This window comes from Panthera pardus, unplaced genomic scaffold, assembly GCF_024362965.1.
Source record: "Panthera pardus isolate Hobbes unplaced genomic scaffold, ASM2436296v1 HiC_scaffold_6, whole genome shotgun sequence".
In the NCBI taxonomy this organism is placed as follows: Eukaryota; Metazoa; Chordata; class Mammalia; order Carnivora; family Felidae; genus Panthera; species Panthera pardus.
This window is the reverse complement of record NW_026526991.1, coordinates 65,548,589-65,609,139: the sequence shown is the minus strand read 5'-3', so window position 1 is coordinate 65,609,139 and position 60,551 is coordinate 65,548,589. Positions and strand designations below refer to the sequence as shown.

The 60,551-nt window shown below is 38.6% G+C and overlaps 2 protein-coding genes and 1 pseudogene across 2 annotated transcripts; all 3 read right to left on the bottom strand.

Annotated features, from left to right (window-relative positions):
* Positions 1 to 14,199: 14,199 nt before the first annotated feature.
* Positions 14,200 to 15,320, bottom strand: LOC109249065 (high mobility group protein B1-like). The gene is given in 1 exon segment (XM_019419236.2): positions 14,200 to 15,320. A coding segment is annotated over 1 exon segment (645 nt). The 3' UTR covers positions 14,200 to 14,675.
* Positions 15,321 to 31,170: 15,850 nt separating this feature from the next.
* LOC109249064 (tubulin alpha-1A chain-like) lies at positions 31,171 to 33,150 on the bottom strand. Its single transcript, XM_053895605.1, has 3 exons — positions 32,928 to 33,150; positions 32,636 to 32,784; positions 31,171 to 32,365 (listed from the first exon to the last, which is right to left on the bottom strand). The coding sequence occupies exons 1-3, from the start codon at positions 33,046 to 33,048 to the stop codon at positions 31,385 to 31,387; spliced, it is 1,251 nt and encodes a 416-aa protein (XP_053751580.1). The 5' UTR covers positions 33,049 to 33,150; the 3' UTR covers positions 31,171 to 31,384.
* A 16,046-nt stretch (positions 33,151 to 49,196) lies between these two features.
* LOC109249286 (60S ribosomal protein L31-like) lies at positions 49,197 to 55,096 on the bottom strand (annotated as a pseudogene).
* Positions 55,097 to 60,551: the final 5,455 nt, after the last annotated feature.

Genomic DNA, 60,551 nt, shown 5'->3' with positions numbered 1-60,551 from the left:
CACTGAGGCGCCCCTCCACCCCAGTTTTTAATTCTCTGATACCACCTGGGTGTTTAGCATTCGATTCAGTTCTGACACTATGTGCAGTTAGTGCAGACCCCACCAGTGAAGGGCTCAATCACAAAAGACTGCCCCCACTTAAGGGGCCAGTCGCAAGTCCCAATGTGCCACCTATACCTACACCCACCAGCTATAAACTCAGGGGTTCCCATGACCCTTTCTCTCAGTTTCAATAATTTGCTAGAAGTACAGTTTCTTGATTTGCCTCTCTCTCTCTTTTTTCCCCTTTGCTCATTTGTTTTGTTTCTTAAATTCCACATATAAGTGAAACCATATGGTATTTGTCTTTTTCTGACTGACTTATTTTGCTTAGCATTATACTCTCTAGCTCCATCCATGTCGTTGCAAATGGCAAGACTTCATTATTTTTTATGGCTAAATAATATTCCATTGTATGTGTATGCCACATCTTCTTTATCCATTCATCTATTGATGGACACTTGGGCTGCTTCCATAATTCAGCTGTTGTAAATAATGGTGCAATAAAAATAGGGGTGCCTGTATCCCTCTGAATTAGTGTCTTTGTATTTTGGGGGTAAATACCCAGTAGTGTAATTACTGGATCATAGGTTAGTTCTATTTTTTTTTTTTTTTTTTTTTTTGGGACAGAGAGAGACAGAGCATGAACGGGGGAGGGGCAGAGAGAGAGGGAGACACAGAATCGGAAACAGGCTCCAGGCTCCGAGCCATCAGCCCAGAGCCTGACGAGGGGCTCGAACTCACAGACCGCGAGATCGTGACCTGGCTGAAGTCGGACGCTTAACCGACTGCGCCACCCAGGCGCCCCAGGTTAGTTCTATTTTTAACATTTTGAGGAAGCTCCATACTCTGGAAAATTAGATTTTGAGGATGAAATGTTTTGATGCCTAAGATAAAGATTTGCTTTTTCTTCTGTCAGATGCCTGAGGGCACTACCTATCTAGGAAGCCTTTAAACTAAATTTATAGCTTTAGGGCTTTTGGAATATCCAAGTTATGTGGATTAGAGTTGCAAATTCATGTAAGAACTGGTTGTTTTGGACATAGGTATTCTTGTCTGTTTGTTTTTCCTCTTTTTCCTGCTCACTTCAAGGCAATTTTCATTGCAACTCTCTGGAAGAGGAGCTTGGGGTAGATTTAATTCTGGCTCACCCTTACACTAAGGGTTTAGTCCTTTGGAGTTCCAAATTTTTCTTTTTTCTTTTTTCTTTTTTTTTTTTTTTAAGCAGGTGCTTCATTTATTATACTTCTTCTTTTGGGTCACCCTAGGCTTTACATTCCATTCTAACACTTAAAAGGCTGTAGAAAAAATGACATCAGAGTTCCATTTCCCCGGGCTTAAGGATTCCTTAAGGATTCCTATCTTATCAGCTTTTTGAAACTTTTAAGAAAATGGTTTTATCATTTTATCTAGCATTTTTAGTTTTTATTGGAAGGCACATCAAAATATCTAGTCCACCACATTATTGGAAACTCAGTTTTATCTTATATGTTATTTTATTTTAAGTTTATTTATTTATTTTGAGAGGCGGGAGCAGAGGCAGGGCAGAGAGAGAGGGAAACAGAGGATCCACAGTGGGCTGCATGCTGACAGCAGAGAGCCCAATGTGGGTCTCAAACTCATGAACCTGAGCTGAAGTCGAATGCTTAACTGACTGAGCTCCCCAGACCCCCCAGTTTTCTCTTATCTTTTAAAAACAGATGATAGCAGGTATCAACTTAGATGTTTTTGGATTCCGTTAGATGTAACAGAATGGTATAAGTTTTACTTTAAAATGTTGAAATTTAAAATGTTTAAATGTTAAAATTACCTTCTTTTTTTAACCATTTAAACTAAATTTGAACAATTTTAGATACAACTTAAAGATGTCTGAAGAGGTACATAGTTTTCAAAAAAAAATTAGGTCGTACACAAGCAAAAATGTGAAGACTGCTGATGTAGAGAAATGGTCACATAAGTGAAAAAGAAGACATATATGCCCATCTAACCTCATGGGTTTTTTTTTTTTTTTTTAATTTTCTTTAGTGTTTATTTTTGAGAGAGAGACAGAGTGTGAGTGGGGGAGGGGCAGACAGAGAGGGAGACACAATCTGCAGCAGCTCCAGGCTCTGAGCTGTCAGCACAGAGCCCACTGCAGGGCTCGAACCCACAAACCGTGAGATCATGACTTTAGCCAAAGTTGGACACTTAACCGCCTGAGCCACCCAGGCGCCCCATGGCTTTAAATATTATGTATAGGGGTGCCTGGGTGACTCAGTCGGTGAAGTGTCTGACTCTTGATCTCAGCTCAGGTCATGATCTCAGTTTCGTTGGTTGGAGCCCCACATTGGGCTCTGAGTTGACCACTTGGAGTCTGTTTGGGATTCTCCCTCTCTCTCTCTGCTCCTCCCGCTGCTCCCAGTGTCTCTCAAAATAAATAAATAAACTTAAAAAAAAACAACATTATCTATATACTGGTGACTACCAAATGTATATATCTTACCCAGACCTTTCCCCTATTCCCTGAAGCACATATCCTACTCAACATCTCCAACAGGATGTCTAATAAGCATCCTAGATTTATCATGTCCCAAACAGGATTCTTGAATTCCACCTCCTCCTCACACTTAAATGCACACAACCTACTTCTTTCTTCTCCTAGTATTCTCCCTCTGAGTAAATGTTATCTCTTTTCACCCAGTTGTGCTGGTCAAAGACCTTTGAGTTACTCTTGACTTCTCTCTTTTTTCAAATATTTTGTCTGGGGCGCCTGGGTGGCTCAGTCGGTTAAGCGTCCAGCTTCAGCTCAGATCATGATCTCGCAGTTCGTGGGTTGGAGCCCCACATGGGGCTCTGTGCTGACAGCTTGGAGCCTGGAACCTGCTTCAGCTTCTGTGTCTCCCTCTCTCTCTGCCCCTCCCCCTCCTCATGCTGTGTCTCTCTCTCTCAAAAATAAAAAATTTTGGGGCGCCTGGGTGGCTCAGTCAGTTAAGCGTCTGACTTCAGCTCAGGTCATGATCTCACAGTCTGTGAGTTCGAGCCCCACGTCAGGCTCTGTGCTGACAGCTCAGAGCCTGGAGCCTGCCTCAGATTCTGTGTCTCCCTCTCTCTCTGCCCCTCCCCTGCTCATGCTCTGTCTCTCTCTGTCTCAAAAATAAATAAAAACATTAAAAAAATTAAAAAAAAATTTTTTTTCAAAAATTAAAAAAATAGTTCATCTAATACATCAGCAAATCTGTGAGCTATGCCTAAAAATATATCCTGAATTGTTTGCCATCTCTCTCCCAGACACAGAAATAGTCTACTTAAGTGCTCTCCCTGTTTTTATTCTTATAGGCTGCTTTTAAAAGTGATCCTTTAAAAATATAATTTTGGGGGTGTCTGGGTGGCTCAGTTGGTTGAGCGTCCAACTCTTGATTTCAGTTCAGGTCATGATCCCAGGGTCATGGGATCAAGCCCCGTGTCGGGCTCCATGTTGAATGTGGAGCCTGCCTGTGATTCTCTTTCTCTCTCCTCTGCCCCTCTCCCCAACTTGTGTGCCCTCTCTCTCTAAAATAAACAAAATGAAAAATAAAATAAAAATATAATTTTGATCATGCCTACTCTGGAGGGCATTCTTAGAATAATATCCAAATTCTTACATTCTTCTAAAAGGTTCTTCATGATTTGGCTCCTGGCTACCTCTCTGGCTTCAGCTTATGTTATTTCCCCCCCCCCTCCCTCATCCACTTCAACTGCACTGGCCTTTGTACTATACCTCAAACACAGTAAGTATGCTACTTTGCCTCAAGACTCTCCACTCGTGGTTCCCTTTGCCTAGTTTCCTTTTCCCCCAGATACTCATTTCTTCATTTCCTTAATGTTTCTCTTTCAATATTATCACCCCAAAGAGGACTTGACCTTTCTTTCTAAAATAGTATGCTCTATCCCTTCTTTCCCCCCTTAACCTGCTTCTTTTTCCTCTTAGCACATTTATTATTTATTTGCTTAATTTCTGTCTCCCACTGGAATATAAATTCTAAAAGGGGAAGATCTTGGAATACTGGGGTGGCTCAGTTTGGTTAAGCGTCTGACTCTTGATTTCAGCTCAGGTTGTGATCTCATGGTTGGTGAGTTCGAGCCCCACATTGGGCTCTGCACTGACAGCATGGAGCCTGCATGGGATTCTCTGTCTCCCTCTCTCTCTCTCTCTAAAATAAATAAACTTAAACAAATAAATAAAAGGGGAGGATCTTGTCTGTTTTATTCACAGCCTTAGCCCCAGAGTCTTATGTAGTAGGTGGTGAATAAGTATGGTTTTTTTTTATTTAATGTTTTTTATTTTATTTATTTTTATTTTTTTAATATGGAATTTATTGTCAAATTGGTTTCCATACAAGACCCAGTCCTCATCCCAACAAGTGCCCTCCTCAATGCCCATCACCCACCCTCCCTTCCCTCCCACCCCCCCATCAACCCTCAGTTTATTCTCAGTTTTTAAGAGTCTCTTATGGTTTGCCTCCTTACCTCTCTGTAACTTTTTTCCCCCTTCCCCTCCCCCGTGGTCTTCTGTTAAGTTTCTCAGGATCCACATAAGAGTGAAAACATATGGTATCTGTCTTTCTCTGTATGACTTATTTCTCTTAGCATAACACTCTTCAGTTCCATCCATGTTGCTACGAAAGGCCATATTTCATTCTTTCTCATTGCAAAGTAGTATTCCATTGTATATATATACCATAATTTCTTTATCCATTCATCAGTGATGGACATTTGGGCTCTTTCCATAATTTGGCTATTGTTGAAAGTGCTGCTATAAACATTGGGGTACAAGTGCCCTTGTATATAAGTACCCCTGTACCCCTTGGTTAAATTCCTAGGAGTGCTATTGCTGGGTCATAGGGTAGATCTATTTTTAATTTTTTGAGGAAGCTCCACACTGTTTTTCAGAGCGGCTGCACCAGTTTGCATTCCCACCAACAGTGCAAGAAGGTTCCCATTTCTCCACATCCTCGCCAGCATCTATAGTCTCCTGATTTGTTCATTTTAGCCACTCTGACTGGTGTGAGGTGGTATCTGAGTGTGGTTTTGATTTGTATTTCCCTGATGAGGAGTGACGTTGAGCATCTTTACATGTGCCTGTTGGCCATCTGGATGTCTTCTTTAGAGAAGTGTCTATTCATGTGTTCTGCCCATTTCTTCATAGGATTATTTGTTTTTCAGGTGTAGAGTTTGGTGAGTTCTTTATAGATTTTGGATACTAGCCCTTTGTAGTCTGATATGTCATTTGCAACTATTGTCTCCCATTCTGTTGGTTGCCTTTTAGTTTTGTTGATTGTTTCCTTTGCAGTGCAGAAGCTTTTTATTTTCATGAGGTCCCAATAGTTCATTTTTGCTATAATTCCCTTGCCTTTGGAGATGTGTCAAGTAAGAAATTGCTGTGGCTGAGGTCAGAGAGGTTTTTTCCTGCTTTCTCTGCTAGGGTTTTGATGGTTTCCTGTCTCACATTCAGGTCCTTTATCCATTTTGAGTTTATTTTTGTGAATGGTATAAGAAAGTGGTCTAGTTTCATTCTTCTGCATGTTGCTGTCCAGTTCTCCCAGCACAATTTGTTAAAAAAAACTGTCTTTTTTCCATTGGATATTCTTTCCTGCTTTGTCAAAGATTAGTTGGCCATACTTTTGTGGGTCCAATTCTGGAGTCTCTATTCTATTCCATTGGTCTATGCGTCTGTTTTTGTGCCAATACCATGCTGTCTTGATGATTACAGCTTTGTAGTAGGGGATTGTGATGCCTCCTGCTTTGGTCTTGAATAAGAATTGAATGTAGAGGAGCACCTGGTTGGCTTAGTCATGGGAAACGAGCCCTGCATGGGAACAGCGTGGAAACTGCTTGAGATTCTCTCTCTCTCTTTCTGTCTCTCTGCCCCTCACCTGCATGTTCACGTGAGTGTGCCCATGTGTGCACACTCTTTCTCAAAATAAATAAACTTAAAAAAATAAAAGAATTAGGGGCTTCTGGGTGGCTCAGTTGGTAAGTGTCTGACTTCAGTTCAGGGCATGATTTCATGGTTCATGAGTTCAAGCCCCTCATCAGGCTCTTAAATGTAGAATTGTGTATCCCCAAATGCCTACCATAGGTCTATTTACAAATATGTTTGGTGTTGAAAAGATACCAAATGGATGAATGGATATAGTATCACTCATGTACTTTATTATTTCCTTTTGTATGGGAGGATTACATTTTGCATCATGTAAGGACTAGTTTCTTTTCATTTTGGTGAGCCTTGAGATAGCAACCCAGGTTATCGATCTTTTCCTTTTTTCTCTTTTAAGTTTATTTGTTTTTAGTAATTGCTACAACCAATGTGGGGCTCAAACACATGATCCTGATATCAAGAGCTGCATGCTCTTCTGACTGAGCCAGCCAGGTGCCACCAGGTTATCTATCTTAATCCTCAGCACCTCAAATGACTCTCTAGGGTCTCTGTCCCACAATTTCTAACAATGAGGAAAATGGTTCCAGAGAAAGCCTTCCCAGTGAAATATTTATTTATTTATTTAAAAATTTTTAAAATTTTAATTTATTTTTGAGAGAGACAGAGCACGAGCGGAGGAGGGGCAGAGAGAGGGGGAGACACAGAATCTGAGGCAGGCTCCAGGATCTGAGCTGTCAGCACAGAGCCTGATGTGGGGCTCAAACTCATGAACCGCGAGATCGTGACCTGAGCTGAAGTCGGACACTTAACTGACTGAGCCACCTAGTAGGTGCCCCTAGTGAAAAATTTAAAAAGCCAATAATTTACTTTTTAGATTTTTAGAGTGTGGAATTTTTTGTTTTGTTTTGTTTTGTTTTTTGTTTTTGCCTTCCAAATGAATTCAAATGTCCTTGAGCCACTTTTCTTGCTTATACTATGATCATTTTGGTCCTACAGAAAATATTATATAGTGATTTCATCTTGTGAAATGGAATTACTTGTCATTTTGGCACAATCCAGGTTCAGGAATTAATTCTTGTGTTTACTGTCAAATAATGCTCATTTCCACATGATAGAAAAAAACAAATAATTAAAGAAAAAATCCAGTAAAAATGCCAATCACATTATCTAACATAATTACACATAAGTATTAAACTTGGTAACTCAGAATAGCAATTATGTTGGGTCAGTAGTAAAGAATGCTGATTTTACCTCTGGTGTTCTTGAAGGGAGAATAAGCTATTAAAAATGGATGAGAGGCTGGTAATTTTGAAGTACTCATTCAAGTTAAATTATCATTAATAAAAATTTAAAACAATATTAATTTATATATGAAGGAAGAGGGGGAACCTGGGTGGCTCAGCTGGTTAAACGTCAAGACTCTTGATTTCAGCTCAGGTCATGATCTCACGGTTTGTGAGATTGAGCCCCACGTGGGATTCCTCCACACTCACAGCAATTCTCTCTCTCCTCTCTCTGTCGCCCCTCCCCCCATACTCACTCTCTCCCAAAATAAATAAATAAGCTTAATATATATATATGGAGGAAGAGAATGTTCTGTACAGTTTTTTGGGAGAATTATCTAAGAATGATTTTTCTTTTCTTTTTTTAAAATTCTTTTTTAAAATTGTATTATATTGTATTGTATTATATTATATTATTTATTTATTTATTTATTTATTTATTTATGTGTGTTTTAAAGTAGGCTCTATGCCTAACCTGGGGCTTGAACTCACAACCCTGAGATCAAGGGTCACATGTTCTGCTGACTGAGCCAGCCAGGTACCCCTAAGAAAGGGTTTTCTTTAAAATTAATGAAATCTATAACTCCCTGACTATACTCGCTTCAATACCCCTGAAACCATAAACTGAGACTTATGAAATATGTATCACTGAAGCCATGTAAGTTATGAAGAATGTTGGCATATATTTAATCAACCAACGTATGATTCTATAGGGGAAGCAGGCAGATTTTTTGCTTCTCTCTCTCTCTCTCTCTCCCTCCCTCCCTCTCTGTATGTGTGTATATGTGTATGTGGAAGAAAATTGTGCTGTGTTTAAATTTCCCCTCTGGCAGAAGTTAAGGTTCAGAATATTAAGTAAGGATTCTTTAAAAGTTAACTCTCTCAGGGTGCCTGGGTGGCTGGCTTAGTCAGTTGAGTGTCCAACTTCAGCTCAGGGCATGATCTCTCAGTATGTGAGTTTGAACCCCACATCAGGCTCTCTGCTGTCACAGAACCTGCTTCAGATCCTCTGTCCCCCCCTCTCTCTGCTCCTCCCCCGCTTTCACTCTCTCTGTCTCTCAAAAATAAGTAAACACTTATAAATAAATAAATAAATAAATAAATAAATAAATAAATAAATAAAGTTAACTCTTCCTCTCTTAAACAAATTAGAAACATACCTTGTCCTTTTTAACTCATTCTACAGAAGGTGTCTTAATGCTGTTCTCTATTGTGGCCACAGAATAAGATGTTCTACTTAATAATAAACCCAAAGGGGAAAAAGTCCCTGCATCTTATCACAGATCTAAAAAGCCATCCCAGTGGAATAAGCAAACTGGGTCCCCAGTGAGTATAGAGAATATGTTGTGTGTGCAGCACACAAGTGTTTCTTCAATCAAGTTAAGACCAAGCAAAAGTAAGAAACCTTGCCTACCAACATGGGATAGAGATTTAGTGGTCCTAAAATTTAAAAAAACATGGAGATGGGGCAGAAAATTTAAATTGGAGATCCACTAAGAATTTAAAAGTTTTTGTTTCTGTATGACAAATAAATCTCTCTTCAAAATCTTGAAAAAGAACTGAGAGACTTGAATTATAATTACTTCTTTTTTCTAATAATAGATAATATTGCAGTTGAAATCATAGAATAACTACAAAACATTGTTGAAAGAAATCAAAGACAATCTAAATAAATAGGTATTTCATGTTTAAGGATTGGAAGACTTAATATTATTAAGATGGCAATATTTCCCAGGTTGGTAAATAGATATATTGTAATCCCTATCAAAATCCCCAGCTGGCTTCTTTCCAGAAATTAGAAAACTGCTCCTAAAATTCATATGAAAATTCAAGAAACCTAGAGTAGCCAAAACAATCTTGAAAAAGAACAAAGTTAGAGGACTCACGCTTCCTGATTTAAAAACTTTCTGAAAAGCAACAATAATCATGACTGTGCAGTGCTGGTGTAACAATAGATATAACAGATTAATGGAATGGAATTGAGAGTCCAGAAATAATCTTTAACATTTATAGTTAATTAATTGTTTGACAAGGGTGCCAAGACAAATCATTTAGGAAAGAAGAGTTTTTTCAACATAGAGTGCTAGAACAAGTAGATATTCATATGCAAAAGAATAAAATTGGATCCTTTCCTCACACATACATAAAAATATGTATAAAAACACATAAAATACTTAAAAAATACATTAAAAAACTCAAAATGGATCATACACCTAATGTAATACATAAAACTGTAAAACTTACAAGAAAATGTAGAAGTAAATCTTTATGACCTTGGGTTAGGCAAAGCCTTCTTAGAAATGATGCCCAAGGTATAAACAACAAAAGAAAAAAATAGATAAATTAGACTTCATCACAATTAAAAACATCTGTGCTTCAAAAGACACTATCAAGAAAGTGTAAAGACAGCCCACAGAATTGGAGAAAATATTTGCAAATCAAAAATATTATCATATACTTGTGTCTAGAATATATAAAGAACTGTTACAACTAAAAAATAGAAGACAATATAATTTAAAAATGGGCAAAAAACTGGGCAAAGAGTCTGAATATACATTTCTCCATAGAAGATACACAAATGACCAATAAGCACATGGAATGGTGCTCAACATTATTAGCCATCAGGGAAATGCAAATCAAAACCCAGCGAGATACCATATCACACCATTAGGATGACTACAATAAAAAAAATGGTAATAACAAGTTTTGGAAAAATTGGGGTCTCATACACTACTGAAAGGAATGTAAATGGTGTGACCAATTTGGAAAAAGCATATATTAGAACATATAGCCACACAAAAACTTACACCTATGTTCACAGCAGCTGTAATGGGGGGAAATACTTTTTCTTCTACCCTTCTAGGTTCTTGGCTAGGGCTCTGTAACAAAAGACAGATTAACAAGAGAAAAAAATAGAAGTTAACTGGGACACCTGGGTGGCTCAGTCAGTTAAGCATCAGACTCTTGATCTCTGCTCAGGTCATGATCTCATGGGATCAAGCCCTGAATCAGGTTCTGAGCTGACAGCACAGAGCCTGCTTGGGATTCTCTCTCTCTCTCTCTCTCTCTCTCTCTCTCTCTCTCTCTCTCTCTCTCCCTCTCTCCCTACCCCATGCTCTCTTTCTTTCTCAAAATAAATAAATAAACTTGAAAAATAAAAGGTTACTAGCATGTCTATCTCATATATACATGGGAGAAACTCAGGCATAATAACTCAAAGGTTTGGCTAAAGCATGGGCTTATACAGCATCATAACAAGGAAACAATAAATCTTTAGAGAAGTGAGAAGACAAAAGAAAAGAATCGTGAGTCTCTAGGGGTAGCACATTGTAAATATAAGCGCGCCTAATGGAAGATAACCGAGCTGGTCAGTAAGGTTTTTGATGTGTGCTCTCTTGTACTGTTTCTGGGCTGATAAATGTCTAGGGTTGTCAATGATTAATTGATATCTTGCTTTTAGGCAAATAGGGAAAGGACAGAGAGGTTTTTTGTTTTTGTTTTTGTTTTGTTTTGACCTGCTTCTCAATTGCCTTCAGTTCAAAACAATCATTGTGTGAAAGTGGTATGTTTTGGGGTGGAAAATTCTGCTATCCTTCACAGCATTCATTATTCATAGTAGCCAAAAAGTGGAAACAATCCAAATGTCCATCAACTGATGAATGGATAAAGAGAATGTTGTATATCCACACAATTGGTATTTATTTGGCAGTAAAAATAAATGAAGTATTGATACATAATATAACATAGATGAACCTTGAAAACATGCTAAGTGAAAGAAGCTGCATATTGTATGATTCAATTTACATGAAACGTCCAGAATAGGCAAATCCACAGAAACAGAAAAATATGGATTAGTGTTGGCCATGGGCTGGGGGTGAAGGGGTGGTAATTGAATGAGGAATAACTGCTAACAGGTACAGAAGTTTTAGGGTTTTTTTTGTAGCATGATGAATGATGAAAATGTTTGGAATTAGGTGGTGGTAATGGTTGCAAAACCTGGTGACTATATTTAAAAATTTAATGGGGCGCCTGGGTGGCTCAGTCGGTTGAGCGTCCGACTTCAGCTCAGGTCACGATCTCGCGGTCCGTGAGTTCAAGCCCCGCGTCAGGCTCTGGGCTGATGGTTCAGAGCCTGGAGCCTGCTTCCGATCCTGTGTCTCCCTCTCTCTCTGCCCCTCCCCCATTCATGCTCTGTCTCTCTCTGTCTCAAAAATAAATAAATGTTAAAAAAAAAATTTAAAAATTTACATTATACACTAAAGGATGAATTTTATGGTATATGAATTATATATCAATGAACAATACAGGGGTGCCTGGGTGGCTCAGTCGGTTGAGCGGCCGACTTCAGCTGTGGTCATGATCTCGCAGTCCGTGGGTTCGATCCCCGCGTCGGGCTCTGTGCTGACAGCTCAGAGCCTGGAGCCTGTTTTGGATTCTGTGTCTCCCTCTGTCTGACCCTTCCCCGTTCATGCTCTGTCTCTCTCTGTCTCAAAAATAAATAAACGTTAAAAAAATTTTTTTTTAAATGAACAATACAAAGAAATTGCTATATTTGAAAATTTCATGCCCTTCTAGTGTTTCCTGTAACAATTTGGATCACTGAAATGGAAATATTTACAAAATATATCTACTTAAGTTGATTTTTTTTTTAAATAAAGAAGCCAGTTACAAATGCCTACATGCTTTATGATGCCATTTATATGAAATGTCCAGAACAGGACAATATATAGAGACAGAAAATAGATTAGTGGTTGCCTAGGTTGTAGAGTTTCTTTTGGGGAGGTGATGAAAATGTTGTAAAATTGATTATGGTGATGATTACACAACTCTGAATATATTAAACACCAGTGATTTGTATACTTTATTTGTTTATTTTGTACACATTATTTTTTATTTTTTAAAGCATTTTTTTTAGTTTTTTAAGTTTATTTATTTGTTTTAGAGAGAGAACAAGCAGGGGAGTGGCAGAGAGAGGGGAGAGAGAGAATCCCAAACAGGCTCTGCACTATCAGCACAGAGCCCCTCTCTGGGGCTCCATCCCTCTAACTGTGACCTGAGCTGAGATCAAGAGGCAGATGTTTAACTGGCCGAGGCACCCAGGCACGCCAATCATAAAATCTTTAAAAAAAAAAAAAAAAAAAAAAAAAAGCTTCCTGACCCATTGCCACAAAGTGATTTATAGAATAATGATTTGGAGAGGTTCTTAACTGGAAGTGGCATCTAGAACATGGTAACATCAACTATAAATAGACTTGTAAAACTAATAGAATGCATCATTAAGGAATATCCTGTATTTTTTGACACCCAGCCTATGTATCCACTATAAACAGGTTTTATTTTTTTATTTTTTCCTTTATTATTATTATTATTTTTTTTTTTTTAAACTAGGCTCCACACCCAATGTGGAACTTGAACTCATGATAGGAACTCCTGACCCTGAGATTAAGAATCGTATTGTTCTACCGACTGAACCAGCTAGGTGACCCTATAAACAGGCTTTTAAGTTCAAACCAGAGAAATTCCTTCATTCTTTTTAAACATTTCCCATTTCCTTTGTTCTATCTACTCATTCTAGAAAATTCAGACAACTTAGAAAGTTGTAGTGGAAGTAAATTTACTTGAAATCCTGTCATTATTAAAAATACTGTTAACATTTGATAAAGATCCTTATAGACATCTATTTAGTATAAACATATACTAAATAGTAAATGCTAAATATTTACTCTTTTATGTGAGTGGATTTACACTATATATATTGTGGAAAACGAGACTTGGCATTGTATTTGGTTATGAGTCTGTTAGAGGCATTTCTTTTACTTACTTATAATTTGCAAGCCTTCCAAGAGAAAACTAGATCCAAGATCTATAATTGGATCTAACTAGAGAATTTATACAATATATATAGGTAATTGATAAAATTAATATAAAGCTAGTAAGATAATCTTAATAGCTTATTTGATTAATGCACACACAATTTGTGAACTAGTAAAAATCCAATAATAGGCATATCTATGATTCTCTTTAATTTTGGAAATCATAAAGATTTTGCAGTTAGCCTTAAGTCTTGGAGTTAAGGGGCCACGTTCCAGAATGGTAAAGACAGACTCTGTAACATAAAAGTTTGACAAAAAATAATAATAATAATAATCCATATCTCTTTACATGATCTGTCAAGAAAACATAACAGAGAGAAAATATGAAATGTATCATGGAGAACAGAAATAACCAAATTTAATCTTACTTGTCTTTCACCTTAGCCTGATTAGCCAGATAAAAAGGATCTGTATTTACCTTCCTGATATGCTTATCTTTTAGGTTTCTTATAAATACAGAGAAAAACAATTTATAGCCTAATGTCTAGATAAACAAAGTGCCTTCATGGAGTTTACCCAAGCCTTAGAAGGATCAGAAGGCCTGCCCTAGAAGCAAACACCTGCAGCACTTTCTTTGTCCCATAGTGCCACTATTCCCTGTGTTGTATAAAATGGTCAGCAAGGACTTTTATTCATTCCATATTTTATTATTTATATATTTTTTTATTAAAAAAATTTTTAATGTTTATTTTTGAGAGACAGAGACACAGAGCACGAACAGGGGAAGGGCAGAGAGAGAGGGAGACACAGAATCTGAAGCAGGCTCCAAGCTGTCAGCACAGAGCCAGCCTGGGGGTTCAAACTCACAAACTGCGAGATCATGACCTGAGTTGAAGTTGGACGCTTAACCAACTGAGCCACCCAGGTGCCCCTTATTCATTCCATATTTTAAAAATCCTCTAGTATGGTGCCGTATGTGGTATATGTTCTGTGTTAAGTGCACACTTAGATAACATGTACACATGCGTACACATACAGAGACTTTTTTGTGATTTTGATTGAAATTGAATCTATAGGTCATTTTGAGAAGAACTGACATTTTTATGAGATAACTCTTCCAATCCACAGACTAGGTATATAATTCCATTTATTTAGGTATGATTTAGTGTTTTTCTTTTTTTTTAATAAAAAAATTGTATTTACTTAGAAGCATTCAGAATGTCAACAAAACAGCTGCAACTTTTTTTTTTTTTTTGCAATTACAGAGTGGTATTCAGTTAACAGAACAACAATTATTTCGTATAAGCTGCATCAGAGACAACTGAAGATGAAAAAACTACCATCCCCATATATAACTAATTTGTGCTGTGCACCAACAAGAACCTGCCTTAAATTTCCATGCCAATTTACAACCCCCATACTGTACCAGGCAAGGTTAGTGGCTGTTGGAAATACCACCGGGACAGGGCTATCTAAAGACACATTTGGTAGTGTGTTAACTATACAAAAAAAGACACTGCAAAGTTTAAAAACAAATCTTACACAGCCTTACATTTCAATTTTTTTCTTTAAACGGAGTGAGTTGTGTACAGGGGGGTTAAATGCTTTATAGACAAAAAAAAAAAAAACTGCACTAGAACCAACTTATTCATCATCATCATCTTCTTCTTCTTCATCTTTTTCATCTTCCTCCTCTTCCTCATCCTCTTCATCTTCCTCATCCTCCTCCTCTTCCTTCTTTTTCTTGCGTTTTTCAGCCTTGATGACTCCCTTTTTTGCTGCGTCAGGCTTTCCCTTAGCTCGGTATGCAGCAATATCCTTGTCATATTTTTCCTTCAGCTTCGCAGCCTTCTTCTCATAAGGCTGCTTGTCATCTGCAGCGGTGTTATTCCACATCTCTCCCAGTTTCTTTGCAACATCACCAATGGATAGGCCAGGATGTTCTCCTTTGATTTTTGGGCGATACTCAGAACAAAACAAGAAAAAGGCCGAAGGAGGTCTCTTGGGTGCATTGGGATCCTTGAACTTCTTTTTTGTTTCCCCTTTAGGGGGGATATAAGTTTTCATTTCTCTTTCATAACGGGCCTTGTCCGCCTTTGCCATGTCTTCAAACTTTCCTTTCTCTTTAGCAGACATGGTCTTCCACCTCTCTGAGCACTTCTTAGAAAACTCTGAGAAGTTGACTGAAGCATCTGGGTGCTTCTTCTTGTGCTCCTCTCAGCAAGTTTGCACAGAGAATGCATATGATGACATTTTGCCTCTCGGCTTCTTAGGATCTCCTTTGCCCATGTTTAATTATTTTCTTTGCCAAGAAAGTTTTTCTGATCCTTCTTGAATTGTACTCTCCAAGTGCCCTGTCCTCCTCTTGAAGGTTCTGATTTAGTGTTTTTCAATAAAGTTTCATTAAAATATGTCTTGAACAATTTGGGTAATTTTATTCATAGGCATTTTATATGTTTTTTGATACTATTATGAATGATATCCTATTTAAGTTAAAATTTCCAATTATTTTTGGTATATAAAAATGCAGCTGATTTTTGTATAATTTTGTATCCAGCAATCTATATTACATTTTAAAGTATCACCTTTTCTCCATCTGTCCTCTTTTCCTGCTATTACTTGCATACTAGGTCTCCTGGATCTGTCTAAGTCTTATATTTTCCATTATGATTTCTGTTTGTATTTCAGCTCTTTGCTTTGAAATAGCTCTTCTGCTCAACTTTCCAGTCACTAGTTCAGATCTTGCCAGTAAATATTCTCTCCTTCAATTCATCTGCATTTTTTTCCCTGAGAGATCATAGTTTTCATTCCAGAAATTCTTTGTTTTTATCTGCTCTCATAATCTTTACATGTAAGCTCTTATTCATCAGAATTTATCTTCATATTTATTGCTCGAAATCTCTTTTTGCATATCTGTGCTTCCATTTGGGATCCTTTTCCTTTTGGTAGAACTCCCTTTGGGGTTCCTTTAATGAAGATCTGCTGCTGGCAAGTTTTCTGTTTTTGTTTGTGTGAAAATATATTAATTTGGCTTCATTTCTGAAGAACTTTTTCATACTGAGTATAAAATTCTAGTTTGGCAGTTATTATCTTACAACACTTTGTACATATCATTCCATTATCTTTTGGCTTCCATCAATTTGTTGAGAAACCACCTATTAGCTTTATTGTTCTTTTGAAGGTATGTCCCTCTACCAACCCCCTCCCCCATGACTTCTTTTAAGATTTTATCTTTATCTTTGGTTTTTAGCAACTTCACTATGATATGCCTGAAGTATGCTTTTCTTTGTATTTGTTCTACTTGAGTTCAGAGAATTTCTTATATTTGTGACTCTGGTTCCTTCACTACTTTTGGAAATATTTTCGTTATTTTCTCTTCAAATAGTGTTTCTATCCCATTGTCTCCCTCTTCTGGTCCTTTAATCAGGTATATATTAAAGATTTTGTTTTTTACAGTCTTATGTGTATTTTATGTTCTTTTCTGTATTTTCCTCTTTTCTCCCCCCTATCGTCACTCTGGATAATTTCTTCTGACCTATCTTCTAGTTCGCTAGTTAGCTCTTTGTATGTGTCCAATGTGCTGTTAAGCCCCATTGAATTTTTAAATGTGATTATTTTTCAGTTCTAGAATTTTCATTTAATATTTCATACAGTTTCCTCTGCTGAATTTCTCTATCTTGTCATTAACTTCATTATGGTTGCTTTATTTATTTATTTATTTATTTATTTATTTATTTATTTAGGAATTTTCTACGCTCAGTGTGGGGCTCAAACTCATGACCCTGAGATCAAGAGTCACATGCTCTACTGACTGAGCCAGTCAGGTGCCCCTCATTATGGTTATTTTAAAGTACATATCTGATAATTCCAATATCTGACTCTTCTATGGATCCTTTTCTCTTCTGCTTCAGTTTTTGTCATTTGATCTTGTCTGTGGAATACTGGTATTTTTTGTTTAATACTGAAAGTGGTTTATGAAAAATTAAAGAGATAATTTGAGTCCCTGGATGGTGTTATATTTCTGCAGCAAGAGGTTACTTTTGCTTCTGGAAGTCAGTTAGGGTAAGATTAGACCATCTTAATCAAACCAGGGATTGAGCTGATGAGAAGCTGAGCTTTAGTATTTACAAGGGCTGGTATCTTGTAACATATAGGCCTTTGGGAGTCCCAACTAAAAGTAAAGGAGGGGAGGCGCCTGGGTGGCTTATTCAGTTAAGCAACTGACTTCAGCTCAAGTCATGATCTCATGGTTTGTGAGTTCAAGCCCTGTGTCGGGCTCTGTGCTGACAGCTCAGAGCCTGGAGCCTGCTTCAGATTCTGTGTCTCCCTTTCTCTCTTCCTCTCCCCCACTCATGCTCAGTCTCTCTCTTCTCTCTCTCTCAAAAAAATAAATAAACATTTAAAAAAATTAAAAAAATATATACAAGTAAAGGGGGAAGTGGAGTTCCTTTATCTTGGTGGGTCCTGAGCAGTTTTTCCCCCCAAGCTCTGTAAGACTACAGGAAGACCGGTTCTCAGCCTTTTAGCTTCTGCTTTCTGCTCAGCTTCTTAGCCTCTCATTACTACTGTTGAATCAGTAATGCCTTTAAGGGAAAAGAGACATTTAATGTCAGGTTTACCTCTTTGTACTTCAGAAGTCTGAGATTTTAGCTCCTCAATTGGCTTGGTAGCTCTCTGATTCCTATGAATAGATTTTTACATTTTTAACCTTGTTCATATTTTCTGATTGTTTTTTTGCTGCAGGGTTGGCCTGCAACAAGATTCTCCACCATTACTGACAGCAGAATGCCCTAGAGAATAAAAATAAGACAATTGAAGAAAAGCAGGGATACTCAGCCTACCTTGAGTTATTTGCTTTTTTGTAAATATTGTATCAGTGTCAGCAAAGATGATTTTCTTTTCTTTTTTTTAAGATTTTGTTTTTAAGTAATCTCTACATCCAGCGTGGGGCTTGAACTCACAACCCTGAGATCAAGAGTCACATGTTCTACTGGCTGAGTCAGCAAGTGCCCCAAATATGATTTCTTTTCTTTTATTTTTTATGTTTATTTATTTTTGAGAGAGATCACGAGCAGGGGAGGGGCAGAGAGAGAGGGAGACAGAGGATCTGAAGTAGGCTCTGTGCTAACAGCAGCAAGCCCGATGTGGGGCTCAAACTCACAAACCTTGAGATCATGACCTGAGCCAAAGTCGTATGCTCAACTGACTGAGCCACCCAGGCACTCCCCAAATATGATTTTCTATTTACCTTTGAGATGCTTGAATTTCAAGGGTATCAAGTGAATTTTTCATTTAAAATTTATCTGAAAAATTTTTTTTTAATGTTTATTTATTTTTGAGAGAGAGAGACAGAGTGCAAGTGGAGGAGGGGCAGAGAGAGAGGGAGACATAGAATTTGAAGCAGGCTCCGGGCTCTGAGCTGTCAGCAGAGCCCGACGTGGAGCTCGATCTCATGAACTGTGAGATCATGACCTGAGCTGAAGTTGGATGCTTAACCGACTGAGCCATCCAAGTGCCCCTAAAATTGATCTTCTTATTGATATTTTTTCCACTATAGCCACTATTTTCTTTATTAGTTTCCCTACCACCTCCTTCATAACTCTGGGAGTCTTCCAATTTTGCTTAAACCAGACACGTCTAAATTATCCCTTTAAATTGTATCTGCATCTCTGGGTGACAAAATGATGCTTACTCTCTCCCTTCAGCTCTAGAGAATAAGGCAATAATCAATGAAACTGAGTGAAAACATGTCATAGCTTTATTTCTCAATCCTAAATCTCAAGTTAATCTTGTTAGTTTTTATGCAATTCTAATACTAGCTTGATAGTGTATCTTTATAACAGATTTTCATGTGGCTAACAAGCCTACAACAATTTCCTATACCCTAGAAATGGCCTGTACTATATGATCTTGCCCCCTCTAGCCAAGGTTGACCAACCCACAGGAAAAAACTCTAACCCAGACTGGGCCAATGAGATCCTAACTCCCAGTAATCTGACATTTGCAACAATTAAATACAGAGATGCAATTTTTAGAGCTGAGTAATTATGATGCACAGCCTCTAAGATGGCCCCCATTGTTCCCCTTCTAGTATTCATTCCCCTTCTAGTATTACATTCCTTATGTAATTCTTTCTCCTTGACTATAGGCTGGATCTACTGATTTTTCTAATAGACTATAGCAAAAATAATAAGATATCACTTTAAGGTTAGGTTACAAAAAGACCGTGGCTTCTGTTTTGGGGGTTCTCTCTTGCTTTCCTTCTAATTTGTTCTGAGGGAATCCAGTTGCCATGTTGTGTATTGCCCTTTGAAGAGGCCCCTTAACTTGTGTTAAGGAACTACAGGTCTCCAGGCAACAGGCAGCAAAGAACTGAGGCCCTCAACTGAACAGCAAGGAACTGAGGCTCTCAAAATAGGTACTGAATTCTGCTAACAACCAGAGGAATGAGCTGGGAAGTGAATCCTCCCTCAGTTGAGCCTTCAGATTGACTGCAGCTCTGGCCAACAGGATGGTCGAAACCTTATGAGAGATCTTAAGTCAGAGGGACCCAGCTTGGCTGCACCCATATTTCTGATCCTCACATAATCTCTCCAAGTGCTTGTTGCTCTAGTCTTTCCAGTGTAGCATTCAAATCATCTTTCTTAGTTCTCACCTCATTTTTCTCATCATTCAGGGTTTCCTCACAAGTTTTGGCCTTTAACTCATTTGGTCTGCTTTCTGGGAAATTGTCACTGGGGTGGGCCTTTCTGTGATATGCTGCAGCAAGGATTCCTGAGAATGCCACCCAGAATCCTTGGTTTTGCCTCCCTCTCCAGGTTTGACCTTGCATATATTGGCCTTCAGCCTCCTGGACACTTGAAAGAGCTGTTGCTTCCCTAAATAATGCCAACATGGGAGTCAGACAGACTGCCTAGCAGGCCTCCACCTAGATACCTGATACATTCTCTTTGAACTGTTTCTGAGTACCTGGCCTGATCTCTTCAAGCTCTTTTTTCCAGGGTTATTAGCTTCTCTTTGTCACATTATCTTGTACCCTTCTGATTTATTACATCTTTTACTGGATTGGAACTCATGGTCTACCGTACTGTTATTTTTACCAGATAGAAGCAATGCTATGTCTTAGTCATTTTTATCTGGACTCTATGGGGACAGGCTCTAACTCAGTCTCAGATCACACTCACTTCCCACTGTGGCTGTGCTACTTATGACGGTAGTTGAATACATCTGGCTGGTTCGTGTATGCAACTACTTTCTTTCTTTTTTTTTTTTTTTTTTTTTTACCATATTTTATTATGTTGAACTTTGGGTCTGCTTTTGTTCATTTCTTCTTGTATAACTTTTGTGTGTATATTTTCGCATGTTTTTTGTTAAGAGTTTTGGTTTAGCTCTAAAATACTACCTAAACTTACTTCAGAAGAGGAATGGTCCAGTAAGTTTTCTCATTTTTCACCTTAGGTTGTCAGTCCCTTTAGATTGTTAAGCATATGACCTTTCATTTAATTGCCAAATCCAATACCTTTACTCTACTTACAGAGGTCAAAGATTATATCTTAAGCACACTGCTGTTAAAACTATCAAAAACACTGAAAAAAGGAATATTTATGAGGTGTTCCCTAAATAATCTTCAGCTTTTAATTTTTCTAGTAGTTTTAATCACTTTAGAGAATCTGATGAAAACTGTATTCCTCCCACCCCAGATGTGTGTGTAAGCTTTGTTTCAGTTATCTGTTGCTACTTATCACACCACCCCAAAACTTACTGACTTAAAACGGTTGTTCATTTTTTTCATGATTACATGGGTCATGGACGGTTGCTGTGTTTCATGTGGTGTTATCTGGCTCATTCACATAGTTGCATTCAGCCGGATCGCATCTGGGGCTAGAATATCTAGGATAGTCGCATTTACATGTCTGGGGTCTTTGTGGTGGCTATTGGGTGGGGTGCCCTGGTTGTTTTCTCCATGACCTCTCTGAGGGAAAACAAGCTGCCAGGCTTCTTAAGAGATTGACCTGGATGTGGCACAGATTCCTTCTGTCACATTCTATTAATCAGCTCAATCATAAGTCCAATGAAGATTTAAGGAGAGAGGAATAGGCTTTATCTCTTGATAGGAGAAATATCATGTACCTATAGAAATGAGGGAAATGGTTAGAAATTTGAAAATGCTCATGGTAGATTTGTCTTTGATTTCATATTCAAAAGGCAATGAATCTAATTCACTGTATCAATAGAATTAAAAAAAAAAACATGATTATCTCAACAGATGCATGCAGAAAGAGAATTTGACAAAATCTAACATCCATTTATTAAAAAACCTCCAAACTTTCAGCAGACTAGGAATAGAAGGAAACTTCAACAATCCAATAATGCATATCTATGAAGGGTGCCTGGGTGGCTCAGTAAGTTAAGCATCGGACCCTTGATTTTGGCTTGGGTCAGGATCTCACAATTCGTAATATCAGGCCCCACATCAGGCTCCATGCTGATAGCACGGAGCCTGCTTGGGATACTCTCTCTCCCTCTCTCTCATTTTCATTCTCTCGTTCTCTCTCAAAATAAACTTTATTTTATTTTATTTTTTTAAAGAATTGTTTTTTCAACGTTTATTTATTTTTGAGACAGAGAGAGACAGAGCATGAACGGGGGAGGGTCAGAGAGAGGGAGACACAGAATCTGAAACAGGCTCCAGGCTCCGAGCTGTCAGCACAGAGCCCGACGCGGGGCTTGAACTCACGGACCGCGAGATCATGACCTGAGCTGAAGTCGGCCGCTAAACCGACTGAGCCACCCAGGCGCCCCACAAAATAAACTTTAAAAAGAAAGAACATCTGTGAAAAACTGAAAACTGACATCGTACTCAATCATGAAATATTTAACACTCCCTAAGATTGGAAACAAGACAAGGATATCTGTTTTCACCCCTCTAGTCATCAAGAATGAACTCCTGCTTTTGATACTCTAAATTCTATCTCTCAATTAAGCTAGATCGTCAAAGGCCAACTTGCCTGGACTGCACTGTATAAACTCAGGGTAGGATCACTTTTTTTTTTTTTTTTTGCCTAGAATGTGCCCTGGTGTGATGCCACAGTCTATATTAAAAGATACTATAAATGACTTAGCAGTATGCTTATATAAACTACTGGTGGGAGTGAAAATTCACATTATCAAATAGAATCTGGCAGCACATTAGAAGAATACTCACCATAACCAAAATTTTTGTACTGGAAAATGCAATGATGATCCAACATTAGGAAAGCTTTTAAAATAATTCATCATAATATGTTCAAGAAGAAAAATCATGTCAATCTCCAAATATTACTGAAAAGACATTTAATAAAATTCAACATCCTTTCTGATATTCTTAACATGTAAATAATATAAAATTCTTACCTTGATATATATTTTTCCATATATTTTTTGTTTATAATGTCTCAAGGCCAAAAGCTACATTCCAATTAAAGACAGAAAAAGGATAGGGTAAGTATTGTTATTTTTTACTTTTCAATTGAAGGAATTAATACACAGAGGAGAATTATAAAATTCATATGATAGTCTCAAGACTCAAGACTAAAATATTTACTGTCAATTTTTGATTTTTTACATTAAAAATGTTTAATTATTTATTTATTTTGAGAGAGAGAGCATGAGTAGGGGAGGGGCAGACAGAGAGAGAGGGAGACACAGAATCCAAAGTGAGCTCCAGGCTCTGAGCTGTCAGCACAGAGCCCAATGTGGGGCTCGAACTTACGAACCTTTAGAGCATGACCTGAGCCGAAGTTGGATGCTGAACCGACTGAGCTACCCAGATACCCCTAATTTTTTACATTTTAATCATCTCAAGATTCTTAGAACCTCACAGATTGAAGAGTAGTTAAAAATGTTTTAGGGAATGCAAACTGGTGCAGCCACTCAGGAAAATAGTATGGAGTTTCCTCAAAAAATTAAAAATAGAACTATCCTATGACCTAGCCATTGCAGTACTAGGTATTTATCCAAAGGACACAAAAATGCTGATTTGAAGGGGCACATGCACCTCAATGCTTATAGCAACACTGTCAACAATAGCCAAATTACGGAAACAGTCCAAATGTCCATTGACTGATGAATGGATACACTTGATCTTAGCCAAAAGGCCGAGAAGCGATGACTGATGAATGGATAAAGAAGATGTGCTATATATATATATATATATATATATATATATATATATATACACACACACACACACACACACACACACCAATTACATACATATATTTATTAAATGAAATATTGAAACAATAAATATTACTTGGCAATCAAAAAGAATGCAATCTTGCCATTCGCAACAATGTGGATGGAACTAGAATGTATTATGCTAAGTGAAATAAGTCAGTCAGAGAAAGATAAATATCATATGATTTTACTCATGTGGAATTTAATAAATAAAACAGATGAACATAGGGGAAGGGAAGGGAAGGAAAAATAAGGTAAAAACAGAGAGGGAGGCAAAGCATAAGAGACTCTTAAAGACAGAGAACAAACTGAATGTTCCTGGAGGGGTGCTGGGTAGGGGGATGGACTAAATGCGTGATGGGTACTTGTTGGGATGAGCACTGGGTTATATGTAAGTGATGAACCACTAAATTCTACTCCTGAAACCATTATTATGCTGTATGTTAACTAACTTGGATTTAAATAAAATTAAAAAAGTATTTTTAATGTTTTAATATTAACTCAGTTAAAAAGTGGGAAAATGTTAGTAGACATAGAGAATAGATTAGTGGTTGCCAGAGGTAGGGGGATGGGGTTAAAGGTGGTCAAAATGCATGAAGGTGGTGAAAAGGTACGAATTTTCAGTTATAAAATAAATCACTCATGGGAATATAACATGCAGCATAGTGACTATAGTTAACAATGCTATATTGCATATTTGAAAATTGCTGAGAGCAAGTCTTAAAAGTTCTTTTTTAAAAAAATTTTGTTTTAATGTTTATTTTTGAGAGAGAGAGCGCGCGCGCGCAGCGCGCGCGCGCACAAGAGGGGGAGGGGCAGAGAGAGAGAGGGAGACACAGAATCCTTAGCTGGCTCCAGGCTCTGAGCTGTCAGCACAGAGCCCAATGCAGGGCTCGAACTCACAGACCATGAGATCATGATCTGCGCTGAAGTCAAATGCTCAACTGACTGACTGCCCCAGTCTTGAAAGTTCTTATCACAAGAAAAAATTTGTAACTATGTAAGCTGATAGATACTAACTAGACTTATTGTGGTGATCACTGCACTATATATAAATAGCAAGTAATTATGTTGTATACTTGAAACTACTATAATGCTATATGTCAATTGTATCTCAATAAAAAAGAATTATGCTAAAAAAAAGTGAACAAAGGACTTGAATAGACATTTATCCAAAGAAGATATCCAAATGGCCAATTTGCACATTAAAAGGTGCTGAACATCACCACTCATTAGGGAAATGCAAATCAAAACCGTAATGAGATACCACCTCATACCCATTGAAATGATTATCATCAAAAAACAAAACAATAGAAAATAACAAATGTTGACAAGGATATGAAGAAATTGGAACTGTTATACACTGTTGGACTGTAAGATGGTGTAAACTCTATGGAAAAGAGTATGACAGTTCCTCAAAAAATTTAAACATAGAATTACCACATGATCCAGCAATACCACTTCTGGATATATAACCGTAAGAATTAAGAGCAGGGTCTGGAAGAGATATTTATATACCCATGTTCATAACAGCGCTATTCACAAGAGCCAGAAGGTAGAAACAACCATCATGTCCACAGATGGATGAGTGGATAAACAAAATGTGGTATATTCGTAGAATGGGATATTATTCAGACTTAAAAAGAAAGGAAATTCTGACACATGCTATAACATGGATGAACCTTAACACATTATGCTAAGTGAAATAAGCTGGTCACAAAAAGATGTACCTAGAATAGTCAAATTCATGAAGACAGAAAGTAAAATGGTGGTTGCCAGAGGCTGGGGAGGGAGAAATGGGGAGTTATATGATGGGTATAGAGTTTTAGTTTTGCAAGATAAGGAGAGTTCTGGAGATTGGTTGTACAAACCATGTGAATGCATTTAATACTACTGACCTGTATATTTAAAATATGGTTAAGATGGCAAGTGTTATGCTATGTGTATTTTAGCACAGTTAAAAATAAACTAAAAAAAAAATGTATATATGTGTGTGTGTGTGTGTGTGTATAATATTTTGTGTTGAATATTTTGTAATTCCAATCTTAAAACTATCTTTTTAGGGGCACCCAGGTGGCTTACTTGGTTGAGTGTTGGACTTCAGCTCAGGTCACGATATCATGGTTTGTGGGTTCAAGCCCTGCATTGGGCTCTGCCCTGGTAGCATGGAGCCTGCTTGGGATTATCTCTCTCCCTCTCTCTCTACCCCTCCCTCGCCTTGCACGCACGCACACTCTGTCTCTCTCAAAATAAATAAATAAACATTTTAAAAATCTCTTTATGGATTTATAAAATTTATTTTAAATTTATCTATAGCACTGTATTTTATGTTGAAAGCAGTTTGTAATTGAGAAAATGTAATAATACCCAAAAGTTTAAAGTCTCATTCCTGAAGCTTTACAAACTGTTTAAAAATGCTGAGTCATCTTCAGTCTGTTTCTGTTTGTGTTCTATTTATTATCCATTTATTCATTTTTTTTCCAGTTTATTTTTTGTTCTGTGTTTATTTAGATAATTTTTACTGTTTTTCTTCAATTCATTAATCTTTTTCTATGGTGCTAATCTACTGTTAAACCCATTTGGTATCTTTTTTATCTCAGATTTTTCATCTCTAGAATTGGATTTTCCTCCATATCTCTACTTAAAACTCATCCACTTCTTGAATATGTAATATAATTCTAACTTTTAAGGTTTTTGTATACTAATAACATTAATGAATTATTAATTTTATTTATTCTAATATAAATAATTTCAAAAGTATAAATATTAATAATATGATTACTGAAAATGGCTATGTTCTTTTGGATGTCCTTTTTTGGGGATAGATCTCACTATGGATGTACAAGCAAATTACTGTGTGTTAAAGTCAGGTGAAATAGGGCACATGGGTGGTTCAGTTGGTTAAGAGTCTGACTCTTGATTTTTGCTTAGGTCATGATGTTACCGTTTGTGAGATCAAGCCCCACATCAGGCTCTGTGATGATGGTATGGAGTCTGCTTGGGATTCTCTCTCTCCCTCTCTCTCTGCTTTCCCCCCACTTGTGCTTTCTCTCTCTACTCTATCTCTCGAAAAAATAAACTTACAAAAAAATAAAGTCAGGTGAAATAATTCTGAATTAACTGTAGTTAAGCTACAACTTGATGCATGGTTATATTCATTTGTTTCATTTTGCTTTTAATTTTTAGAGATTTTTCCACCTTGATTTAATACTTTATTATAATATGTATAATTATGTAATTAAAATTATGTAATATAATTACATGTTTCTTTTTAAAAATTTTTAATGTTTATTTGATTATTTTTGAGAAAGAGCATGAGCGGGGGAGGGGCAGAGAGCAAGAGGGAGACACAGAATCTGAAACAGGCTCTAGGAGGCCCTGAACTGTCAGCACAGAGCCCAGTGTGGGGCTCAAACCCACAAACTGGGAGATCATGACCTGAGCTGAAGTTGGACACTCAACCGACTGAGCCACACAGGCACCCCTATAATTACATGTTTCTATACAACAAATACAGTTTGGTTAGACCATGTTCCCTCCCCTGCAGGTAACCATATATTTTTAGTTTTTGGTTTATACTTTGGTTGTTTTTAAATTGTGGTGAAACTATGTATATAATATATAATTTTATAATATATAATTTACAATATATGGTATATATAACTTATAATATATATTATATACTTATATGTTATATAAGTATATATTATACTTATATATTATATAATATATACGTATATATTATATATTATATAAGTATATGTTATACTTATATATTATATAATATATATGTATATATTTATATAATAATATTTATATATATTTATATAATATAATATTTATAAATATAATATATAATATAAATATATTTAAATAATATAATTATAAATATAATATATAATATAAATATAATATTTATATATAAATATATTATATAAATATATAATTATATAATATTTAATTATAATTATATATAATTTATAATTTTAACACTTTTATTTATTTTTATTGATTTATTATTTTTAGAAAAGATTTTATTTTTTTTAAGTAATCTCTACCCAACGTGGGACTTGAATTTAAAACCCCAAGATCAAGGATTGCATGCACTACCAACTGAGCCAGCCAGGCGCCCCCATTTTAACCCTTTTGAAGTACAATTTAGTGGCATTAAGTACGTTCTTATTGTTGTACAACCATCACCACTATTCATCTCCAGAAAAAATTTTTTAAGTTTATTTATATTAGTAATCTCTACACACAACTCATGACCCCAAGATCAAGAGTTGCAGGCTCTTCTGACTGAACCAGTCGGGTACCCCCAGAACTTTTTTGTCATTGCAAACTGAAACTCTGTATCTCTTTAGTAATAACTTCCTATTGGGGCGCCTGGTTGACTCTGTCGGTTAAGTGTCCAACTCTTGATTTCGGCTCAGGTCATGATCTCATGGTTGGTGAGGTCGAGTCCGGAGTCAAGCTCTATGCTGACAGCGTAGAGCCTGCTAGGGATTCTGTCTCTCCCTATATCTTTGCCCCTCTCCTCCCATCGCCTCTCAAAATAAATAAACTTAAAAAAGAAAAATTTCTGGGGCACCTGGATAGTTCAGTCAATTAAGCGCCTGACTCTTGGTTTTGGCTTAGGTCATGATCTCACCGTATGTGAGTTTGAGCCCTGCGTTGGGCTCTGTGCAGCTCAGAGCCTGCTTGGATTCGGATTCTCTCTCTGCTTCTCTCTCTCTCTCTCTCTCTCTCTCTGCCCCTCCCTCAGCTCTCTCTTTCTCTCTCAAGATAAATAAATAAACTTAAAAAAATTAAAAACAATTCCTATTATATTCTTCCCCTTAGCTCCTGGTAACCACCATTCTACTTTCTGTCTCTCTGAATTTGATTGTTGTAGTTAGCTCATGCAAGTAGGATCAGAAAATATTTGTCCTTTTGTGTCTGACTTATTACACTAAGCTTCATGTTTTCAAAGTTTATCCATTTGGAGTATGTGTCAGAATTTCATTTTTTTTTAAGGCTGAATAATATTATATTGTATGTATATACTACATTTTGTTTATCCATTCATCCATCAATGGACTTTAGGGTTGCTTCCATCTTTTGGCTCTTGTGAATAAAGCTGATATGACACAGGTACACAAATATCTGTCTGAGTCATTGCTTTAAATTCTTTTGGGTATATGTCCAGAAGTGGAATTCTTAGATCATATAGTAATTCTATAATTTTTTTTTTTAGGAACTGCCATACTGTCTTCATATTTTTTTAAATGTGTATTTATTTTAAGAGAGACAGAGAGAGCATGAACAGGGGAGGATGAGAGAGAGAGAGAGAGAGAGAGAGAGAGAGAGAATCCCAAGCAGGCTCCACACTTCGAGTATGGAGCCTGACACAGGGCTCAATCCCACCAACCGTGAGATCATGACTTGAGCCAAAATCAAGAACCAGGGGCTTAACCAACTGAGCCACCCAGGGGCCCATTAATTGTTTTAAAATTTTTTTTTAAATGTTTATTTATTTTTGAGAGAGGGAGATCAGGGGAGAGGCAGAGAGAGAGGGAGACAGAGCATTTGAAGTGCTGTGCTGACAGCAGAAAGCCTGATGCAGAGCTCAGACTCACTGTGAGATCATGACCTGAGCTGAAGTTAGACGCTTAACTGACTGAGCCACCCAGACACCCCCAATTGTTTTTTCAATCACACAGAAAATAGGGGTGCCTAGGCTGAACACCCCACTCTTGGTTTCAGCTCAGGTCTTGATCCCAGGGTCATGGGATCGAGCACCGAGTTGGGCTGTGCTGTGTGGAATCTGCTTAAGATTCTCTCTGTCTCCCTCTGCCCCTCTCCCCCACTCAGGCACTCTCTCTCTCTCTCAAATAAAAAGTAAATCACGCAAAAAATATTATGAGCTCATGGGTTTTAACATATTTTTTATGATTCAACCCACTGCAGTCACTATTATTTTCAATGCTTACATTGTACCATCTATGAGAGTCCCTTCTACTTGACTCCTGTATCCTTTTGATATGACTTTTAGTCTTTGATATCTTCCTCAGTTTCTGGAATGAGAAATTATTTGGGGCTGAGTTTGTATATTTTCTTCTCCAGGCTTGAACATCTCTAAACATTGATTCCTTTTAGTAGAAAATAGTATTTAGAGACTACCATCTGAGTGGTAGGGATGCTCATTCCTAAATTGGTCCTAGGCCTTTTCAGTGGGCAACATTATGGAATTTTTTCTTTCATAATAGAAAATATATAATAAATTCATACTGTCATTTGCCATTAAAATTAAGATTATAGGGATTTTTAAATTTTATAGTTTTATCTCTTTTACCCTACACTATACTCATTGAGCCAATAATCATTGTACATGTTCCTTATATTTTGCTAGGTGCTGGGAATGCATATTAAAAATTTACATTTGATCTAGTTTTCACATTGTTTTTTATTCGAATAAGCGAAGCCTTTTCCTTTTTTTTCTTCCAAATCTATACACATTGGCTTCTAGTTAAAACTGCTGAGGGCGCCTGGGTGGCTCAGTCGGTTGAGCGGCCGACTTCGGCTCAGGTCACGATCTCACAGATCGTGAGTTTGAGCCCCGCGTCGGGCTCTGTGCTGACCGCTCAGAGCCTGGAGCCTGTTTCAGATTCTGTGTCTCCCTCTCTCTCTGACCTCCCCCGTTCATGCTCTGTCTCTGTCTCAAAAATAAATAAACGTTAAAAAAAAAAACCAAAAACAAACAACTAACTGCTGAGCACTATTGGATTGGCTTTAAAACTAGTTGATTTTGGCTTATTTCTTATTTTTCATTATTTCCACTAACTTACATTAAACTCAGATTCCGGGAACTATAGTAGTATTAGGGGCACCTGTGTGGCTCAGTCAGTTGAGTGTCTGACTCTTGATTTTGGCTCAGGTAATAATCCCAAGATCATGGGATGGAGCCCCACATTGGGCTTTGTGCTGAGCACGGAGTCTCCTTAAGGTTCTGTCTCTCCCTCTGCCCCCTCCCCTGCTTGTGCTCTCTCTCTCGCTCAAAATTAATATATATATGTAACATATTAAATATATATATATATATATAATTGTGTTACACCCCCTTGTTGGCAGTGTCAAAGGAAAAATAGATCAAATAAGCTGTTAATACCAAAAAATCATTTCATTACAACTATTGTAGAACAAGATAATGTGTTAGTACAAGACAATTTGCTATTCTTGGGTCTTTTTGTTCAGTTGGACTGGCAGCTGAACTCTACTGTTGAAGAAACCATTGGTCCAGAATTGTTCCTCTCCCCATGTTGGTGCTGGTTCCTACAACTGCACTATTAGTTTTGTTCTTTGAAGTTATTGGCCCATATTAAAATAATATACTTGGAAGCTAAAATTAAGATATATAATTAACACATTAGAGTGAATACATTTATCAGGCTTTTCCACTGTGACATTTAGCTGAAAATAAGTTTGGAAAGAAGAAAGTAGAGAACAAGGGAGCAATTGCTAGGAGAGCAAACTTCTGAGAACCCAGAGAAGAGGAAGCCTGACAGCACTAGACACAAGCCAAGATGAGAATGCATGAAAATAAGCTTAAGACATAATGTATTTGGAATATTCATCATTTCATGTGGGTCGTATGAGACTTGGCAGGCAACCAGACCTTTGGCTGTGTATTAGTAAATACCAATTCTAAAGAGTACTAGCAGTTTAACTAACATATAGTGGAATGAAAACTAAGAATTGCATGGATAATGGTAATTTTTAGTTATTTTGTATTTAACGAATAAGTTTTATAATACACTAAAATTTAAAATAAAAAAACAGGTCACTTTATAGTACATGTATAAACCACAGTCAACAGTTATCCTTTCTTCTCAGAACTAAATACATGAATATCAGACCCCCAAATAGAAAACACAAGACTGAATTCATTTAAGACAGGGAATACTTTATTCAAACCCATCAGAGAAATGGACAGCTTGGATCTATAACAAAGCGTTGTGTTTTAAAGCATAGGTCAGTAATTGTATATGAGAGTATACACTGCTACATACAAATTAACTGATCAGAGCACAACTTTTCAATATTCAAAACAGAATAAGCTTCCCTGTAAAAGCAGCACCTTTGTGACATTTTTAACTTTAGTATTCCTCTCCTTCCTCTTCACCCTCTCCTTCAACAGAATCCACACCAACCTCCTCATAATCCTTCTCAAGGGCAGCCATGTCCTCACGGGCCTCAGAAAACTCTCCTTCCTCCATGCCCTCACCCACATACCAGTGAACAAAGGCACGCTTGGCATACATCAGGTCAAACTTGTGGTCCAGGCGAGCCCAGGCCTCAGCAATGGCTGTGGTGTTGCTCAGCATGCACACAGCTCGCTGTACTTTGGCCAGGTCTCCACCAGGTACCACAGTGGGAGGCTGGTAATTAATGCCAACTTTGAAGCCAGTGGGGCACCAGTCCACGAACTGGATGGTACGCTTGGTCTTGATGGTGGCAATGGCAGCATTGACATCTTTGGGAACCACATCACCACGGTACAACAGGCAGCAAGCCATGTATTTACCATGGCGAGGGTCGCATTTCACCATCTGGTTGGCTGGCTCAAAGCACGCATTGGTGATCTCTGCTACAGAAAGCTGTTCATGGTAGGCTTTCTCAGCAGAGATGACAGGGGCATATGTGGCCAGAGGGAAGTGGATGCGGGGATAGGGCACCAGGTTGGTCTGGAATTCTGTCAGATCCACATTCAGGGCTCCATCAAATCTGAGGGAAGCAGTGATGGAAGACACAATTTGACCTATCAACCTATTTAGGTTAGTGTAGGTTGGGCGTTCGATATCGAGGTTTCTACGACAGATGTCATAGATGGCCTCGTTGTCTACCATGAAGGCACAATCAGAGTGCTCCAGGGTGGTGTGGGTAGTGAGGATGGAGTTGTAGGGCTCAACGACAGCAGTGGAAACCTGGGGGGCTGGGTAAATGGAGAACTCCAGCTTGGACTTCTTGCCATAATCGACAGAGAGACGTTCCATCAGCAGGGAGGTGAACCCGGAACCAGTTCCCCCTCCAAAGCTGTGGAAAACCAAGAAGCCCTGAAGACCTGTGCACTGGTCGGCCTGTTAGAAAAAAGGAATAGACAAGAAAGATTATAATAGACCTTCCCAGAATTACAAAGCATTTCTTCACTTAAAATATCTTCATTGACGTTTATAAAATGACACCAAATAAGTCATGTTGTAGTTGAAAATTTAAAAACCCTATCAAGGAATAATTTACCAGTTGTCCTCACTCCATTATATTTCTATTCTGTGTTTGAAAAGAAAAGATCGTATTTCAAATGTCTTCCTTAGGGTCATTATTTACTTTATTCTGGAGAACAAACATACCAGTTTCCGAATTCGGTCCAAGACAAGGTCGATGATCTCCTTGCCGATGGTGTAGTGCCCTCGGGCATAGTTATTGGCAGCATCTTCCTTGCCCGTGATGAGCTGCTCAGGATGGAAGAGCTGGCGGTAGGTGCCAGTGCGAACTTCATCTGGAAGAGAAAAACAAAGCAGCCACCCGTCACTCACAACCTGCACACGCCTGCCCAACCCCAGGGTGTCAATGGAGCCCTCACGACAGACCTCCTGTCTCAAGAGCCCTGAGATCTCCCTTGGGTTACTGAGGCCAACTCACCAATGACTGTGGGTTCCAGGTCTACAAACACTGCCCTGGGCACATGCTTGCCAGCGCCCGTCTCACTGAAGAAGGTGTTGAAGGAGTCATCTCCTCCCCCAATGGTCTTGTCACTTGGCATCTGGCCATCGGGCTGGATGCCGTGTTCCAGGCAATAGAGCTCCCAGCAGGCATTGCCGATCTGAACACCAGCCTGGCCAACGTGGATGGAGATGCATTCACGCTATGGGAAGAAAAAGAGGAAAATTTAAAAATCAGATTGTGTTAGCATTTTGAATTTTCAGTAAATTTCTGAAAGTATTTCTAGTCATATACAGGTACTCTTCAAGTTTACTTGAGATTATCCCTAACTCGATAGAAATGTTTAAGGAAAAGCACCTGCTCCAAATGCTGCAGATGGGTGTGGTCTGAATAAGGTTGCACTGTTCAATACATGTGCAAGCCCATTGTTCCCCAGCCATGCTTGAAGAGAAATTTTTCATATGTAAAAAATATTTACAGCACAGATTTAGTAAGATGCAGTAAATTAAATTCAATCATTAGTTAATTGGAATCAGTATTACTACTGCATTCCCTTTAAATAAAGATGAGAGTTTCTTGTACGTATGCCTTGGAATTTTAACATGGACATCTGCGCTGCAGCTGAGGCTAGATGCCACACCCCTTTGCAGTCTATCTGCAGGATCCATTAGTCCTAGGGGACTGGAAGCTAAATAAGGTCTGCCTCCTGCATTGCTGCATTTGCTGTGCCTGGTACTAGCCTGTTCTGTCTGCTACATTATTTAACAGAGTAAGTTCTATTTCCAGAAACTGCCTACATGATCTCATTGTGCTATTCTGCCAGTTTTCCTCCTCTGACCCAAGCTGGGACCATATGCCTAAATTGAAATGAATTAATGAAGATTCACTAGAACAAAAGACAGCTGGACAGAGTATAGTTCTTTGTCTGCAGCATTTTCATTACTTAAAAAGAAGTCTTTCCAGAATCTTCTCCACTGCAAAAACTGAAAGATTGTTAGTATCTTTAAAACAATAGTTCCTAAATTAGAAAAATATCACATGAGAACTACCAAAGAATAAAAGCCTAGTGAAAGGATAATGAAGTATTTATTTAAAACAACAAAATAGTATTTTCATTTTGAGATTCTCTACTCACCACCGAATATTCATACTCATCACGTTCAATAAGAGATTTTCTTCTCTACTGTCTTTATGGCTTCAACTTCCATTGTCTGTCCATTGTCTACTCACTGACATATTGATGGGGGTGGGGAGGGGAGGGGAAGGGCGTTTCCCTGGATCCTGGGCTTTAGGGTACCTTGGCTCTCAAACTGAGGCTTTCTCTCCAGCAGAACGTGCGGCTAGCGCGTGCGCGCGGGCACACACACACACACACACACACACACACACACACACGGAGTCAGTCAGGGCGGGGTGGCCCCAGACCAGACTTTAAAGTGCTTGTCAAGTGAATTGCGATTTTGCATCTTAAGAAAAAATATCTCATCTAAGCTTTAACAGTGAATGAAAAACCTTTTAACGCCTACAGTTCCACAATGATGAAAGCATTTTATTAAAAGTCTTATGACAGAGGTTTAGTGAGGGGGAACCCCGCCCAGTGGCTTTAAGGCCAGAGAAGGCAGAAACAAACAACTCCGCCCCTGCGCCGCCCTGACGCCGGCTGCCAGGGGCTCGAACAGAAACCATTTTTTTTCGCGTTAATATACGGGTATCTTCCTAAACGGCCAACGAACCGTGGAGGGATCTTTTAATACTAACCCAAGGCTCCGCTTTGTCCCTGTCCTTCTCCCCACCCCCCCCCCCCCCCCTTCCCAGCTACACCCACTGAGCCCGGGTCTTTCGGGACTTCTCTCCCTCCCCCTGGGAACAACGCCAGGAAGAAAAGAGCCTCCCCGAGTCACACGAAAACCGTGCGCACAGACACTGGGACAGAGCAGGCGACGCCACGACTGCCTTTCCCTGCCCAGACCCTTTCGTCACCGACAGATGGGCTGCCTGCAGCTTGGAAGGGCTCATATAACAAGAACTCCCTCTGCGCCGCCTTTGTTCTTCCCCCACGGTTCTGCTGCGCCCTGGGCGCAGTTCCTCACCCCGCACTGCGGCGGCGGCCAGACTCAAGGATTTGGGGCCCCAAAGCCAAACCTCGCAAACAAAGCATAAGGCTACCCTTACCCAAAGAAGTTGTAAAGGAAAGAGAGCTTAAGACTTTCCAAGTAGATCTTGGGGGACCGACCCCACCCAACGGCCACAAAGAGCCAGAGAAAGAAGATTCTTACCATGGTTGCTGCTTTGCGGCTGCCGAGCAGATGGCGGAGAGGAGGAGAGGTTGTTGCTTCTTACAGCGCGACTCTTAGGCGGTCGATGTAAGAGAACCTGCGGCACATGGGCGGATGCGGCTCCCTATATACAACTCGGTCACCATGGGGATGGGCTGGGGCCTTTTCCTGTTGGTCCAGACCCCTCAATCTGCCCGGAGAAGCCACGACAGGAGAGTGGTGATTGGTGCAAACGACATGGGATGAGGTAATCTCTCTCCCACCCCTTTTTCCCTAGCATCCATAGACTGTTTGCATCCTTCAGACAAAGAGACTGTGCAAAAACAGTCAGCCGAGCATCCATGATGGGGTGGGGTTGGGGCGGGGTGGGGGGGGGGGGGGAGAAGAAAGAGAACTTGAATTGTATGATTTTTATATTGCTTAAGCCTCACGCTACAGCTAAAATCACCAATGTAGGTTTTCCCCAACACTTACATCGCAGAATTTGTGTTGAGATGAAATATTTAACGGAAAATTACTCCCAGTCCCTCTCTCAGAGTGTTCTAAATTTCACTACATTCGGCTTCAACATCTCTAATTGCTTTACAAATAATGTAGGAGAGAAGATGGGAATGATGCTTAAAATGGCTTGAGTAAATGTAATTTTTTTAATATAAAAAAGGTTCAATAAGAGTCATCCAAAATGGTTTTTCAGATTCAAGTAATTTATCGTAAGACCTTTTTGCACTCCTCCCCTAAAGAGCTAAACAAAAAGGGAACGTGGAAGAAAACCATACTAAATATGGAAGCACACAAGTAGTTATAACATGATAATTAAGATCTAACGAACATACCATAGTTAAGTAGTCTCCTAGAAATATTCCTTTACCAGAAGTCCCTGTAATATATTTTATGTAGCGTATTGTTCCTTAAAATGAATTGTCTTTCCTGATATAGAATTGAGAAAATACAAGGAGAAAGGATTGAGTTCAGAAGCTGGTGCTACTACCTGTGCATGTAGTTAATATTCTGCATTGTTCTTTCTTTCTTTTTTTTTTTTTTTCTGGAAAGGGAAGAAAAACTAAGATACCAAATTAAAAAGGAGAGCTGTATACAATGTAAAAAAGACTATTTTGTAATTTTGCCTCCATCCACAGACAACCATGTCAGCTCAATAACTGCATTTTTTTTTTTTTCTGGTAGTTCTTGTGTGAATTCAGTAAATCTCCTCAGAGATTGGGCTTCTAACTGTGGAAAATGTAGCCAGCCTCACACCCTTGCTATTCAGCTAGACTCTGGTGGTTGCTCAATTGCGTCTCGAGACAAAAAGGCTTTGCTTTCACCCCTAGGAAATGGATTGCAGGAACATTCTTTTGCTATTTAGAAAGACTCTATTATCAACAAGGATGGGCTATGCAGAATAAGACTTTGGACTGATTACCACCTGACATTGCTAATGAAATTTCAGAGGTAGAAAGGTTTGTTATGTCCACCAAAGTTGAAAATTTATATTTTGACAGGTAATTTTTATGTTTGGTTTTTAGCAACAGATTTTTGGGGTCTGCAGCACCATTTACAGTGCTCTGCAGAGCCCATTCATTCCTGCTGGGCTGCCGAGCCCAGCAGGCGTGGGAGGGAGGGACTTGAGACAGCTGCTGCAGGTTGTGGTGTGACAATGGCTGCCATGGATTTTTCTAGCCTGCTTTCCACAGCTCTGCTTTACTTGTTCAAATTTGCTGCAGTCGTCTCCCTAGAAAAAATAAAACCCAACACACAAATTATTTTATCTATTTCTTGCATATTTCATAGGAAAAACAATCTTCAACATCATCTTATCTCCGTCCCTTTACCAAATAAATGTTTATTTCAGTAAAAAAAGGAGAATTAAGGACGACTTGAATGCTTCGTTCTGAACCCAGAAGTACATTTAATAAAAATAGGAATTAAATGGCATTGAGCAGTCTAAGGATTTATAAGTAGCTCATTGAAAGTACTTCTTATACAATTTTAATAATCAAATAAATGAAACACCGCTGGACCATGGTAAAGTGTGCAAAGCTTTCCTTATGGAGGGAGAGGCACAGTCTTGAATTTTATTTTCTTTACAGTATAAAAGGAATATGTCATTTCCCCAATAGTCTCAGTTCCTAATGCAACTTACTGAGGATTAAACAAAAGAGAGGCGTGTTCATGCAAGTGATTCTTTGTAATTCTATCTCAGAGCTATTCTGTTCCCTATGCAAATGAGGATTTTTTTCTCCCCTTGGGTATAAGTAACAATAAGATCTAGGTCAGAAATAGATTATTTGAGCACTGATAACCTTAAATATATAAATGGGAGAGCAGGGGAAATAACTAATCTGTTCCTTTTTCCCTCATTATCTGACTTAATGGCATGCAAACTATTAGAAATTTTTTTTACTAGTTCGCTTCTTTTTTTTTTCTGTCAGTTTCTTTAACTTACATAAACATACATGCATAAGTATTCTGTCTACTAAGGGATTCATTCTTGTCCACAGTAAGATTAGCATAAAACATCTTTTCTTTTATAATATTTGTAGAATTTAAGTTATTTGTGTGTCTATGCCTTTTCTCCATTAAAATGTGAATCTTAGTCCCTGGCAAAGTGCCAAGCATACACTAACCATTACACACGTTTGTTGAATTAAATGAACGGTTTCTTTCTGTGCATATTTTAATTAACTATTATAATGTGTAGTAATTTAAAGGTATTTAATAAGTATTTTTCCTTTTTAAAATGTTTATTTATTTATTTTGAGAGAGAGCAAGAGAGCACGAATGAGGAAGGGGCAGAGAGAGAGAGGGAGAGAGAGAATCCCAAGCAGACTCCGCAATCTAAGTGCAGAACCCAACACGGGGCTTGATCTCATGAACCGTGAGCTTATGACCTGAGCTGAACTCAAGAGCCGTACGCTTAACTGACTGAGCCACCGAGGCATCCCAAAACTCTCCATTTTCTGGGTTTCCTTCTTATATATTTTTGGTTTGCTTGTTCTCTGTCTCTGCTGGTTCCTCCTCCTCTCCCAGTCTTTAAATGTTGGAGTTTCTCAAAGTTCAGTCCTAGACTCTTGACTCATTTTATTCTATATGATCTTAGTCACTCCTAATAGATGGTAAGTGCTTTCATTTCCAAGGGTGCAAATCCTTTGTATATGTCCATCACTTCTTTTTTAAAAATTTTTTTTAATGTTTATTTTTGAGAGACAGAGAGACACAGAGTGAGTGGGGGAGGGGCAGAGAGAGAGAGAGAGAAAGACACAGAATCTGTAGAGGCTCCAGGCTCTGAGCTGTCAGCACAGAGCCCGACGCAGGGCTCAAACTCACAAGCCGTGAGATCATGACCTGAGCCCAAGTCAGATGCTTAACCGACTCAGCCACCCAGGCGCCCCATATGCCCATCACTTCTTAACAATTCTTCTTAGTTTCAGATTGTGTAGTAAACTTCCAGTCTTAGACTGGGTTTCTCACAGGTATCCCCAGTTGAACTAGTTACCTTCCCATAAACACGCACCTTCTACAAGGTTCTCTTGCTCAGTAAATGGAGCAGCATATATCTGATTTCTCAAATCAGAAAGAAGAATTACTCTTGATAGCTCCCTCTCTTTTTCTGACCAGCATAGAATCGATCACTAAGTCCTATCAGGTTTACTTCCTAAATCTCTCTCAGATCTTATTCTTTTCTTCCATCTCTATTGCCTTCACTCTAGTAAGTACATCATCTTTTGCCTGGACAACTGCAGTGCCCTTCTAGATTTTCTTTACATATACTCCTAACCCCACCCAGTTCAGTCTTCACACAACAGCCAGAGTGATCTTATTATGATACATATCACAGATCATGTAACATAATACAGATCATGTCACACCATTGCTTAAAGCAGATCAATGGCTGCCTATTAGTTTTAAGATGAAGATCCCATACCCTTAATATGGCTGCTTTAATTCCATAATGGAAGTAAATCTTATACTTCAAAATCTGCAAAAGGACATATTAATTTAAAATTATGTCAAAATTCAGCTAATTTCCTGAGAGATGATTTTGATAGGGAGGAGGGAGGCAAAGGAGTTATAAAAGCTAGATATTCACTTTATAATTATTTGTTATGGTATAAAATTATGTTTTATTTTTTTTGTATTTATACCATATTTATAATAAAAAAATTTAATGATATAAACCCATGAGTTTATGAAGATATTCCACAAAGGAAAAATAAAAATAGGAAAAAAGTGAATTAAAAATAACATCTGATACCATTGCACCACTGGAAGTAACTAGGGCAGCAATTCCATACTCTACACATTGGCAATCAGATAAAGATTTGAGCATTTGTCCTGCATTTCCTGTATAAACTATATTTCAAGGTAACCAAATGACCCAAATTAATTAGGGAAAATCATTGTTTTATAGAGTTTTATAGAGTAATGTCAACTAGTGAATATGGAAGTAATAGAATTAGAAAAATTACCCTTGCATCCCCTAATGAAGTAATTTATTCAAGCAAAGATCATCAGTGGATAACAACTCTGATAAAATATTGATGGGGAATTTTTTAAATGTTTATTTTTGAGAGAGAGAGAGTGTATGCAAGCAGGGGAGGGACAGAGAGAGAGGGAGACAGAATCTGAAGCAGGCTCCAGGCTCTGAGCTGTCAGCACAGAGCCCCATGCAGGGCTCCAACTCACGAACCTTAAGATCATGACCTGAGTCAAAGTCAGATGCTTAACCAACTAAGGTACCCAGGCGCCCCTGTTGGGGAATTTTTAAATGAAAGGATTCAGCTATTACTAAGTGAACTCACTGCTCAATATTAGCATCACTAAAAGTGGGACAATCAGACCCTGCGACCCTGTGATGTGATCTGATAGGAAGCACACAGCATCACCTATGAAAGTGCATCAGAAACAGCTGTGCTAAACCTATAACCAAACTTTTAGAACTAACTTCCATTTATAGGAACAAGTCAGATGACATCACAGGGAGGCAAACAAAAACTCAAAGTGTGGGACATTCTATGGGACAAATTATCTTGTTTCTGCAACAACTGAGTGGTCTGTATCTTAGTGTTTGGTTGGAGTACATCATACACTATGAATAAGAGTCCTTTTTGGATTTGAAGATTACAAAAAAATTTTTTTCCCACTCTGCAGCTTGCCTTTTTACTCTCCTAATGATGTAATGATGTCATCTGATGAATGGAAGTTCTTAATTGTAGTGTAGTTGTGTTTATCACTTTTTCTTTATTGTTAGCATTTAAAAAATATTTATTTAGTTTTGAGAAGGGGGGGAGGGGCAGAAAGAGGTGGGGACAGAGGATCTGAGGTGGGTTCTGTGCTGTCCACAGAGAGCTCTATATGGGGCTCCAACCCATGAACCATGAGAACATGACCTGAGCTCAAGTTGGAGGCTCAAAGAACTGGGCCACCCAAGCACCCCATTGGTAGCATTGTTTTAAAGATTTTGTTTTTAAGTAATCTGTACACCCACTGTGGGGCTTGAATCTACAACCCTGAGATGCAGAGTCACATGCTCTACTACTGAGCCAGTCAGGTGACCCTATTGTTAGTACTTTTTGAGTTACATTTAAGAAATCTTTGCCAGGGCACCTGGGTGGGTCAGTCGCTTGGGCATTCGACCCTTGATTTCGGCTCAGATCATGATCTCATGGTTCGTGAATTTGAGCCCCATATCGGGCTCTGTGCTGGCAGCAGGGAGCCTGCTTGGGATTCTCTGTCTCCCTCTTTCTCTGCCCCTCCCTCTCTCTCTCTCTCTCTCTATCTCTATCTCTCTCTCTCTCTCAAGAATAAATAAATAAACATTTATTTTTTTTTAAACGTTTTATTTATTTTTGAGACAGGGAGAGACAGCATGAACAGGGGAGGGTCAGAGAGAGGGAGACGCAGAATCGGAAACAGGCTCCAGGCTCCGAGCTGTCAGCACAGAGCCCGACGCGGGGCTCAAACTCACGGACCGCGAGATCATGACCTGAGCCGAAGTCGGCCGCTTAACTGACTGAGCCACCCAGGCGCCCCTAAATAAATAAACATTTAAAGAAAAAAAGAAAAAAAATTTTGCCTATCCACAGGTCATGGATTCTTCTAAAGGATTTATTGTTTAAGCTTTTACATTTAGTTCCACAATACATACAGGAACCGATATTTTTGTGTGTGTTTGATGTGATGTAGAGGTCAGATCTGTTTTTTTCCCCATATGAATATCCAGTTGGCCCAACACTATTTATTTATAAGACCATACTTCCCCACTGGACTCCAGTGACACTTTTGTCATGAATCAAGCTACCATATGTATATTTGGGAACCCTCCTCTCAGTAGCTCATACATATTTCAACTTCATTATTTTCTAAATTATCTTTTTTAACCCAAGTAATTAACTCATATGAATGATCACCCCTATATTTTTCAAACACTTATTCATTTGTTTCTTCTTTTTGGAAACACATAAGATTGCCTACTAAGTTGCATATATTGGGCTAGGTATAGTGTAGGATAAATAAATGTTTATTTGGCTAAGATTTAATTGGACATAATGCATTCTGATAAGTCCCAAGAAAGAGGCATGGCATGGTCCTGTGCAAGGAGATATATATTACCTATAACCTCTAGGTCTTTGGGGGATGGTGTGGTATAAAGAATGCAGGAAACCTTCCTGGAAGAGGCAATTCTTGGGATTGTCTTGAAAAATAAATAGAAGTAGCAGGTACAAATGGAGAAGAGAGTGCACATGCAAATACACAGACAGTTGGGTTAGTTTCAGAAACTGGAAATGGTTTGTTATGGTTTATTACATGAAGTGTAAGGAGAAAGGGATTGGGTGGCTGGAGGATTATAGCAAAGAATTGATTATGAAAGGACCTTATTCCAAACTCAAAGAGAGCCATTAAAGGAAAGAGGAATAATAAACTTTGCATTTCAGAAAGATCCTTCTGACTGTTATGTGCAGAAAGAATAGACAGAGCAGAGTTGGTTACAGGGGAACATAATGCAGAGAGACTGGCTAGTCTTCCTATACATGATTATGCTGACATGGTGAATTTACATTTATTTACTTTAGGGTTCAGTACTGATCGATGTATTGAGTGATTTGGCTCTTACTGTGTATGGCCCTTAAAGACTACCTGCTACATTCACCTTGGCCAAATTCCTCATTAACAATTTAGGTAAGAATGTGACCCACACCTGAATTCAGAATTTTATTTAAAGCTTAACATTATCTTTTTCAAACTCTGGTCAACACAATGCAATATTACTAAATAATAAGTTTTTCTGAATAACAGTGGTAAGAATTATCAGTGGTGATTCTGGTAACTGAGTTTCATCTATTTTGGGAAGGACTTTTGTTGTATAGTAGAGAGAAATATTAATGAATTTCGATCCCAGAAGTAAGACTTATGAAATAATGCAAACACCTCTACCCTATAATATTAAAAATGTATCTCTTGTATTGTAATACAGTGCTTTGAGGTCGCTCATTGATGTTCAGGCACTTAGTGAACTCTTTTGAACAACATATTTATGTCCTGACATACACATTTTAATTTGTAGTTTTGCTCTGGCTGCAAGCCTACTATTGAAATCCAACCTTTGACAAAACTTGAAGAGGCTCAAAGGCATCCTGAGAAGAGAAAAAAAAGAAGAAAGTGGAGAGGCAGCAGATAATCTCAGTTTTCCATAAAACACAATTTATAATTTGGTTGCATTTTATTAGCCCAAATTACACACACTCACAAGAATGCACACTGAAGGCTTCACTTCCATCCTACCCCACCCTCCCCTTAAAGCATATGGAAATTAGGTGGCAGCCTGGGAAGGTTGCCATGGTGCACTGGCTGCAGGCATTTGATAGTAGTCAAAGATGCCCCAAAGTCCCTTCCCCCAACCATCCAAATGTGCACTTCTCTTCTTTCTTTCAAATCCCTGTCTTAACTAATTCCATAGCATAGATAAATCAGGGTGACGCTGATTTACTAGTGAACAACAGAATCGATGTTTTCATGTTGTAGGAAGTAAAATACTGAGGAATTACAACTGGTCTATTTTTATGTAGCACTAGCCACACAAAAATTCAGAATTCACTTTTAAAATGTCTTATACAACATGTTCCCATCTTCAGGACTTATATTTCTTACTTGGCTTTATCCCTTTGGATGACCTGTGGGTATCTCAAGTTCAACATATCTAAATGGAATTAGTTATTCTTCTCCATTACCCTCTTTAGTGTTCTATATTCTTCATTATTCTATATCCTCAATATCAGTTCATTGTCATCTGCCTAGTCTACCAAGCTAGACTAAAATAAGAATAACCTTGTATAATGTTTACTATATACCAGGCACTATTCTTAGCACTTTATGTATATCAACTCTTTCAAGTTACTCCCAACTGATCACTAAATTCTGTCCATTATATTTCAATTTGTCTTACTAAATATTTGCATAATGAACAAATAACTATTTTTCTAAAGCCTAACCAATTAAAAAATTTTTTTAACATTTATTTAGTTTTGAGAGAGAGAAAGAGAGACAGAACATGAGCAGGGGAGGGGCAGAGAGAGACACACACAGAATCTGAAGAAGGCTCCAGGCTCTGAGCTGTCAGCACAGATCCTGACACGGGGCTCGAACTCACAAACCATGAGATCATGACCTGAGCCAAAGTCAGATGCTTAACCAACTGAGTCACCCAGGTGCCTCTAAAGCTTGGCCAATTTTATTAGCCAAAGGGGCTAGTTCAAGGGCAAGATGTGGCAAATATTTAGGACTTGGTCTTTGAAGCTTCTTCTTTAAGCATTGGCGCAAAAGACGTAAAACTTTTTTCCTGGCCCAGAGGAGTTCAAGGTCTAGTGATTGAAACTGCTATTACAATACATTGTGTCCAGTGCTGTGTGAGAGAGGACAGTGCAGGAGCTGCTGACACAAAGAACTGTCACATTTCCCAACTTCATCCCAGGATAGTGTTCACTGTCTCACACCATACCACCACCTCTACATTCTTTATAAAACGATCATGCTGTCTGTCTCACATTGCCTGCCTCGTGCAAGTTTGAGTTTAAAAGGATAAGTCCAAGCAAATACGTTTCTCCTAAATTCTCTAACAAAAACACAGCTCAAGATCTAAATTTATTTTTATTTTTTTAAGCGTTTACTTATTTATTTCATTTAGAAATGTTTGCTTTAAATAGGCTCCATGCCTACGTATGAATCCAAGAGACAAAATAGTGGAGGATAACCCTTTGTAACATATTAGAATCACCCTCTATACTAGTTTTTCCTAAAAGTGCTAAAGTAACTAGGGGGCTAGTTAACTGATTCCCAGTTCCTGCATCCTGCACCAGAGTCAGACTGAGTAGATCTAATTCAGTAAATAGTATTCCCTTCGATTAATATTTACCATTTTGGAACTAAAGAGTTGTAATGGTTTGGGGTGGTATGATCCAGTTATTTCTGAATTCTGAAAACCACTGAATAAGTTCGCAGAGAATTACTTTCCAGACTGTTGTAATCTTAAAAGACATAACTCCCAAATGACACCCAGCCTAGAGAGGTGTTTTGGGAAACATTTCTCAGTCTTCATTTAGATTTACAAATCAATTATGCATGTGCAGAGAAGAGGAAAGGCTGTGTTTTTCTTCATCTGTGCAGCCTAAGAGATCATTTAGGAAACACTTCTTCATTCTGCAGAAACATTGATTATGCATGTGTAGAAAAGAAAGGATTAGAAAAGGCTGTTTTATCTCTTTATAAGAAAAGCTGTTTTTCTAGTATACTGATTATAAGAATTATAGAGGTTTACTCAAGATAGCATGGCCTGAAATAAGTTCCCTCCATGGCAAACTTATATGGTAAACATGGTATATCTTAATAAGCCCCCTATTATTTTTTGTTAATGATTTCAGTATTTTTAGATATGTGAGAGAGACTTCACTCTCACCCCTCATGTTACTAAGCAACATGTCATACGTTGCTAGGAGACAGACTAGCAAGCTTAGGGGCACTTCAGTTCCCTTATCACCTTGCATAACACATGACTATACCCTAGAGAGTTTTACAGTCTTAAGAGAAAAGAGAGAAAAAGTATAATGGCATACAGAAAGGATAGAAAAAGTGACAGGGGTGGGGGAATGGAATAAAGAAAAGAGCAAGGTATTTGAGAAGAGTGTGTGAGGTTGGCAGAGGAAGGGCTATTATGCAATTTCCTTGAATGAGTCATGGAAAAACCTTAAATTGCCAGTGCTCTATTTCATATTCTGTATGCTTCTACCTTTTCTAAAAACAAATTAGAGACTGTACTTGGGGAAGAAGATCTTTCAGATAATATTCCTGAATATTATCAGAAGGGTAGAAACTAACCGTAACTTTGTAGAGAAGATTGCCAATTCCAAACACATTAAACAAGTCACACCTTATTTAAAATTCCAGATCAGATACACAATACTATTTCATTCCATTTATCTCTCAAAATAGTGAAAATGGACGGTACTAAGAGAGAGGTTAGAATGTAAGTGTTCTTGAACAAATTTAGAAGCAAGATTGTCATACAGGCTCCCGGGCAGTGTGTTTCTGTACAAAATTTTAAAAATCTAGTATAAATGGGGGAAAGAAGAAGCTGTTGTGCTCTACCTGGAAGATTCTGTTGTGTCTGAAATAGGAAACCAAGCTCCAGGTTTTATTGTGTACATGTGAAAGGTTGAGTCTTTGTGTCTCTGTGGCATTTACTGTTGCTGGCAACCAGGAAGCTCTGTAGCAATTGTTGCTAGGTCCTCAGTGCCTCTGTTTGCCTGAAACCTTAATCAGCGCCAGAAACACCAGAGATAAAAATCATTGCACAAAATCCAGTGCCCGTTATCCCCAATGGTCCTGCTGCAAACAGTCCATCTTGTGTTCAGTGAAAATCAGCATAAAATGGAGACTTGACACAAAGAGTTCCATCCTCAGTGTCGTCTCCGTGAATGCCCGCTCTTTCAGTGCAGAGCGGTGAGAGGACACTGGAGAATGGTTTAATTAAAGTAAAGCTTATATCTGGTGTCACCAGCTTAACTAAATGCATAATAAAGAGTCTGAGAGAAGAACACAGACAAGAAAGATTTCATCAGATTTAGATGACTTCCAGTTCTGAGGTCGCATCAACATTCGTTGACAGCTTGAGATCACCTTAGTGACAACAGAAGTCCTGGTACGAATGATGGCACCATTTCAAATAGGAGTCCAGAGATTCTGATAAAGATCCCCAGAAATAACCTGCATTGTCTCTTGAAATGAAATACTGGCTCTTAGGTGAGCTTCAGAGACCGGTACAACCCACTTACTCAAGCCATCCTATACAAATATAGACTTCAAATTTTGCTTCCTGTGTGTCTCCTACCCAGATGTAGATGGTTATAGCTCTGAACTTACCTGGAAACAATGGCAAATCTGGGCTGAGATTTAGTAAACATTGATGCTGAGATGACATAAATATCTACTTCCATCAGGCATCTAGCCTCCGGAGTGGGTCTGAAGAGATATTTATGGTTGCGATTATTACTAATTTTTGAGTACCTTATCAAGGCTAAATACTATATTATCTAGTTTAATCCTCAAAATAATTCTTAGGGGTAGGTACAATTATATTCACTTTTTTTCCTCTCTTGAGGAAACTGAGGTTCAGAGAAATTAGATAATATGTCCAAGGTCTCTCACAGCTGATATGTGACAAAATGAAAATTCAAACCTGGACCTATCTGTCTCCAGCATTTGACTTTGAACCACTACTCTATGTATTGTTTAATAGAGAATGCTCTTTATATGGAAATAAATTATGTAGTACATCACACTTGTGTCAAGGTGAAGACTGTAGGGTCTTGGGTCTCACTGTCCCCTTATGGGGCAGTGGAGACTCAGAATGTCTGCTCCCCCTGGAGTTGACTTTGCCATAAAGGCCCTACCAGGACAATCCTTCAGAACCCCGTGATGCCTCATCCTTGCACTTCCCCAAATCTAGGTTATTCAATATGTAATAACACTCCCTGAGGTCTTTAGGTGAGTGGTTCAGATTGGGCTCTGCAATCCCAGCCCATTCAACCTGGTAGTCCTTTTTCAATGTGAGGCAAAGACTTTGCCCCTAAACCCTTTCTACATTCATCTGATCTCTCCTTCTCATTTGCTTATCTAATAAGAACAGGAGATCATTTTTAGGGACTGCGTGATCTGAATTCTAATTTAGAAAAGAATGCCTTTTCAAAAGAACAGTCTGGGGCATCTGGCTGGGTCAGTTGGTTAAGCGGCCGACTCTTGGATTTTGGTTCAGGTCATGATCTCACAGTTGGTGAGTTTGAGCCCTGTGTCAGGCTCTGTGCTGACAGCACGGAGCCTGCTTGGGATTCTCTCTCTCTCTCTCTCTCTCTCTCTCTCTCTCTCTCTCTCTCTCTCTTTCTCTCTTTCTCTCTCTTTCTCTCTCTCCCCCTCCCTCTCTCTTTGCCCCTTCCCTGCCTGCACATGCTCTCTCTCTCTCTTTCTCAAAATACGTAAATAAACTTCAAAAAAGAAGAGTCTGGAGAGATTCACGTTTTACATTATCCAGACCTTTGTTCAGTGCCTTGGAGTCACATTGTCTCAAAATCTTCATTTTAGAATAAAATGTTTCCTTTTCCTTGGCATAACCGAAAAGTCCACTGAATGGTATTTTCAGAACAAAGAAACGTTTGATAATTAAAAATGCTTTCATTCTTACATGTACACTGGGCAGAAAACATGAAATAGTCACATGCAGATGGTATGCTGGGGACTGCTTGTTAGGGCTCATGCGAGCAGAATATAGGCAGCTCTTTCCAACTCTGTATTCAGAGACGTCACACTGGTAGCTTGAAACTGGTCATGATGGGAACATTTACACCATAGAAATTGGCCATGCTACAAATCTGGGCGCCTTTTTTTTTTTTTTTTTTTTTTTTGCCTCTTTATCTTAGAGCTAGTTAGTTGTTAAACCACTAGGAGAGGAGCTCTCAAAGAGCAATGTGTCAGCAGTATAATTGCAGTGAAACATAATCCATCCTTGTATCGCTAAGCATCATGTTGCTGGATTCTCATACTGTATAAATGAAGGAAGTCATCTGCTCAGTGTGTATTAATACAAGTTTTATTAAATGAGGGCCCTCAAACAAAAGACTTGGTAGAAATTGCATTCACAGGCATGAACAGGACAGTATGATCCACATCTTCTCAGAACATTTGGGTATGTTTGGCAGTGTCTAAGAGAGAGATATAAAGCAGGTTTCAGGGACAACATAGTTTTCTCAGAATAGCACCTATAAGGGGCTTTTGGATCCTGAGGTGATCACCCAAAGATTCTGTATTGAAATCCATAGATGATAGGCCTAGTCTCTATGTGTGAGAAGCTTTATGACCTGACTTGAATGGTAATTGTTAGAAAAATGGGATTTAAAAATATGACTTCTATTGCCAAGTAATTTGAGAATATTGATAATAATAGCTAACATTTCTTAATTTACTGCTATGTGCTAGGCTCTGTTCTAGGCATTTTACTTGTATTGACTCATTTATAGCTCATTATAACTCTCAGAGATAGGTGCTATGATTATCCCCATTTTACAGATGATAAAATTGCACAAAATGTTTAAGTAAGTTGCTGAAGGTCACCAAGTAAGCAACAGAACCAGAGTTCAAACCCAAAAAGTCTGAAGGCCTTTGTAGGCCTTCTAGTATACCTTTTCATGCTAAATATAGATCAAGCTTAACATTTAGGTTATTTCTAATGCCTTATTTTAGCAGAGCATTTACAATACCACTAGTCAGTATTTTTCCAACCTTTTGGCCACTGATGCATTGTAGAAAATACATTTTGCATTCATATCATATACCCCAAACAAAATAATACTCTTACTATGCATAATATTCTCTGATACTTTCTATCCTATCCTATTTCCCTTCTTTTATGCACCTTAATCTGAAAAATCAGTGACTAGTTCTCATCCACATTAACTGTCTGTAGATTTTTGAAAGTGACGACAGGTACATAGGGTAGGTAACCAATGTATAGAACTTGTTTGGTGAATCTTCATCCTTGTTAGGTTTTCTGGACAGCTGCACACGCATATGGTACAGAACATTCCTTATTCCTTTGGCCCAGACAGCTTTGTTGAGCCTGGTGTCAATACGCATATCACCTTCATGGTGAATTTCCAGATCTCTTTCAGTGCCTAAGGTGCATGCTTCTTGAAACCCACTCCATGGATGCGCTTGTGAATGTTGATGGTGTATTCTCTGGTCACTACCTCCTTGCTGGCAGAATGGCTCTTCCTCTTGCCATCCTTTTTTGTGGGATCATTTCTGCTGGACCCTGATTGGAAAGGAAGAGTGCGAGGTACTGTGGGAGAGGGAAAGCAGCATTACAAGTACAACTTCTGGGTCGCTTCCTATTCTATTTCACTTTTTAAATACTGGTCACAAGTCACTTAGTTGATTTCTTGACATGCTAATGAGTGGTAAACCTACTGTCTGAAATTCAGTGTAGTAAATTTTCGTATATGGGGTCCCGTGCCATGGTTTGGTTTACTACTGGTATCCTATTTTAGAGCAGAATTCACGGTATTCTATTTCCTTTCCAGTTAACCTATGGTCTAGTGGCAAAGTCATGTGAAGATGGACATATGTTTTAAAAAAGATGCAAGAGATAATGGAAGTCTGGACTAGGCTGATGGCAGTGAAAATGGAAAGGAAGAATCTGACGTGAGAGTTTTAGAGGAAGACTTTCAGGATTTGACAGGACATGAGTGACTAGTGTCCCTTCCCAGATGATACAATTAGTGATGTCCCAAGTGTCCAGGATGGGCAGAGAGGTGAGATGTAAGGTATGGAGCCATGGGACAATAGCCAGATGCAATGGTCTATCAGGTTTTCAGGCTAGTTGTGCTAAGGTTACCACATTCTAAAGCTGAATTACTGAATCCAAATGGTTGAAACAAGAAGGGAAGGTAAAACGTGAAACAAGCAAGTTAGAGACCATTGTGCTATCAGCACAGAGCCCAACACAGGACTTGATCCCACAAACAGTGAGATCATGACCCGAGCCAAAATCAAGAGTCAGATGCCCAACCAACTGAGCCACCCAGTTTCCACACATTACCCTCCCCTATCAAACCTTATTATTATTCTTATATAGCATTTACAGCTACCTGAAGGTTATCTATCTATCTATCTATCTATCTATCTATCTATCTATCTATCGTTTGTGACTCCTCTAGAATATAGGTTTTTTGCATTTTTTAAATTAAGTTTTTAATTTTAATCCCAGTATAGTTAACATACAGTGTTATATTAGTTTCAGGTGTACAATATAGTGATTCAACAACTTTAGGCATTACTCAGTGCTCATCATAAGTGTACTCTTAATCTCCATCATCTATTTCATCCATCCCCTTATCCACCTCCCTTCTGGTAACCATGTTTGTTCTCTATAGTTAAGAGTCTGTTTCTTGGTTTGTCTCCAGAGATGAACTTTGAAAACATGTTGCTAAGTGAAAGAAGCTAGACATAGAAGGCCATATATTGTATGGTTTCATTTATGTAAGATGTTCAGAAGAGACAAATTCATACAGACATAAAGTAAATTAGTGGTTGCCTGGGGATGGTGGAGAGAGGGTATGTGGAAAGAAGTTGGAGAAAAGGGGGAGTGACTACTAATGTATACAAGATTTCTTAGTGGGGTGATGAAAGTTCTCTGAAATTGATTATGGTGATGGTTGCATAACTCTATGAATATACTTACAACCATTACATTGTAATCGTATGGTGAATCGTATGGTACATTAATTATATTTACATAAAGCTGTTGTCTAAAAAAAAGATTATAGGGGCGCCTGAGTGGCTCAGTCGGTTAAGTGGCTGACTTTGGCTCAGGTCATGATCTCACGGTTCATGAGTTCGAGCCCCGCGTCGGGCTCTGTGCTGACAGCTCAGAGCCTGGAGCCTGCTTCAGATTCTGTGCCTCCCTCTCTCTCTCCCCCTCCCCTGCTTGTGCTCTGTCTGTCTCTCTCTCTCAAAAATAAATAAACATTAAAGAAATTAAAAAAAAAAAGATTATAACCATGAAAAAAAAATTCCTGATTCTGCTCACTGAATACAAATAATGATATCCTAGTAGCAAAGAACTCCCTTGACACCAAGAGAGTGAGTTTCAAAAACTATTCCCAAGGCATTAAGGAGGTCAGGGGATCTCAGAATAGAATGTGATAAAAGAATCTAACTGCATTACAAACGTATGAAACAAGCTCCCTGAAGAGGATAGGGAGAAAAAGTGCTGATCCAAGTAACTTTGGAGATGGGTGGAATCTATAAGACTAAAGGCAAGAGGAACTCTCCATAAGTCCTGTATTCTAGGCAATAAAGTTGTTTCCCAAGAGGGTACAAGTTAACAATCCTGAAACCACTATATATCTATACTGGAAATGAACGATTAAATATGTATGGTGGATGGTGGGAGCCAAGTTTCTTACTATTGGAGTTAGAGGTTATAGACAAACAAGAAGAGAAAGTTAAAACGTGATAATGGATTCGAGTTGGAGACATCAGTATGAACTCATATTTAGTTTAATATACATGTAATATACATGTAATTACATATAAAATATTAATAAATATGTGTGTATGTACACAGGTTAGTATACATATATATATTTCCTTTTTCTGTCAGCTGAAAGTGCATAGAAGCAATGACACCCCAATAGCAACAAGCACACCTATCCTGTGTTTCTTTCTTTCTTTTGTTTTTTCTTTTTTTTTTTTTTTAAGTAAACCCTACCCACAACGTTGGGCTTGAACTCATGACTCTGAGATCAAGAGTAGCAGATGCTGCCGACTGAGCTAGCCAGGCACCCCCCCACCCCAATCATGTGTTTATAATAACATTTTCCAATAAAAGGAAACAGTTCCTTGGAGAAATGGCTGATTCTAGGACTAAGGCAAGAAATAAAATGATCCTGGAGCATCTTATAGTGCCAGAAAGTAATGAATCGCTAAAACAAAAACAAAAACAAAAAAAACCCCACAATGATGAAGTATGTCAAAGGGACACAGGAGCCACTTGAAAGGAGCCCAGTGGTCAAAGCTGGAGCAATCTGAGCAATAACTAAATGAAGTCGTACTAAATTAAGACCCAAAATATAAAATATCTATGAGTACATCTGATAATAATTAATTAAGTTAGAGGTGAGTTAGGCAAAACTCCCATGGAGAAGAATTTCAATTTTCTTTTCTTTTTCTCATGTTTTTAAAAAAATTATTTAGTTTTGAAAAGGAGAGAGAGTGAGTGAGCATGAGTCGGGAAGGGCAGGGAGAGAGAATTCCAAGCAGGCCCAGTGCAGAGACTGACATGGGGCTCGATACCCCGAACCATGAGATCATGACCTGAGCTGAAACCAAGAGCTGGTTAACTGACTGAGCCACCCTGGTGCCCCTGAAATGTATTTTAAAAAATGTATACAACTCAACATCCCCAAAACAAATAATCCAAGTAAAAAATGGGCAGAAGACATGAACAGACACTTCTCCAAAGGAGACATACAGATGGCCAACAGACACACGGTTTGTGAGTTTGAGCCCTGCATCAGGCTCTGTGCTGGCAGTGTGGAGCCTGCTTGGAATTCTCTCTCAGTCTCTCTCTGCCCCTCCCCCTCTCTTACTCTCTCTCTCTCTCTCTCTCTCTCAAAATAAATAAATAAGAAAAATATATATTTTTATGTAAAAAATATATATTTTTTATATATCTCTTTTATCAGATATGTCATTTGTAAATATCTTCTCCCATTAAGTAGGTTACCTTTTAGTTTTGTTGATTGTTTCCTTTGCTGTGCAGAAAATTTTACTTTGATGTAGTCCCAATAGTTTGTTTTTACTTTTATTTCCCTTGCTTCAGGAGACGTCTAAAAAAATGTTGCAATGGCTGATGTCAGAGAAATTATGCCTGTGCTCTTTTAGGATTTTTATGGTGTCAGGTCTCACATTTAGGTCTTTAATCCATTTTGAGTTTCTTCTTTCTGTGTGGTGTAAGAAAGTGGTCCAGGTTCATTCTTTTGCATGTAGCTGTCCAGTTTTCCCAATATCATTTGTTGAAAGACTGTCTTTTTTTTCCATTGGATATCCTTTCATCTTTTGTCGAAGATTAATTGACCATATAACTGTGGGTTCACTTCTCAGTTTTCTATTCTGTTCCATTGATCTATGTGTCTATTTTTGTGCCAGTTCCATGCTGTTTTGATTACTATAGCTTTGTAATATAACTTGAAGTCCATATTTCTGATACCTCCACTTTTGTTTTTCTTTTTCTTTTCTTGTCTTTTATTATTTTTAAAATGTTTATTCTTGAGAGAGAGAGAGTGTGTGAGCAGGGGAGGGGCAGAGAAGAGGGAGACAGAATCCGAAGCAGGCACCAGGCTCCAGGCTGTCAGCTCAGAGCCCAAAGTGGGGCTCGAGCCCACAACCCTGAGATCATGACCTGAGCCAAAGTCAGATGCTTAACCGACTTAACCACCCAGGCGCCCCTTGTTTTTCTTTTTCAAGATTGCTTTGGCTATTCAGGGTCTTCTGTGGTTCCATACAAATTTTAGGATTGTTTTTTCTAGTTCTGTGAAAAATGTTGTTGGTATTTTGAGAGGGATTGTATTAAATCTTTAGCTTGCTTTGGGTAGTATAGACATTTTAACATTTTTTTCTTCCAATCCGTGAGCATGGAGTGTCTATTTCTTTGTGTCATCTTTAATTTCTTTCATCTATGTTTTATAGTTTTCAGAGTGTAGGTCTTTCACCTCTTTGGTTAAGTTTATTCCTAGGTACTTTATTATTTTTGATGCAATTGTAAATGGGATTATTTTCTTTTTTGGGGGGGGGGATTATTTTCTTAATGTCTCTTTCTGCTGCTTATTATTAGCATATAAAAACGCAACAGATTTCTTTACATTGAGTTTGTATCCTACAGTTTTACTGAGCTCATTTATCAGTTCTAGTAGTTTTCTGGTGGAGTCTTTAGGGTTTTCTATACATAGCGTCATGTCATCTGCAAATAGTGGAAGTTTTACTTCTTCGTTACCAATTTTGAATGCCTTTTATTTCTTTTTGTTCTTGGATTGCTGGGGCTAAGACTTCCAGAACTATGTTGAATAAAAGTGGTGAGAGTGGACATCCTTGTCTTGTTCCTGATCTTAGTGGTGAAACTCCAGTTTTTCCCCATTGAGTATGATGTTTGCTGTGGGTTTTTCATATATGACCTTTATTATGTTGAAATATGTTCCTTTGAGACCTACTTTGTTGAAGGTTTTTATCATGAATGGATGTTGTACTTTGTTGAATGCTTTTTCTGCATGTATTGAAAAGATCATATAGTTTTTTAAATACTTTTTCTTGGTGATGTGATGTATCACTTGTGAATATTGAACCACCCTTGCATCCTGGGAATAAATCCCACTTGATTTTGATGAAAGATTTTTTTAATGTATTGTTGGATTTGGATTGCTAGTATTTTGTTGAGGATTTTTGCATCTATGTTCTTCAGAGATAATGGCCGGTGGTTCTCTTTTTTTATGGTGTCTTTATCTGGCTTTGGTATCAGGGTGATACTGGCCTCATAGAATGAATTGAGAAGTTTTCCTTTCTCCTGTATTTTTTGAACCATTTGAGAAGAATAAATATTAACTCTTCTTTAAACATTTGGTAGAATTCACCTGTGAAACCATCTCGTCCTGGACTTTTGTTTGCTGGGAATTTTTTGATTATGGATTCAATTTCATTGCTGGTAATTGGTTTGTTCAAATTTTCTATTTCTTCTTGCTTCAGTTTGGGGAGGTTATACATTTCTAGGAATTTACCCATTTTTTCAGGGCTGTCCAATTTGTTGGCATATAGTTTTCATAATATTCTCTTATAATTGTTTCTATTTCCATGGTGTTGGTTACTATTTCCCTCTTTCATTGGTGATTTTGTTTATTTGAGTCCTCTCTCTCTCTCTCTGTTGTTTTTTTTTTTTAATTTTTTTAACGTTTATTTATTTTTGAGACAGAGAGAGACAGAGCATGAACAGGGGAGGGTCGGAGAGAGGGAGACACAGAAACCAAAACAGGCTCCAGGCTCTGAGCTGTCAGCACAGAGCCCGACGCGGGGCTCGAACTCACGGACCGCGAAATCATGACCTGAGCCGAAGTTGGTCGCTTAACCGACTGAGCCACCCAGGTGCCCCTCTCTCTCTGTTTTTTAATGAGTCTGGCTGGAGATTTGTCAATTTTTGTGGATCTTTTTAATTTTTTTTAATTTTTTATTTTGAGAGAGAGAAAGAGCAAGCATGAGTGGGGTAGGGGCAGAGAGAGAGAGAGGGAGAGAGAATTCCAAGCAGGCTTTGCAGTGCCACAGCGCAGAGCCTGACACAGGGCTTGAACTCACGAACCATGAGATCATGACCTGAGCTGAAATCAAGAGTTGGATGCTTAACTGACTGAGCCACCCAGGTGCCCCTGTTGATCTTTTCAAAGAAACAGCTCCTAGTATCATTGACCCATTGTTTTCTTAGTTTCTATATCATTTATTTCTGTTCTAATCTTTATTATTTCCTTCCTTCTGCTGATTTTGGGGTTTTGTTGTTCTTTTTCTAGCTCCTTTAGGTGTAAGGTTAGGTTGTTTTTTTGAGATTTTTCTTGCTTCTTGGAGTAGTTCTGTATTGCTACAAACTTGTCTCTTAGAACTGCTTTTGCTGCATCCCAAAGATTTTAGATCATTGTTTTTTCATTTTCATTTGTTTTTCTGTACTTTTAAAAAATTTCTTTTCTGATTTCTTTGTTGATGCATTCATTGTTTAGTAGCGTGTTATTTAACCTCCATGTATTTGTGCTCCTTCCAGATTTTTTCTTGTGGTTGATTTCTAGTTTCGTTGTATGTGGTCAGAAAAGATGCACGGTATGACTCCATTCTTCTGTATTTGCTATCTAGTTGTATCCATGGGACAAGGTGAGCTTAGGATCCTCCTACTCTGGCCTCATCCCAGCTCCACAGAAAAGAGTAACTTTACAGTGGAAATACCTGATAAACATAACCTCAGCCAAGTGATCAAGATAACATCAGTGATAAATCATATTGATAGTATGTATCCCTGATAATGACACCTAGAATTGTAGTTTATCTCTGTGGTCTTCCTCCCCAAACCCCATAACCTACAGTCCAATCATGAAAAACACCACACAAATCCCAAATGATGGAAAATCTACAAAATATATGACCAGAACTCTTCAAAACTGTCAAGGTCATTCATCACAAATAGGGAGAGAAAGTCTGAGAAACTATCATAACTAAGAGAAGCCTGAAGAAACATGATAAATAAGTGTAATGTGGTATCATGGATGGGATGCTAGAACAAAAAAAAAAAAAAATTAGGTAAAAATTAAGGAAATCTAGAAAAAGTATGGACTTCAGTTAATAATCATGTAGCAATATTGGTTCATTAATTGTGACAAATGTAAGATGCTAATAATAGGGGAAATGGAATATGGGATATATGAGATTTCTCTGTACTATTTTCACAATTTTTTGGTGAATCTGAAACTATTCTACAACAAAAAGTGTACTTAAAAAAACTACTACTAAAAAAATTCTAAAAAGAATCAGGACTTCTTGGAGAAATGGCTTATTCCTGGTATGGGGCATGAAAAGTATAAGGTGACCCTAAGACATTTTATTATTCCAGAAAGCAAGGAAATTATTTCAAAATTAACAGAATTGTGGGGGTACCTGGGGGGCTCAGTTGGTTAAACATCCAACTTTGGCTCAGGTCATGATCTCGTGGTTCATGAGTTTGAGCCCTGCGTCGGGCTCTGTGCTGACAGCTCAGAGCCTGGAGCCTGCTTTGGATTCTGTGTCTCCCTCTCTCTCTGCCCCTCCCACCTCTCAAAAATAAATAAACATTAAAGACATTTTTTTAATTAGCAGAATTGTGTCAAAAGAACACAGAAACTAACATGAAGAGGCTCCTATTGCTAAAAAATGGCACACTAAAAGCATCCAAAAGAACAATTCCTGAAATTGATGGAAACGCACTTATTATATTTTTAAAATAATGATTTTGTAATGAGATTTTAAAGAGAAAAATGGAAAACATTCATTACTATATTCTGAAAATTGACAATTTAAAGGAAAGAATTCAGTTTTATCCTAGTTTTTTTCCACATGAACTATTTCAGACATCCCCATAGTACTCTTTAAAAAATATTATTAGCTAATAAATGTAGGAAAAAGTACAGAATTTGAAAATAACCATTTTGCAACTCTTAATGTCAAATCATTGATTCAAGCAAAGGTCATCAAAGAAAGATACCGTTGCAAGAAGGGTTGATGAGGCATTTGACAATGAGGGGCCTCAGGCTGTCACAACCTGAACCCACCCGTGAGTCTTAGCATCACTAAGATAACCTTGGATAACCAGCAGTTGTGCCTTCTGATGTGACGCAGTATGAAGCATACAGTGTGCTACCTATGACATAGATCCTTGAACATGAATCTAATTAAGCCTTAGAGCTAACTTCTGATTTATAGGCGATATGGAGAATGTAAGAATAAGTTAAAGAAGCCACTAAGAAGCAAATTAAATAAAAAATGGCCGATACTCTTAATTTATTTGTATTTTAGTTAATCTACAAGACAATGGCATGGGGATAAAAAAGAAAGGGAATGGTTTCAGATTAAAAGAGATAAGAGATATAACCAAAATAACATGTTCCCTTTGTCTGGATCCTACTTAAAACCAATAAATTATAAAAATAAAATTTTTGAGATAATCGGGTAAATCTGAATATGGCCCAAGGAATCGTTGTTAATTTATTAGATGTGATAATGACATTGAGGTTATGTAAGAAAACGTCCATATTGTTAGAGATGGATACTGAAGTGTGCAGAGGTACAACAACATGAAGTCTGCCATAAAGAAAGAGAGAGACAAGCGCCTGGGAGGCTCAGTCAATTGAGTGCCTGACTCTTGATTTCAGCTTAGGTTATGATCCCAGGGTCATGGGATCAAATCCTGCATTGGGCTCAGCCTGAGCGTGGAGCCTGCTTAGATTCTCTGTCTGTCTGTCTGTCTGTCTGTCTCTCTCTCTCTCTAGGGGCACCTGGATGGCTCAGTGGGTTGAGTGTCTGCCTCTCCATGCAGCTCAGGTCATAATCTCATGGTTCATGGGATCGAGCCCCAAGACGGGCCCTGCACTGACAGTGTAGAGCCTGTTCTCTCTCTCTCTCTCTCTCTCTCTCTCTCTCTCTCTCTCTCTCTGCCTATCCCCTGCCATCTCTTTCTCTCTCCCTCTCAATAAGTAAACATTTAAACATTCTTTTTTTTTTTTTTTAACACTTATTTATTGCTGAGAGACAGAGCATGAATAGCGGAGGGGCAGAAAGAGAGGGAGACACAGAATCAGCAGCAGGCTCCAGGCTCTGAGCTGTTAGCAGAGAGCCCGATGTGGGGCTCAAACCCACGAACCATGAGATCATGACCTGAGTCAAAGTCTGACACTTAACCGACTGAGCCACCCAGGCGCCCCATTTATGAGATCATGACCTGAGTCAAAGTCTGACACTTAACCGACTGAGCCACCCAGGCGCCCCATTTAAACATTCTTTTTTTTTTTTTTAATTTTTTAAAAATGTTTTTATTTATTTTTGTGACAGAGAGAAACAGAGCATGAGCAGGGGAGGGGCAGAGAGAGAAGGAGACACAGAATTGGAAGCAGGCTCCAGGCTCTGAGCTGTCAGCACAGAGCCCGATGCGGGGCTCGAACACACAGACTGTGAGATCATGACCTGAGCTGAAGTCGGACGCTCAACCGACTGAGCCACCCAGGCGCCCCTAAACATTCTTTAAAACGATTCTATCTTCCTGTGCCCCTCTCCCCCATGTGTGTGTACGCTCTCTCTCTAAAATAAAAAATAATAATGATGATGAAAATAAAATAAAGTGATTTGCCAAAAAAAAAAAGGGAGAGAGCCAGAGATAGAGAAAGGGCTAGATGAAGCAAGTGTTGCAAAATCTTGATAATAGATGAATCTAGTTGATGGGTATATAGGAGTTAATTACACTATTCTCTCTTCTTTTTCTTTTAAGCTTATTTATTTTGAGAGAGAGAAGGAATGCCAGTGGGAAAGGGGCAGAGAGAGAGAGAGAGAGGGAGAGAGAATCCCAGGCAATCTCCACACTGCCAGAGCAGAGCCCGATGTGGGGCTTGATCTCATGAACCATGAGATCATGACCTGAATGGAAATCAAGAGCCAGACGCTCAATCCACTGAGCCACCCAGGCGCCTCTCTTCTCTCTACTTGTGAATGTGTTTGAGAATATTCATTAAAATTTTTGAAAAGCAAGTTGCAGAAAACATACAACATATTTCATTTTGATAGAATCCAGTGTGATGGGCTCTGTGATGCATTGCCCAGATCTGCCTTTACTGGTGGTTATTGCTCCTGCTGCTGGGAGTGCTGTTGGTGGATGCCCTCAGCTGTTAGCCCCTACAGAGAGCTTTCGGCCCAACGTCACGCCCCTTTCTCAGGCGGCTAGGCCCAGTGACATTGATGTGGCAGTAAAAGCCCTGGTCATCTCAGCCCAAGGTGAAACAACTCTAAAGGGCCATCCTGAGCAACCTGTGGGGTTGACTGTGGCAGTTGTTAAGCCTGTATCACAACTTGACTTGTCTGTTTGCCAAAATTCTGCTTCCTAGCCCTCCTTTCCCTAGATGTTGATCTCCAATATATTAATAAATATTGTGGTTGCTTTTCAGAGTCTGCTTCCCTGGGAACCTATTTGTGAGAGTCTAATGGGATAATTATGTCCCCCCACTAAAATGAAAAAAAAAATTTTTAATGTTTATCTATTTTTGAGAGAGAGACAGAGCACAAGTTAGGGAGGGGCAGAGAGAGGGGGAGACACAGAATCCGAAGCAGGCTTCAGTCTCGGAACTGTCAGCACAGAGCGGGGCTCAAACCCACAAATTGTGGGATCATGACCTGAGCCAAAGTCGGTCCCTTAATGAGCTGAGCCACCCAGACACCCCCTCCCCCTCTAAAATTTATATATTGATTTCCTAACCTCTAGTACCTCCGAATGCGATCTTATTTGGAGACAGGGTCTCTAATGAGGTAATCAGGTGAAAGTAAGGTTGTTAGGGTGGGCCCTAATCCAGGATGATTGGTATCTTTATAAAAAGAGGAAATGTGGGGGCGCCTGGGTGGCGCAGTCGGTTAAGCGTCCGACTTCAGCCAGGTCACCATCTCGCGGTCCGTGAGTTCGAGCCCCGCGTCAGGC

Bases quoted from the DNA above. Each gene is read 5' to 3' on its own strand.
- LOC109249064 (XM_053895605.1), bottom strand. From the start codon at position 33,048: ATGCCAAGTGACAAGACCATTGGGGGAGGAGATGACTCCTTCAACACC. The intron at 32,785-32,927 runs GTGAGTTGGCCT...TTTCTCTTCCAG, and splicing joins CCTGGAACCCACAGTCATTG to ATGAAGTTCGCACTGGCACC. The intron at 32,366-32,635 runs GTATGTTTGTTC...TTTTTCTAACAG, and splicing joins TGGACCGAATTCGGAAACTG to GCCGACCAGTGCACAGGTCT.